This window comes from Hippoglossus hippoglossus, chromosome 14 (assembly GCF_009819705.1).
Source record: "Hippoglossus hippoglossus isolate fHipHip1 chromosome 14, fHipHip1.pri, whole genome shotgun sequence".
Lineage (NCBI taxonomy): Eukaryota > Metazoa > Chordata > Actinopteri > Pleuronectiformes > Pleuronectidae > Hippoglossus > Hippoglossus hippoglossus.
Window position 1 is genome coordinate 13727559 of NC_047164.1, and position 55829 is coordinate 13783387.

General features: G+C 40.9%; 1 protein-coding gene across 2 annotated transcripts; it reads right to left on the reverse strand.

The window, feature by feature from the left end:
• Positions 1-1459: 1459 nt before the first annotated feature.
• On the reverse strand, positions 1460-31135 carry zbtb20 (zinc finger and BTB domain containing 20). 2 transcript variants are annotated; one of them, XM_034607618.1, is made up of 4 exons: positions 30842-31135; positions 15314-15458; positions 12426-13955; positions 1460-9946 (listed from the first exon to the last, which is right to left on the reverse strand). In XM_034607618.1, exons 3-4 carry the CDS (start codon positions 13933-13935, stop codon positions 9411-9413), a joined length of 2046 nt encoding a protein of 681 aa, XP_034463509.1. In that variant the 5' UTR covers positions 13936-13955; positions 15314-15458; positions 30842-31135; the 3' UTR covers positions 1460-9410. The 2 variants fall into 2 exon arrangements, with proteins under 2 accessions (XP_034463509.1, XP_034463510.1); XM_034607619.1 differs by lacking the exon at positions 30842-31135 and adding an exon at positions 28905-30821.
• Positions 31136-55829: the final 24694 nt, after the last annotated feature.

A 55829-nucleotide genomic window follows, 5' to 3' on the forward strand; every position in this document is an offset into this window, starting at 1 on the left:
ATAAGTCTAGTGCAAATCTCTTTTCTGGTTTGAGAAGTGGTGCTTGGTGTCGTGAGTCATATCTGCTCGACCATGGTAAGAACATGCAGGTGAACTCGAGAGCCGGATCGCTCTCGTGCCGTGTCCCTTTACAAGTTGTTCACAATATTTAAGTGAGCGCTCTCTCTCTCTCTCTTCCTCAGAAAAACAAAAATCGATGCAATGCAATAATTTGGAAGTAGGACCCTAATAAATACTTTCCATTACATGTAACCCATCACACAACAAATGCAATTAACCAGCACAAAGGAAATGTCGAAAATGTCTCATGTCTAAATGACTCCTGTTTTTAAATGGGAGTATGGCGGCCGTGTTGAGTCACCCCAGCCCCTGTGGGGGGTGGGGGGGGTGTGTCAGCTCACGTGTGTGCTAACGGGTGTCGTCTGTGCAGTTATGTCTGTCAAATACATCTCTCAACTTGGAAATGTTGGAAAACTTGCTCCAGTCCAGTGTTTGACAAATCATTTGATAAAAAAAAACGTTCTTGCACACACATTGAAAAAAAAAAAAAAAAAGACTCTATCCCCTATTTCAAAACAGCAGTCAATACATTTCAAACAAGCTTGTTTCATTACAACATTAATAATAATAATAATAATATAATAATAATAATATAATAATAATAATAAAATACAAACCAACTTGGAGCATAAATTATTATTATTATCAAAAACAAACTGAAAACACGTAACTGCAGCATATATTTCAGGGTTTGCTTAGTTGTGATGTTAACTACCTTTTACTACAACAGCTCCACTTCTGCCAAGTTCAAAACTATATAGGAGAAGTATTTTCTTTAAGGGAAATCAGGGAAATATCGAGCTAATGTAGGCAAAAACAAGAACCAGCCTAACAAAATATACACATTTATAAAGTTCAACTCAAGTGCATGTTTACAAAAAGCAACTACATACAAGATATGGCTGCAAAAAGCCTGAAAGCCGGATGAGAAATATACTTCTTTATATATATTAGGGCAACGTGTAATTACGGATTTGAAATGTCTAATATTTGAGCAATTCTGTCTTCGTCCCAGGTGAAGAAAAAAAAAAAAAAAAAACATCGCATGAATTTACAGTAATCGTATTTCCTATTTTAAACACACAGGATGAAACCTATACAGCAGATTCACCAAGAATTATAGAAGGAAACATAAAGTTGAATTGTCTTTACATTCTGCTTACAAGTGATGTGTTGTTATTATTAGAAAAATAGATCATCACTTCCTGAAATATTTGGGCCACATTGTGATGTTTAAATCCACGTTCGAGTTTAATTTATTTTCCTCATGTTGTGACGACCGGCTGTGAACATGAAAGACGAATATGTGCTCGCAGCACCTCAGCTACATTGGACTTTGAATTGATGCGACTGAAAGTTATGAATTATTATCATGACGATTATTCTTCTCTTTCCTTGGTTTTTTTTTTTTTGGCTTAATAAACAACCTACAAATATGTGCAAACTTAACATCTTGGTCCATCTCAAGTATAAATGGCTAAATATACTCTAAAGTCACAATGTCAGATTAGTATTTTAGGGACAGCCTTAAAATATTAGACAGTGCCAATATTTGAAGAAAAACCGACGACAACGACAACAAAAAAAGGTCAGACAAACTATTCAGATAGAATCCAATGTGAAGGTGGACACTCGTTTGCTGAGTGTGTGTGTAGAAGACATGACCAATGATTACTGAGGGTTATTGTGTTTCGTCAGAGGAACGATGCAACACTTACAATCTTGTTTCAACATGCAATAGTTTTACATCACAGCTACTGCGTCCGATTCATTTTTTTTTTCTTTTTTTAGGTTTTGTTGCATGTCTTATAAAAAAGAAACTATTTTGGTCTACAAGAGGCAAATGAACACAACCACAACAAAACTACAAACAACCGACCAAGTGACCAAACACAGACGAGCACCCTGCCATGAGAAGAAAAACAAAAGAAAACCATAAAACAACCGCCGAACCCCCCCCCCCCCAACAAACATATAGAAAATAAAGGTTAGTTTCTCCATAAAAATTAAATTATCTTTATTAACCCTTCTTTGGTTTGTCGAAAACAAACATTGTCTAGTACAGTTTGAATTTATTTTCTCATTTGACTAATGATAAGCATGGCCCCCGTTTCTTTACAAATTACCACCACCGGCCGTGTAGGATCATTACAGTGATGATTTTTATTTTTTTATTTTTTTATTTAAGTCTGCACGTCCGTTATGACAGACTTTACGTGTTGGCTGAGTCAACATCGTGGAGCCTGGACTTCTCGACCTACACAGAGTGATAGCATAGTGCACGTTGTAGTTAGAACCAGTCCACTAAAGTAGAAACTGGACTAGAAGCTTATAAGGTTTGCGATCTCGTGGCAGAATTTGACTTGAGATGAGATTTCAAAAAAAGACACCGATCTATTAGAGGGACATGTGAACTTAAAGGTGATGGGCAATGTTTGCTACTACGTGATCAAATGTCCAACAGATGTGTGAAAGCGCTGGGAATCTTGAATTGACTTGAAATATTAGGTTGGTTACGTGTGGAAAATGAATTGCCAGACTAGGAGTTGGAATGTTCTGGACTTGAAGAGGAATGCATGTTTTTTTTTTTTTTTTATATATATACTGCTGCTGCTGCTGCTGCACACGTTTTAAACGCTAAGTGTCTCTTCAAGCTGGACTGAGCCTAAAAGACGACGGTGAGAGGGAACGCAAAAGAAAAAAACAAAAAAAACGATACCGAACCATTAAAATACAGATTGTGCTCCGTCGGAAAACAAAGTTCTCCCCTACAGAAGAAGAAGCTGTGTAGACAGGACTGCATGCTTCATTTGGACTGATAGATGCTGGTTTACCTGATGACGATGATGTTTTTACTGAAAACCTCACCAGGGTAGTGTAATAACTGCATGTTCGGAGAGAAAGCATCATAGTGAATATACTCTGGATGTTGTTATAGCTTAGTTTAGCTGTGTCGTACTTTAAAAAAAATCTGCTTCGCTGTAAAGCTGAAAACGAAAAAAAAAATCGGTTAAAATCTGAAAAGACGCTGTTTGTGTGTGTGTGACAGTTGGATGACAGGGACTAGCTATATCACATTGCCTACATTATTCATGCTTCATTTGAACATTACATGTCTATGAAACTACGCCGTCGAAATGTGTATTTGTTAATCATAGCTCTTTTCTCCTATTTACTTGAACACTAGGCTATTTATTATGGAGGATTTAAAGATTCAAAATGAGAGCAATCACTTCCTTTTAGTCTGATGATTATTTCATTATAATAAATTGTTTGATCAAGTTTTACAGATTTATTCTACTTAAAATATATATATATTTTAATTTTCCTTTTTGTGCTTGGCTCTCATACCCAATTTAACAATAGTGATATAATGAAAAAAAAGTGGTCCTTTTTTTTTTTTTTTTTTTCTTAATTTGGCACAGTAACTAGGCTGGAGAAGGTTAGAGAGAAAACTGTGGTAATTAGTCCACAGGGGATAGAATAATAAGCCGTCCCAAAATCTTTTTATCTCGCAGCCCTGAAACTTGATTTATGTTTTTTTTTTTCTTCTTCAACCATATTTCCTTTCAGTTTTGTTTTCATGTCGTTACACGGGCCACTTATAAAAATACCTTTGAATTCCGTGTGTTCATGTGTAGCCAGAACTTTCTAATTTGTAATCTCGTTTTGCCTCCCAAGTATTGGTTATAAAAAATCTAGCTTAAAGTTTTAATGACCAGTCTCTTCTTTCCCATCGCTTGTTGCTTGCCCTTTACGATTTCAAGCTGCGCGTAAACTACAAGGCTGTCAGATAAGATAAAAACTTTAATGGTCGTTGTGGGGAAGTTGGGCAGCGGCTTGCATGTGGAGGCGCCTGTCATCAAGGTCAACATGGCGTACTTTGACACCAGCCATCAGACTGCCGCCATGTTTATGGATTTAATTACAGCATTTACCACGACAAGATTCCAAAATATCCCCAGATAGGTGTGGATTTTGGTTCCTTGTGGCAGGCGGTGAGTTAACTTGACCTTTTCCAGTTGATGTGTGGCTCCCTCTGCTGTTCACAAAGTGCCACTGCCCTGCCCTCCCCCCCAAACATACAGTACAGTACGGTACAGTTCAGTATATGGCTTGTTTGCGAGTGACGAAACACTCGAAATAAAAATAAAAAGCCTAATATCAATGAGAGAGAGTAACGTGAAAGAAGAAAATGGTCAAGAGTTCATATATTAATCATCAATTACTATATAATCCCAGTAAATGTATATTTTTAAAATCCATTTTTGGTTCATTTAAACGAGACAACGTGATTGCATTTGATATCTTTGAATCCTCCAGACTGTATAAATGTACGATAAAAAATAAAGCTTGCAGATGTAGCCTTTTACTGTATATGTATAGACGATTTCAGGTATTTTAAAGGGTTCTCTTAGGATGCACTCACAACCAGCAGGTTTTAGCAGTAATAGTATAAATAGTATATTTTCCATAGACCATTGTGTATATACTGTATCTGTGCAATGTAGGAGAGAAAAACTATGAATATTTCTGTATAGTTGCTGTATGTACTGATAGGCACTTGATAGGCATATTCCCTATATCCCACAAGGTTACTGTATACTCTCGCTGCAATTATGTCTTTATCAAACTCTCTGAAAATGTATTCATTATCTGTGTGGTGATGGTGATATTTAAATATATATAGTATATTTGTAAGACGTTATCTATTTCATTCGTATGTGTACTGTGGAAGGACAAAGAATGCAGTTAAGTATTTATCTGAGCGGTTTCATGTGTTTTCTGTTTTCTACTCCTAAACTTTATTCATGCTTCAAAACGAAAAACAAAAGAAAATAAAAATCTGACTTTGAATGTGTGGAGACGGACTGAAAGACAAACAGGAAGACAGACACATGCTTATCAGAATAAAATGAACCTGTTCCTTACTCAACATGACCCTCACCATTAGTATCTCCCATTTCCTTGTTTTCATCTCAATGCAAAGTATATATGCATATGTATATTTATATATATATAGTACAATGTGAAATATGACTCGATAACTGACTAACCTTTATCCAGTCGCGTGAAGCTATGTATGTATAAACAACACCACTATGATCACCAGAAAAAAGCAGGAGGAAGTCTGAAAGAAAACAGAAGTATTACGATGAATTAAACATACTGCAAGAAGGACAACAATGTACTGTAGACCCTATGTCTCTACACTAAGATAAACAAAACATGAACAGTAATATATTTGAAACACAGTACAAACAGCTGCGGGCTCAAGGCTATTTTCTACGTTTCAATATGTTTTGTTCTGGAAAATATGCGCACACTCTGCAAACATAAAGTCTAGGCTTATTTTTTTCTCTTAAAAAAACTAACAACTAGAAGAAGCACGATTGAGATAAGGACTTATTATTCTGGATAATGTTGCAACTCCTCGACAACCCTGAGCCGACTTGATTGCAACACTGAGAAAAGAGAATTAAGCACCACCACGAGTAGCTGAAGCAGAAGAAGGAATATATAACTATGGACAGTGAAGAGCATGTGATGCAAAATGCAACAGGGGGAAGGAAAGAAGCCGGGGGTATGCTATAGAAACGTTATGACACACTGGAGAGATGAAGGTACTCCCCCTTCCGAGCCTGGTCTGCTATCAAACACCTTATGATACAATAAGTCAACTGACGATGGGACAAATCAATAGCCCTCATCCACATAATGTTGAGATTGGCTACTTTTGTTATTCTAAAAAGAAAAAAAAACGAAACAAAAAAAGAAGAGAGTGAAATGATTGATAGTGTAATCGTGAAATCAAATATTTCAAAAACCAACATCGAGCTACTTAACCTACTCTTTAGACCAATGATACCACAAAGCTGGTTGTACTCATCTAGCTACAGTCAATAGTGCATTTGATATATGTGTTTACACAAAATATGTAAAATTTTCGGTGCCATGAAGGAATGCTAGATTACTGAATACACACGTTACACTGAAACAATTGAACTAAACGTCTCTGCCTTTGCTTTTCGAAGAAGTGATGGTGTTAGATTGGCAGTGTTTAACTTGGTACTGAACAGACAACAGACACCAACATCATGAGCTGTGTGCCAAACATGTGGCAATACTGTTGGAAAGAGATGTCGGCAGTTGCTTACATATTCTATTTAGTGCATTGTCTGTTAAGGCATGAGATTACCCTCCACGTGCTGTGTAGAGACAAATATAGCACTAGCATGCAGCAATATTGCCCTCCTGGCAACGACAGCTACAAACAGAAACCATACACTTTAGGCTTATATGCACACCATAAGAGACAGGCCCAATCAAATGTTAAATAATGTGCTACTTTACTGAGGACCGTAACCTCATGCTTTTCCACTGTGTTTCTCATTCGTTGTCAATTTTTTTGTCATTCTAGGGAAAAAACCCAAAACAGAATCTCTCCACATGTTCATCACCTAACCTCACGTCACACACGACTACACAGGGATCGGAAAAAATCTAGTAGCAATTCTATGAAAATTTTGCATCAAAATGCTTGACATAGCTTCTCCAAACGATAAAGTCAACAGCACTTGACCTCGGCTTTAGTCAGATCTCAAATGTGGCAGGTGCCTGCATGAAGCCCAAAAGGTTTGGAGAGCTGCGTCTCGTAGTACCTGTGCTGCATATTGCAAAGGAAGCCCTACAGTTCAGATATTCCACTTATCAACAGTTGATTAGGCTAAATACCACACACAGACACTCACAGACACACAAACACTAAGGAAGGGACACAACTGTGTACAAGTGACAGACAGATATCAAAGAAGCTGCATTCCATCACCTCCACACACCTTTAAACCCACAGAAAGTTGTTCTAGGACACACATATCATTTATGTTACACACACACACACATTATAAATGTGTTATCCTTAATAATATAATAATAGTCACTATGATTACCTCCGCCAACGGAGTTGGACGGGAGCTGTGTTTATTATTACTTGTTGTTTTACTGTTGATGTTGTTTGGCTTGGATGTTCCCACAGGAAAATTCTGTTGTGTGTCTAAAGAAATGCAACTGAATAAACTGTTGTCGGGAACTGACTCCATAAAAAGAATGAATTCAAAGGTTAAACGTAGATGCAGCACACATAATGGTACAGATTTAAATTAAAATAAATGCTTGCATTAACACGGCACGAGTATACTTAAACTGTAGGTAAGTGCAAGCAAATAACAAAAGCCAAGAACCGCTGAATTACTTAATGAATAAATTGAAACAAAGCTATTCTACTACATGTGAACTCTACAACCAAATGTTAGATTAAAAAAAATCCTCTTTTCTAAAACTATAATATCTCTGTTAACAGTAGTGCACTTATTGGTTTAAGCAGTGCAACATATATGCAAGAAAATAATGCAGTCCACTTATCAAGATTTAAAAAAATGTTTTTTTTTCCTTTGAAATTGAATAAAAGAAAATCATAGAAGTTCATATAAGGAAAATGATTAAATATTAAGCACAGGCATTTTAAGAAAATGTGCAAACTAGCACTTTGTTTTTTTGAATCGACAGCAGGTCTTCTTAAGACCGCTGTATGCAGTTATTCTTTTGAACGACACAACTACGAAAGTGTTTGCTCACATAAATGAACAAATCCTTCAGGTTGCAGTTGCAGGCGGTTGCATGTGTGTGTGTGTGTGTGTCCTAATTTGGATACAGAGCAATACAAAACAATTCCAAATGTCAGAAATGAGCCTTAAGTGATGTGATACATGGATGACAACTTGTGCACACTAGCTTCCAAATCTCTTCTGTACATGCTGTGTCTGTGTGTTTAGAAAAATCAGGAATGTATACTATTGTCTAGAAAATCCATCTGCGACTTGCGGTATATCATGAGACGGTGTCAGATCGATCAGTGGAGCTACTCGTTTTGCTTTGATACTGTATTTCCTTTCAAAGCATTGCATGCCATTCGAGCCTTCAGGGGGAGCCAGCGCATAATGAGTAATGCATTTGGCTCCCACCTGCTGAAATGGCCTTGCAATGGTAAAGAACAGTGTACACAGGGGCTTTTATTCCCAATTCAAATTTGATTCAAATTAAATCCCCCCTTTTTAACACTGTTCCATCAACAATTTGCCTGAACCCCCCCTCCCCCCAGAAATATAATTGAATTATCAAATCAAAACCATGTAGGCTACTGAAAAACAATAGTTTAAGTGACAAATCCTTTTTGTTTTTTTGTTAAATCTACATCCCATAACAGTCAGGTGCAAGTTGAGGAGCAGCAATTATGAAGGAGAGAGTTTAGTCGCATATTCCAGCCTGCCATAACTGTGAATGTAAAAGGCTTTAAAAAACCACCAGCAAAAGAATCTTTCTTTTTTTCTCATGTTCTGAAATGGAAGAGGTCTACTAGCCTTAACAGTCTTTTAAGATATTAGTGGCAGTGTATGCAAATGAGTTAAACTCCAAACTTCAGAAAAAAAGAAACATGTTTTTGCTCAAATACTGTCTCGTCAACACACCTTAATTTAGTAAACCATCAAAATGCATGGACAACAATTACAAAACATATGAGAAATATTTGTCTCTGTCGCCGTTGACAGTGAGTTACATTTCAGTAAAATGATTGAAATTGGTACCTTGACAACAGCTGCATTATAATCCCTTAATACCATAGGAATAAATAAAACCCAGTGTCAAATTAACTACTCTCCTTTTTTTATTTTACATAAGAAGGCAATATTGTGACCATCAGTATTCTTAGAGGGAATATTTAGCCCAACCCCAGACAATTTTTTTTTGTTATTGTTGTTGTAAATTATACCACAGTAAGCTTGGACATCTTTAGTTTCCAAACTGGTCAGTATGGGTTCACGACTGCCATGATATATGTCTCATGGCAATGTACACACACACACACACACACACACACACACACACACACACACACACACACACACACACTTGGACAGACACATGCAAATACACAAACGCTCAAACATAAATGCACATGTATATTCACTCAGATCTACACTAAAGGTGTGTTTGTGTGTATGTGTTTCTTTCGTAGGCCTTTCGGTAGTGTTCAACACATAAATCAGTATTTTAGGAAAGCATACATTTAGAGGCCTGTAGTTAGGATCCATCCAGTAGATCAATATCAAACTACTAAGCCTTAAGGCCACCATCTTTTTTTTCTTTTAGAATAACAAAAAAAAAAATCTTTTTTGGGAAACTTAATGTGCCAGTGTCTATACTCATTACTCTTCATACCTCAAAATAAGAAAAGGAAAATCTAGTGCCATTTTATTTGTCATTCTTTTTGAAAGAAGTTTATCTATTTGTACTTATCCATCGGAGACATGCATTCGCATGTGGTCATTGAAGTGCTCAATTTGGTCGAACTTGGCAGGGCAGACGGAGCACACGTAGGTGGTCCCTTCTTGGCAGCTCGCTTCTGCAGCTACACCCACTCCTGTTCCAACCCCAGCCCCTACTCCAGCACCTCCACTCACTGGCATGGCGAGGGCCACCACTCCAGCTCCAGGCTCAGGGACAGCCATAGGCATGGGGATGGAGACGGGGCCCGGGGTGGATGCGCTCCCCGACAGCCCCGTGATGGCGCTGCCTGTGTTGTGCAGGGCCATGTGCCTCTCCAGCAGGGTCTTGTGTGAAAACTTCTTCTTGCAGATGTAGCACTCGTAGGACTTCTCTCCCCGGTGCAGCCGCATGTGGACATTGAGAGAACTCTTCTGGGTGAAGCGCTTGTTGCAGATGCTGCACTGGTAGGCCCGCACCCCTGTGTGTGTCACCATGTGTTTGATTAAGTAATCCTTCAGGGAGAATGAGCGCCAGCAGATGCTGCACTGATGAGGTTTCTCACCTGGATTTACATGCAAAATAAAAAAACATTAAGAAGAAAAAAGAGGAGACAAAATTTCAGGATTAGTATTAAAAATAACAAGGAAAAGATATGTGCCTCCTACAGAACCTGTTCACATTCATTTGCTATTTAAGGAAAATCAGTTCTGAACATCTAAATAAAGACGGGTATGTTGTACATGTGAAGTCGTCAGGATTCTACAAGCGCTATCACTGAATGATCGAGTAATGCCAGAAAAATGTGGCACTTTCATCGTCATTCATGGGAAAATAAAAATTCATCGTGATCATCCCACTTTATTTCCTTTCCTTCTTCTGAGGTTGATTTAGCTGCGTCTGTTTATCATGTCAACATCCACTTTGATTAAGTCCTTCACTGAAATATTAAAATCTGTGCGCTGTGGCCATTTCGGATATGAAAAACAGCAGCTGATATTTTATGAAATTTCTAAACTGCTGAAATAACTTTACACACACAGAAAGGTGGGAAGGGAGAAGAGAAAAATCTCACACACACACACACACACACAATAGCGTTAATTCCCATATGATCAGGAATCAAATAATTCATGCATCTGTTTGGTATGTTTGTGAGTGTGTTAAGATGTAATCTCATTTTACATAATTGTCTCGACTGACATTATGGGCTGTAAAATATTAACATACCAATAATTATGTAAAACTAACAAGTAGAGGAAGAGACTGATAACACTGCAAAATGAGCAAGTTGTATCGTGCAAGTTAATGAAGTCCTGTGTATCTACTGTTTGCTGCTGCACTGAGGGAATTAATGTGCGGCTACCTGCTTTGATTTAATGAAACCAATAATTCACACTCTCACTTCAGCTTTGTGTTTTGTGCCTTTTGTTATTTTTTGTCTTGACCTGGTCTTTGGGAATTTCAGAGGGTCAGTTGGAGATCAGCGGTTCCTGGACGAGCACATATACACCAGGTTTATTTACAGATAAACTCTTATTCGGGGAAACATACTTGCAATACAATGACTGGTTAAGTTAAAAATACGGTCTACCTCGTCACTGACTGATTACAGCCAGTGACACATTACCTCTGCTGCATGTGTATCCTGCAGTTGTGCTGCTGTGTCCTTTTTCTTTCAGTTTTTTTTTGGGGGGGGTATTGTAATGAATAGGGCTGCAACTCATGATTATTTTTACATTATGGATTATTTTCTTAATTAATTGATTTATTTGTGTTTTGTCTGAAACATCAGAACATTTTTGTGATAATTTTACACAGCCGGAAGGTTGATGTATTTAAATATCTTGTTGCAGCAACTCTACATCGCACAAATCCATATTTTTAGGAATATTTATTCAGTCGCAATTTCTGGTGAATTTGTAAGTTTCACCCCGTGAATATTACATGTGCCAACGTACCTGAATTAAAAACAATTTATGTTATAGATATATTAGATGTGTGGTAATCAGAATTCAGCATAATGTTAAATCCAACTGATATCCCCTTCAAATAATACTTTTGAGCTGGATCAATAAGTGACTTTTCTTCTGAATGTCATCGCCGTGCGAATCCACACGAGTGTGTGAGCAAAACAGAAAATTTGGTTTTAAATAGGCTTCATATAAGAGGTGGTTCTGGCCAAGCAATGGATTCTTATGAATAATAATGGCCATTTGAGTAGGAACTTTTTATGAGATCATCTAATTATATGATATCCAATTCTTTCTTTCTGTGATGATAATTTCTTTGGTTTGTGATTAATAAGGCTGTCAGTGGTGCATGGAAGCAGTGCTGCACCAGCAGTCGACTGGCATTGTGAGTCAAATGACGGAGATACCAGTCGGCTGTGACCTGAAGAATACAGATTTTGAAGCTGTTATTTTAAACCTTTCCAGTGTAAAATTATAGCTAACATACACTACAACAATTTCCACAATATGTTTTATTTACTAATTTCATTCAATAATACTTATTTGTACGAGACGGAAAGTGTTAATTGAAGTTGATTGTAACTTTGGAAATCTACTGCAAATTAAACTAAATCAAAATTGAATTGAATTTTTTTTTGTCAGTATTTAAAACTTAATGTTTTTGCTTTCAGAAATGCTCTTGTTATTCTGTTAATAAACTTTCTATGCAGACAGAGACAGACTTGGAACATAAGACTGCAACTTGCACATCGATGTGTGGAATTAATTCTTGTCACTTTCTCAGTGTGAACAAATTACAATCTCATACCTTGTGTATTTATAGTATGCAGTATGCTGTCCCTGCAATAATAGCATTAATGGGAATGAGTAATGTTTTTGTGTTATGATGAGGAAACATTTCCTCTTTAACTTAACACCTTTTTAGAGCTTTCATTGCACCTCCAAGCCAGAAATATTTATCAAGTGCTGCTGTTATTGGAAGAACAGCTACTATCTACATTAACTATATAGAACACAATCCTTTAACTGAGCTTGCTAACTGTAAAAAGTCATTCTGACATGTGGACTTACCAGTATGGACAAACATGTGTTTGACGTAGTTCTGTTTTGCAGTAAAGGTTTTACTGCAGAGAGTGCATTCATAGGGCTTCTTTTCCCCAATTCCTGCTGCAGCCTGTTGCTGTTGCTGTTGAGCTGCCAGTTGCTGTGCCGTCATGGTGTTTGGGAATGATGGCATTGCAGGAGGTGGCACTGCCACAAACTGTGTCTGCTGCTGGCCGGGAAGGAAAAACAAAGGCTTGTTGTCTCTAGCCGTCTGTGTAGGAAAGAGTGTGGGCAGGAAGGTGTTTCCAGCAGTGCCCATCACTTGGGAATTGCTGGTCACGGTCATCCTCAGATTGCTGGTGTGTGATTCTGGCTGGCGCATGTAGGGCGGGGCATTTTGCAGGGCCTGGGACATGACTGAGTTTGGCAGGGGCTGCATCATGCTACTGTCACTAGTGCTGTGGGATGTGTCCCCGTCCTCTGACTCGTGCACTTGCTCTGGGGACGAGTCATTGACCTCTATCTGTACTGGAATTCCTTCACCTTGGTGCCCGTCCCCGCTCCCCTCTCGGCCAAAGCCCGTCAGGTACGGCTGCTGCTCCATAGCATCTGGCTCAGTGCTGATGGAGGAGCTCACCCCTGAGTCAAAACTTTCAACCTTGGATTCACTCTCTACACCCTCAGTATGGTCAGTGTCGTCTTGGCAGTCCCCGTAGCAGCTGTACTCATCTTCGGCCTCCTGCTTTATGTGCATCCCTCCTGTTGTAACCCCGACCGGTAAGCGTGACGGTCGGGTTTGTTTGCGGCAGTGAGTGGACTCTCCTGTGATGAAGCGATCGCCCTGCTGAGACCTCTCCTGGATGCGGTTTATCCAGGGCGGATCTTGAGACTGGTGGTCCTTCTGATTGCTGAGAGTTGAATCGTAGTTTGTCGACAGAGGGTTAATATAAAGGGGGCGCTCGCGGGTGCCGTTCTGCAGAGGGAGGCCAGGGTAGGTGTACAGTGATGTGTATGCACGATCCATGCTTTGCTGTGATGTTGCTTGCATATAACCTGACTCTGCGTCGCTGCTGGGCCCAGAGGTGCCTGACTCCGGCGTGCCGCGGGGTGTATCCTGACCAGAGTCTCCTGGCATAGAAGGAAACCCCCCTGGCCCAGCCAGGCCCACATTCTGGGACACGATGCGGGTGCACTCATCGATGACGGTCTTGATCTGTAGGATGCTGGCAGCAGTAAGGATCTGCAGGGCCTCTGACTGAGACACCCGCAGGATCCCACTGTACATAAAGTCAATCAGCTTTTGGATGGATTGCACCGAGACCACAGAAGGGATCTCAATGTCGCTGTAGCCCAAGAGCAGCTTGTCCTGAAAGAAGGGGCTTCCAGCGGCCAGCACGCACCGGTGAGCTCGCAGCATACTTCCATGGATCCGAACAGTCACGTCACAGAAGTGCCCACGGTTGCGCTGCTCATTGAGGGTCTCAAGTACAGAATTGCTGAAGTTGTGGAGATTGATGTTATGAATGCGCTCGGTCATCCCCTTGCAACTGATGTCACCTACAAGCAGGGAGCAACATACCCGACTTAAAAACTCTTTCTGACACGCTGAAACACGACATCATTCAACCGGCTTAAACACAGCAGCACGCCCAAAGTCTTTTTCTTCACATATAACAACAATATTTTTCAATTACCACAGTATTATTTATATAAAATTAGAAAAAAAATGTAATGTAATAGTTGAATATAAACAATGCAATGGAACAATAATGAGACAATGAATCACATTAGAGAATCTCTGTTGCATGCAACCCAAAAACAGTTTTTACAGGCTATATAGCAGAAAACACAATTACTATAATTAATTTAAATATAGGCCTATGATAAGTAGCATTGGTGCTTATAATGAACAGAACATAGAGTGTTCACTTGGGGATTCCTAAAATGATAATACAGATATGGTAATTCTCTGTCTCATGATACTCGGATGAAAATCAAACAATTTCAACATCTGAGCTAAATAATTTTTATCTTTAATCGTGGTTTAAAAATTCCACATCGTCACGGCGAGAGACAATTAAGATGGTTCCCGTTTAATTACTACAAGTTTCTCCCACAGTGTGTATTTCTGAAATTCCTCCTGCCGCCATTAGGTGGTGCACTGGGCTCAGAGGACAGCAGGCCTCTTTTGTTAGCCATGTGTTCACAGTGATGGTGCTTCCTAACTATCCTAGGAATACACTAGATGTGACCCGGCTGATCAGTGTGTAAGATAACTTAAGATGATTTTCTCCCCTGTTAGTTGTCAAAACTAACTTAAACATAAATCTAAATTGGATAGGTATTTAATGTGGGAATTATGCAAATTGTAGGTTTTAATAATTGCTGTAAAATTAATTTCTTTTGCATTAAAACATGCTTGAGAATAATCTAGACTTTAACCTTATCTGAGTGATTATTAAAGTCATCACTTTTATTCAAACCGAGGAAGCTGTCCTCGTTTTTATCTCGGAAAACGTGCAAAAATATAAATATAAGTAGATCATGAATTTACAGTATGTCTGTGAGTGAATAGTAAGTATTTATGAAATTATATTGGTGATGAAATGCCAGAGTCAACACGTAACTTATGTAATGTATATTAGTGGCGGGAAAAACTTGATCAGGGAGAAAAATACTACATAATTTGTCACGCAGCGATACTATAAATCGAAACAAATTTAACAGGGGTACTAAAAATAAAAACCATATTTGATAGTCGCAGATTTGTCTCTCTAAATGAAAGAGTTTAGCTCAATTGTCCCACCGATGACGATTAATAGTGTTCCAACAAACTATTGTGTCTTATTTCAAGTTATTTCCAACTGAAACGGGGAAAAGATTGCAAAAAAAATGTGAAACAGTGCAGTACTCACAGTCAGATGACGTTTTGTTACGAAGATGCTTGTGTGGCTGGTGATGAAGTGCGGGTCAAGCTTCAGTTTGCTGGTGGAGATGGCTGATCAGAGGCCGGGTGCTAGGCAAGGCTGTCAGTCCTCTCTGTCCAAATCCTGTGTTGCTCTGCCACAGTGTTTGGAGGGGGAGAGAAAAGACAAAGACAAATCTTAATGCCACATACTGCCTCGTCGATATTGCCACTCCCTTAATGAACCAGGAACCACAGTAACATGAATATCTGCCAGCGACGCGCTGCAACAGATGTGTGAAGAGTTTTCAAAAGCGAGGCGAATGGACGCTCCTGTGTGCACATGACCACCAATTACAAATCAAGGTTGAAAATAACAGTGGTGTTGGGAGCCACTTCTTCTCTTAGCAGTTATCTGAGCTGCTGGGCAACGAAAACCACACCCTTCCAGGGAAAGAAAAAAAAAAAAACTCAATTCCTCATAAATTCACACAGATGAAATGTTTTGGCAAACATCTCAGCCAGCGCTCGGCGCGAAGTGTGACATTAAAACAAGACAATGTCCAGCAGTGACATGAGAAGTCGGGGGAAATGGGGGGGAAAAAAGAAATATTAAACACACAAGGCATTCATTTAAAAACACAAGAAAGGCATTCAACAACATTAAGCATGTGATGAGCTGATGACAAAAAAAGCCTTACACAATTGCTCTTATACTGTACACACTCATTAGAATGTAAAAGTTTGACCTCAAAACTGGAGCTGAAATTGTGTAAAACTGACCACATAAAAGTCACACACTCACACTGGTATCATTTAAGGTCAGGCCGGGTGGAAAAAAATGAATGGAACCAATGCAAAATGTCTCACATATTAGTTCTACACTGGTCCTAGTGGCTTCAATATAAGCCTCACAAGTAATCGCAGATTACTCTGCATGTTGGCATGTGGATATTTATCATTAACAGGATCATAAATGTGAGTCTTAAATATGTTTTTTTGAACATGGAGCAAAAAACGTTCTGGTTACAACACGACTATCAAGTGCTCTGTGGAAACGCCACTGACTGTACAATGTGAAGGAACAGAATGGTGCTAGGATTTGACCAGACCTGCACGTTAGTGTTGACACATTTTATTATTTCACAAATCCAAAGTACTTCCAAAGAACACACCTCTGGTTAGTGCAACACAATTTCACACATGGAACATATGAGATTTCTTTAAAAAGTGACCTGTGCATTTTTTCCACAGACTCTGGAGGACGGGTCATATGTGCCAAGGTTAAGGATACAAAAAAAAATCAGCCCATAAATAAGCCAATAGGAAATATTCAGAGAGGATTACGATTTTTCTTTTTTCTTTTTTATCTGTTGCGTCGTAAACAAGGGCAGAATAACTTAAAGGAATCCAGAGCTGAGGGGTTAAAGTGTAACAGTAATAAAGTGAAATGGCTGCGCTCACAGACTGCATTGTATCTGTCTGCAGGCCTCAATTTAAGAAGCGCTGTTGACAGTGAGACGTGTGCTTGTTTTCTTGAAGTGCTCTTGTCAACTAAGAAATTTTATGATTAGATATAGGCAAGTGATAGCATGTTCGGCAGCAGAGGGTGATCACTCTATACTGGGACGGATCGTTCTTTGGCACTAAAACGCACACCACACACACACACACACACACACACACACACACACACACACACTTATTTGTTCTTCCATCTTGTTCAGGACGGATAATCTATTTCATGTTGAAAACCTTAACCGCTAAATTGAAATTAAACTGAATCCCTTCAATCTAAAACTTAACAGGAACCTGTAATCACTAAGAACAAACCTTTCAAACTTTCACTAAAGATCTCATTATAAACCTGAACTCCAAAATGGAGCCTCATTATGATATCTAACTTTAAAACCAACAAATGCAACCGCAAGTGCAACCGTCAAATGTCAGAATTGACTTAGTCAAAGTGAAAACCATCAACAGATATCTCCATTTTAATGTCTTCTCTGTATTGTAGTACACACACACATTTGCCAAAATGCCTGAATGCATTACAGTGACAAATATTTGGCCTGTTTTCTTTGCTAACAGTGGTTAGTCAGATATGGAACTGTATTCTTGACGCCACAGGCCTTCTTTTGGAGGTCACAGTTAGACAATGCAAACATATATGTTCCCTCCCCGGGTCCCCCGTGCCCATCCAGACATGTAAATCCACCTGCCTACGGGGTAAAGTGAGGTGAATGCTGGCAACAAAGGAGCAGGCCAAGGGAAGCAGGCTTCAGTTGCCCAGACTGCCACTCACAACAGTGATTCCATTTTAGCCGTGACACAGTGGGTGAGCAGCAGCCAGCGCCTACCTGCAGTGAATTCTAATCAGCCCAGGGGTCTGTCTCCCTCCCTCCCTCCTGTACCCTGTCTTGGACTAAAGGGGCTGATGATCCTTCAAAATTAATTAGATCCTTGTAGGAGGCGGCCATTTTCTTTCACTTAACGCTCCACCAAAAAAAATAAAAACATTTTTTGAATTGCACAAAATTCAGGTGTGTATTTTCCCCCTATCCCCTCATTGATCGGCTTCTGTGTGCGTCTCTACCTGTTTCCTGTTTCATCACGTTGTAACTCTCTCGCCATCTTTCCCTCCATCTGTCTGTCTCTCCGTCTGTGCCCCCCCCCCCCCCAGTCTCCCTCCCTCCCTCCCTCTGAACCCTCCCCAACACCCTCCGCCCCTCTCCGGCTGCCTCCATGCTCCCAGCTCTGTGTCTGCCTCTGTGGAGTTTGCTGTCAATAAATCCCCAGAGGTCAGTTTGTCTGCTGGAAATCAGACACAATGCTTCAGACTGCCAATGCAATGCATGCTCTGCCGCTGCCGCCACAACAAAGACTGGGGAGGGGTGGAGGGGTGTGGAAGTGGAGAGGGGGCACGAAGCAAAAAAAAAAAAAAAAAGGAAAAAATTAAGACAGAGAGATGAAGGTTGCAACTTGGCCAGCCCAGACTCCAGGTTAATCAGCCGTCTGCATAAGGTGACTGGCTCATGAAATACGCAGCATCGCATTGGACATTAGTTAATCAAGGGTGGGGTAGGGGGGGTAAAATGGTGAGGATGGGGGATGGGGTTGAGAACAGACATAAGAGGCGTGTGCCCATGAAAGGAGCAGTATAAGCCATGTGAATAATATACATCTTGAATATGCAAATACCGCTTACACACACTATACGGACATATATTCAAGGCCCTGGGTACATTTAAATCTGGAGATAAAAGGGCCACGGGGCATTGTGAAACGCTCACGTCCATGCATGTGCATTCAGCGTCTTGATGGGTCCGCTGCACATTTGCACTTATCAGGAGTGTTTTTGTGTTGCACCTAATTAATAGTAATTTATGTTTGAATTTGTTTGAGACCACTACTGCTTAACAACCACTGTCCAACATTGTAATTATTAATTTCAATCATCCATTTAGCGCGAGTGCATTAGCATATAAACTGCCAGAAATCATGCTTTAATGCTATGGTTTGGATAGGTGATCTAATGCAATTTAGAGGACAATGTAAATGTGTGTCTGGGAAATATTAAGGAGTAATCAGGAGATGAAGTGTAGATCTGAGGAGTGACAACTCAAGGTGTGTTCCATAACGACACCACACGTTCATTTCACTCCTCTGGAACAAAAAACAAAAAAAACAATTAACAGCTACAACTCGGTGTAATCAATCAAACTTTCAGTGAAATATGAGTAAATGAATTAAACGTCAGCTGATGCTGTGAAGTCTGTGTTCCCTCTGCACAATTAAAAAGGATTCTTTTAGGTGACTGAATATTCATCTCCAGCCAACAATGTAATTCAGAGTGATGTGGCTCATGTTACATTCAAATATCCGTCTATAGTGTTGAGAATCAATCAACCTGTGAGGTAAATAAATGCACCTAAATCTCACCCACACACACTCTCACACACACACCTCAGGAGAAGCAGCAGCAAATGCCTCACACTCTCGAGACTGAATTGATTTGCCTTTATAACAGTCACTGAAAATCATCAACAGGCACGCGTAGGCTGATGACAAGTTGAGCCAAGTTTTTCACACTTTTGTTTTTCTTTTTCCTTTGACTTGGTTTTCTCCCTTGACTGAAACTGTATATGGTGCAACATCACATCACCAGAAAAATATTTCTGAGATGAGCCGAAAATGTCCAGTGTTGCTAGAGACACACCACATTACTTTTGAGCCGAGCGTTACATGAAACAACTACCACGTGAAATGTCTTCCTGAACTTTGAAGCAGCTCTTCATGTAAAAACCACAGACGTGGGACGATTCTTACTTCACAACCACAGTTTTGTTTTCGAGCTCAGCGCAGGGGACATCTTAAAAAAAACTTAGCAAACACTATAAAATAGCATTTTATGAATTCACAACAACACTATTAAGCAGCAGATTAATGTGTTCCACAGAAAGCCTTTAAAACGTGACTGGATGTGCAGCTTTCTGATTAAAATCCTTAGGCAAACAAGTAACAATAAACACAAGCATGCCATTTCACAAGCACAGGACAGTAAAAGTATTTTTGACAAGGAAGCCTGTCAGACTTATTTAATTGTCAGATGTGTGGATAATCTAATTCTAATATAGAGTTTTAGGGGCAAGTTCAAACAAATCTGCACCAGCAGTAAACACTGCATATTGTGTTTTATAACGATTTCTAAAAGAGCATAGAGAGAAAAAAATAAACGGACTCTTAAATCTATAAAGACAGTATCTCACTATGGTGCTGGAAAGAACGCTTTCAAGAACATCTTAGCCCTGGCAAATGGCTGTGCTTTTGTTAATGAGCATTTGACCAAAAAGAACCATCTGACTACTCATATGACAGTCTCCAAAACACCTCTAACCCCCGAAGCAGATAATGCTAAATTCAAGAGTTATCATTTAGGCACAAGTGTCCACAGCAAATGCCTCTCCACAGCTACTACACATGTCGAGGACATTTTAACTCTCCAAAAAAAGGACCTCGCAGGCCATTAAGAGATCTTCATGGACCTACACAGATGCTCATAGGATTTCTCTGTCTGTCATGAGTGCAATATGCTAGAAGAGCGCTTAATTAATTCTGTTTGGCGAGGAATCCCCAACTCCCTGTGAGTTCATCTCCATGCCTGGATGATATATAAGTAAACAAGATCTCAACAAGTGAACTGTGTAGTATAGAGAGGCTGTAGCACCTTTATGTCTCAGAAAGAAAACCAACTGTCTCCTGACTTTCTGTTCTTGAGAGATAAAGCAGAACAAAGATGCTTTGTTCTGAATTTTGAGTCGATAGTGTGGGACCTCCGCTAACGAGCAGGCAGTTCTAACAGAACAGCAAAGCGCCACGATATGTTAGGTTACAGTAAGTGTATATAATGTTCGTCACTAGAGAGACCACAGAGAAGGAAGACGCACACACAAACACACACGTGCAGTACGTCGATGGAGTCCAGGAGAACAGAACAAAAGGTGCTCACACAAGCATTGTGCAAGGCTGACTTTCATATACAACACTAATAGGATTATAGTAAAGGTGTTCTCACACACACACACAGTCAGCAGCAGTGTTCACAATAAGTGAACTACACACACAGGGATATGATATTCCCTCTAATATACACTAATGGGTTATGTAAAATGTTATTATAATAGGAATCAAACTCAAATTGAATCCTGAGATTTTGTGATTATTTTTCTAAATATTTTATATCATTGTCCGGTCATATAACATTTAATCTAATCTCACAATGTCAGTTTAGGACAGTGTCATCTCAGGACACGGTGATGTAACCAACAACAGTGCATTAACTTCATTTCACCATTTGTGAATGTGATTGTGAGCAGCCTCTGAAGTCCTGCACCATGTGTTTCACCAGCAGCTGCACGAGGGTGCACGAGCCAGTGCCGAGCTGGTCCGGCAACAGAGCTGAACTTTCACAGATGCACGATGGCGCTCAAAGCAGCTCAGCACAACCATGAAACCCTGAACCTTGATTTTTATATTTTTTTGTTAGCTGATTTGAGCTTCAAGGGTCAACAGTCCTGCCTCTCTCCCAGAACCTGGCAGGCTCAATACTTTCCCTTTTTTTTTTTTACAAAAAATGACTGCTAACACGCTGCATGTTGACAACATGGAAGCAAAGGAAATGGGGAAAATGGACTTTCTGAAAAAGGTTTTCATGATGCAATATGTTTCTTCATCCAGTAGCTGTGACTGCAACAATGTACAAACCATGACTGAGATATATCATGTGTCTTCAGCTTCATATGTGAACAAAATTTCAAGCAGAGGCTATTCTGTGTTTATTTCGAACCTTATGGATGTTAGCACTTTTTTAGTGTATTTATAGTCTGGCAGGTTGTTGCGTAGTAATTACAGATTATATATGTCTCATCAGCTCATTTGACATATGACCGATCTAAAAGTGTAACGCTGACACGCTGAAACACAGTCAACCAAATGAGTGACCTATACGCACCTTCAGCGAGGGCTCTGGTCACAGTGGTCTGCATGTTAGCCGAGCAACACAAGTTTAAGACTCAAACTCAAACAGTCTAAACTGAAATTAGCACAAATGTAAGACTTTCTCTGAATCCGATGGGGAGGAGGCCCGACCTAACCACAGTGGGGAAACCTTATCCATACAGCACTGTGTCGCAAGGCAAAGTTGCTAAAGAAGCCAGCTAGATTTCCCCATTTTAGTATTGTGTCGATGATATTCTAGTAAAGACAAACTACAAAAAGAGGACGAGATATCATCTGGAAATGTGAGCTGATTAAAAATGTTTCCAATATACACTGCAGAACATGCAGATACGTCCAATGGAAACAGGGTTTCAATAAACACAATAAGGTCAGTAATCTATAGCAAGTATCAGCTAACATAGGGTATTAATAACAAGTAAGAGTCGTTTTACAAAAATACTGACGGTATCCAAACAATATACCAACACACACACACACACACACACACACACACACACACACACTGTTACTGAGTAAATCTGGATAAATTATACATTTTCTACTTCACTGACTGCAGCCTTAGAAACTGATGAAAAAATACTGTAATTCATGGAAACTCAAAATTATAACTGAGCCTCGCACAACATTTATCAACACTGAATTTGTGTTTTTTGACTGTGTGCATTTGTAATAGTGAACTGTAAAATGTGTCAAAATCTTAACCAGTATTTACAAATGTACATTCTTTGTAATGCTGAGTATTTTCTGTATATTATTTTGTAAATCATTTTTTAAAAATATTTTTTGGTCTGAGCTTTGTGTGGCGTTGTGTAGCGATCTGTTGTAAATTAGATTTGCAGGCAGGTTTTTTTTCTTCTGCTCAACCTTACCTACCAAGCTCAGGAATGCCTGCAGGGAAAAGCTACGCTGAGAGAGTGTGTGAGTTGGTGTGGTTATACTAGTTCTACAGCACAAGTTGTGTAAACATTACCACATATTATCACTGATCACATATACAATTCTCTGTTGCAAATACATATATTGGGCTTTTTAATGGTGATGCCTCTTGGGCTGTGTATTTGTCGTCAAAGCTACTCTTAACTCATTTTGGTAGCGATGTTTTACTCATTGGTGGGGAAGCTATTAAAATGAAGAATACGTTTTTTCGGTCCTTTCATCAACCAGAAGGTCAGTTGTCGCCAACTGCACCAAAAAAACATTGATATCTCTACTACATAAAAGATCAATGATACATCAAGTAGGTGAAAACACATTTAAATGAAGGTGAGATGGATGTTTTTTCTGCTAAATAATCAATCAGTCAATTCAATCAGTACAATTCATGGTGAGTACTTTCACATTTGCAATTATAATATTCCTATTGAGCTCAAACTGGTTTCGCTGTACAAAGCTCTGTGTAATAAAGGCAAAGCCCAGTTGGTTTGTAATGAGTTTCCATTACCCAACCTACCAAACGTTTGTTGCTATGCAATGTGTCCCTACCTGCCATACAAGCTATTTGACTTTTCACCACCACCGCGAGTCTTACTATCATCGGTAAGTGCTGGTGTAGTTTTGGCTGTCGGGTGTGTTTCATGTGCAAAACAGTGGTGTCACTACAGAGTCACCTCGCGCGGCACGGAGCGGAGAGATAACATGACCACCCATGGGCTCCATCCATGATAATCATGTGGCCTTTTGGCCTAGATAATGCACATGTTGGCTGGTACATGCGGTCTGTTTGAATGTGGCAGAATGATTCTCTCTGATGGTAACAATCTATGGCCCATAAGCCCAAGAGTGTAACCTAAGCTCATCAGCTGCTTCTGGTAACATTACTATAAAAACCATGCCACATGGCCCGAGAGTATTTTCAGCAGTTACAATCATAAATGTGTTAATTCTAAGTCATTTGTTCTGTCGTGTTTAGCCCGAGAGGAGAAGGAAGCTTTGCACTTTATTTTAGTTTTTAGATTTTTTTCTTTGTGCAACACAGGGTTACAGGCTGAGTAAATGTAATGTCATGGCTTTAATGACTAACTCCTGTAAGTGTGTTTCTCTGTTTGTGCGTGTGTTAGCCTATAGTGACCTGCACAGGGTGTTGCCCTGCCTTCCTCTGTAAATGCATGTTGGGATATGCTGGGCTGACCCTGGAGGAGTCAGGAGGAAGTATGAAAACATATTCATGAATGCATGAATTTTGAGACACTTGGCACACTACTACAGTAAAAGGCCAAGAAAGTCATTGCGTCTAAATACATCCATATCGGTTGACTTGTTTACTGGATTTCTAAGTGAAAGAGGACATTATTGTTGGTTTACGTTGCAGCTGCCACAAGGTCTTTTATTGGAAGATTTCACTAAAGTGAAAAACACTGTGCCACAACTGACAGCTATTACATTGCCATACTAACCGCTGAAACATCTTGTGGAGGCACATGGTGTGCATGTGTGTTTAAAATGTAACACAGTGGTTATTAACTGGATCTGGTGCTAACAGGACGATCAGACTGAGTTTGTCTTTACCACTTTTAAAAGTCAAACGTACTGTGAAAACAAGCTTGGCTACTTAAATAAAACAGAAAATGTGTTTGTTGTTGAACAGGTTGCGCTTTGGTTTCCCTTTGCCATGTGGTCCAAAAGTCGTTAATCAACCACAACAGTCCAAGCCGATGTAAAAAAACAAAAAAGTTGCTGGGTTGGTAAAGCCGTATGCTTTTTGCCAAATTACCGATGGTTCCCAGCTTATTGAAGAATTATATTTAAAAAATCTGTCTTTGTCAGGGTCAGTTTTAGGGCAAATAACAATGTAGACACTACCACAGCAAATAATCTTTTCATTTTCATGATAATGGGAAAAAAAAGTAAATTCAAAAAAATGATTTCTTTCAAAAGACAAAATGCTTTTTTTGTTCCTGCAGCTGCATTTCAAAAAACGAATGGCTTGCTCGAGAGAGAGAGAGGGAAAAAAAGGAAGAAAAAAAGTTTTTCGATTCTGTGGAAATACTTTAAGGTTACCACAATCTTTATTTTGCGATAAACCCGCAACAAAAATACCATTGTGTGCCCATTTCACAGTAACATACCGATGTACCTTGAGTGAGTCTGTGCGTGATCTTAACATTTTGGCTGCTGTGAGTGCTGTTTACTGGCAGGAGGCTTAATAAGTCTTCCTGAAGCCAAGATAAGAGCAACGGGTTCACAGCACTTATTCTCTGTAAAAAATTGTTTTAAAAGTTACTCTTTCTACTTGGTTACTACTCACTTTAACATTTTCTTCAACTCTCTTTAGATACTTTTCCCCCCCTCTTCACCAAGGCAGTGATCTCACCATGACTTGTAGAAAACCATATGGGTAGCAGGGTGAACTGAGGACACACATGCACCTTGGCAAACATACAACCTCGCTATTAGAATCCAGGATACATTTTTCACATCAGTTGAATGCCTGGGCCTGCGTGTGTGTTTAAAGACAGAGACTACAAATGAGCCTTAAATGCTTGTAGCTTGTAGATTCAATGCAAAGAGGGAATGTTTACTGAGGATTAAAAGATACATTAAAGTAACAAATTTCAGTTTTAATCCAGTTTTTTTTTTTGCCTTGCAAGAAATCGAATATCTTCTGTACTTCTTGTGAAGCAACTTCCAGCACAAACAGATGAGTTTGCGTGAAAAGCTTTTAAAAACCAGGTCTGTGAATATAAAGAAGCATGAATCAAGAGTCTGTTTGTAATTTTAGCAAAGGTAATGGAAACACATGGTCACACCCACAACTGGACTGTGTTTGCACTGTATGTAGTATATGTATGTATCAAATAACAACAGTAAATAGCTTTTAAAAAAGAAGTGACCATTGAAAATAATATATAATATTTTAATCTTTAACCATAATGACACTGTACATGAGTCTAATTCCGGTGCCAAACTGTATGTGTGAAGACTAACTCTGGAGGAAGTGTGTATAGAACAGTTTGATGAGGGCTTGTACTTTTGACACATATTTTGAATATATCTCTATCAGTTGATCCAAAAACAAGGTTGTATTTACCATTGAGATATTCGGGCACTTTAAGGATATTAACTCTCCTTTCATAAGACTTTATTAAATTTTATAACCAAACCAGAGCTTCCTAACAACAGCGTGGTGCGTTCGCAAATTTCATTATGCATTCCTGTGATACTTGCAGGGAGGGGGAGATTCCAAAACAAAAGCTGAAAACTGAAAAAACACAGCTTTATAGTTTTATGTCGGTTTTCCACACGACGTGCGCTCTGGAAGTCGTTGGGTTCAGAGTGAAAGTCGGTTTCCCGACCAGTCCTTTTCAATTTTTATCTGCTAATTTACTATAAGGGGAAGGAAGTCTTTTTTTTTTTACCCGTGCTCTATGAATTGTCAAATTCAGCTAGTTGTTTTCAGCCATCATGAGAGTCTTCTTCTAGCATTATGAAAACATAATAAATCAGTGACTGGTTAAATAAAAAACCTTCAATGTTTTTATCCTGGCAAAACAGTTCCCTCGTCAATAAACAAGATATATTTCTCCTTATATAAACACATTATTTCCCATCTTTGCCTTTTTGCTGAAAGAAAATCACCATAGCTCATTGTAACAGCATTTATGTTGCATAATACAGCTAAGGGGTAAATTTTCTCCTTAATTACAAAGGCAGCTTTTACAGATTCTGAATAGGTTTTGCAATTGTGTGTGTGGGTTTTTCTTGTGTATTTTGTAGAATAAAAAAATAATATGATGTGAAGAGAAGCATGTTATGTGTGAAAAAGGTGCTTTGTGAGTAGAAGGATCCCAGCCAGTTTAGCCAGGAGGCAGCTAGCCTGCCAACAATTTCTAGTTTTGAAAAAAAAATTCTGTATATGCTAGCAAACCACCAAGGTAGAGTTAGCGAGCGCTAACATCATGATATTTTACTATGATCAAGAAAATAAATATGTGCTACATGTTTAGCATAAACATTATCTGAGACCTCTCTAAAGACGTCCAGGTCTTTTTAAGTTTGCCATGGTAACTGGGGACTCACATGCAGTATTAAAACAGCAGTGGCTGTAAAACAGCAGCCTTTGCAATAAACATCAGGTGAGAAACTTTATGTGCTCCTCTTAAATAAAAAACAAAAGCATAGAGGCTATACAAGACTTAGCATTAACTTTAAGTTGTGCACCTGAAAACATCAGGTTGGAACAACATCAAAGATTACTCCTTGCTCCATGATGGAATATTCTTCTAATGTGTATTATACAAGAACAAGAAGAAGAAAAAGGGCAGAAAAGAAAAAAAAGTGTGGGACAAAAAGGCCAAGCAGTTAACAAGCACTGTGACATTCTGGATGCAATCCACAAAGTAGCTCGTTATATCGATGGATCTCTACTGCATTCCCAAAATGGCTGCCAAATATGTTCAACTGGGTTAGACAAAGTACCAGGATGAACTCCAGTGCATAGTCTTTTGTCATATGGCAAAATCACCTTCTAAGGATTAACAATATTATCTTACTTCCTATGTAATGGTTAAACAAGAATTTCTAACATGTTGTTATTATAATGACAGTGGGTGCTAATTAATTCCCTGCCACATATACTTTTTTAACTTTAAAGTCTGTGTTTCAGTAAAATTAAATTGTATTTTTGCTGTATATGTGGCAAACTAAACAGCACTGCATGATTCTGTAGACTGGGGTGGATTCTACCCATGATCATTAGTACATGTCCTCTCCACTACATTGTGAAATAAACCACTACCGCCTAAAAAAATCTTGAGGAAATCCTGGTAGCAGCCTGGTGAAGATGGCAACCAGAAATGTGGCAGTGCGGAGGCTTCAGAGAGAGGCATCTCTATCTTGTGTATTTGGACATTTGCTTTTACTGCGCTTAAAAAAAAATTATTTGGAATCCTGACCTGCCATCTGTGTGCATGTACAGTACAAGATTATTGCTTTTTTTTTCTTTTCTCAAATACTCCCTTCCAAGAGAAGCAGATATACATACATCAGTGCAGCATGGTACCCTTACACATAAACCCAATTAAATCAGGTGTAGCAACAGTGACAATATGGGCACACTATGTCAATTTGCTCATCAATAATAAATTGCTGAATGTGAAGACAGTGTGGCAGGCTACAGAGGACGAGTGAAAGATGGTGAAGCCAAAAGAGAATTGGGATTGATTGTTGGGTGTGGATTAACTACACACCTCTCGCCGCCTGCCTTCATCTGAGTGGGACTCCAGTTTATCTGCTAGGTCTCCTTCATATAATAATGAGTTTCCTTGGTCTGCAGACATGCTCTTAAATATTCATTAGTCATGGGTGGGTTTTAGCCGTGACACAGAAAGCGGGAAATGGCGATGGCTCAAACACTGTGAATATTAATGTACATGTGGAATATATACATATAAATACTCATTAGTGTCTTAACTGAGACGAAACTGGGCACCTGATACTCTGGACTGATACCCCCCCCCCCCCCCCCCCCCCCCCAAGGCACATAATGGCTCGTGCTCTTCCAGCAGCTACTGTACACCTCTGTGCTGATAAAAAACAAGAGTTTTTGACATCAAGCTGTGGTGAGAGCTCACTCACACACAAGACAAGTACCCTTCAATTCATCAAACAATAAAACAAAATGTCCAAAAATGCAGGTTGTGTCGAGTTTCTCTGAGCATGAAGGGGATCCATGCCAGTGCACACTTTGTGACAATATAATTTTTACCTGACTATCACCACGTGCACGCCTGTCAATCAATGCCTCACAATTCACAGGACAGATTTAGAATAATGTGCAGTCTGACATCTTACAGGAGAAATGTGGCATGCCTGCTGCACGGGGCTGCACACTCATCCCCGTGTTCTCCAAGTGCGTCCATTCAGAAAACAAATGATCCAGTGCAGCCATCAATTACATAACCAAGCCTATAGCATCGCAGCCCGTTTACATTGTGGATATGTATTGTGAATGGAGGCGAGGTGGGGGTAGGGGGGGAGGAAGTGATCGCAACAAAAAAAGTGAGAGTGGATGAACGCACAATTATGTGGTGAAATGAAAACCAAAACACACAACACAGACAACACACAGGTGGATGTCCACAGACCGTGTGTGCGCGCTGGATGGAGCCGGACGCAGCGTTGCGCTCTCACGCCGCCTCCCCTGTGTCAAACCCGGGACCCGGCTCTCCTGTGTGTGGCTGCACTTGGCGTCTTCTCACGGATACAGCCTCAGTGGTCACACCAGAACTAACCTCTGGCTCGACTAATGTGTTGACGCAAAGCTTTTGTACCTGCGCACAACTTGTGGGGTTACATATGCGAGCCCTGTGCCGATTAATCAAACCCAGAGTGTGTTGTAGCTGTGGCACAAACTATCAGTGGCGCCTGTAATAGACACAAGAACATGCTGCACTCTCTTTATCTGACAGAGCCAAGCGCTTTGGGACAACATCTGTTTGCCACACACACACACACACACACACACACACACACACACACACACACACACACACACACACATGCACGCTCTGTCTCTGCCCCCTTTCCCACTTACACACACAGACACACGCACGGATAGATGGAGCCCCAAAAGAATACGACTGACATGTTGCTCCGGATAAACTCCCCGTGGCCCTTTAAGTGAATTTTGAGGAGTCACTGCTCCATTTCTTTGTATTACATCGACAATGTGCAGCATTTGGTCACATTTGAACTTTAGTATATACCTCCACGTTGCCAGCCTCACGAGCAACGGAGAAAAAAGAAGGCATCACGGGTGGCCCATGAATATTTTGCAACAGAAATGTCTCAAAAGACGCGCAGGAAGCGTCTAATGCAACTTTAATCACAACACAACATGGCCCCATATATCTAGGCCAGCATTCGCCAAAACATCCTTACGTCGAAAACATTTTCTCACAATTGAAGCTATAAATAAAAAAAAAAAAAAGCGGATTTGCGACATTTAAAGTGACCATTTTCTTTTTTTTTTTGTTCTTTTTTTGGGAGGGGGGGGTGGGGGGGGGAGAGAGAAAGAAACATGGCACCAAAAATCCAGAGCCAGGGTCCCGCTGGATCTGGATGTGATTTATCTCAGAAAACTGAACCTGCAGTATTGTTTTACCCTCAGACACAATAGCCAGCCTGCCTCCCGCCTGCTGAACACATCTTGATGTAACCCCATCTCATAAATACCACACAGTATTGATATTAATTCATAAGGAGAGAGAGGGGGAGAATAATAGGCTAGACATCTGTCTGAGGAGCCTGTACGCGCGGTGCTGAGCCGCTGCTATAATGATTCAGACGTTTCGACATCAGTCTATCAAGTTCAACAAACCGACACGTATCGGAATAGGTTGCGAGTGTGGGTTATAGTGGTTAATAGCGAGAAGGAAACGCGTTTCCTCTGACTCAAATAACTGACCTAAAAGCCAAAATGCGCACGTCGGCTGGCCACAGTTGTTCCGGGCTCACAGTGTGTAAAATGTGAGCGAGTGGTGCTAAAGCCTGTACGAGCATCGCTGGTTGCGAGAATCGGACCTGTGAACACACTTGGAACCGGTAGCATTGTTCTCAAGTGTCCCCTGGTCCGGCTCACTCACGCACGAAGCCGAAAGTCGCCCATAAAGGGGCTAAAGGTAAAAGGGGCATGATGAGAATAATGGCAAATGGAGGGGGAAACTTGCGTCATGCCAGGGCAGCGCGTTTTTTTAATTTTTTTTTTAAAGACGAATATTAACGGACAACTAAGAAAGAGGGTTAGCGTAAAACTCATAAACACTGATATTAAATACCCGAGGTCCTCCAAAGAAAATGAAGTTTCCGATTATGTAGCTGCCCAGAGCTTAATCATTGCCTGGGTGAAGCTACAGCCAACAACTATACATGGAAGTCAAAGAGGCATTTCATGCAATTTCACACCGAAGTCAACGCGCACGTTTCCACGTCTTAAACAAGAAAATCCCCCTCCACAACAACAGCACAGCAGACCCTGTGAAGACCCATCCCCTCTCCCCGCGTACTTTTCTCAATTTCTTACCTGCACTTCGAAGCACGTTGAAAAAGTGGCGACAGCGTTTCCACGGCTCCCCTTGCGTCTTTTTCTTTTTTTATTGTCCTCCCCCGACGAAGAGCTGTTGCACTTTATTATTTTTTTATATTATTATGATGATTTTAAATGTGTTCCTTTACTTTGTTTCATTTCTCACTTCCATCTTCTTTTCATCTCATCAATAAACACACGCTGCAGCCTACCTTCATAGAGCAGCTCGGTTCAAGTGTGCCCTCCCATTTTTTAACTATACATCGAGTACTTTGAGGGGTGGCGATGGTGGTGGACTGGAGGGGTGGGGGGGGAGAGAGGGGTAGGGGATGAGACGGTGGTGGTGGTGGTGGGTGAGGGAGGGGGGCACGCAGGCACGCCTTTCCACTTAAAGCTGCTATTGGAAGAAGCGGTGCACTGTCTTGGGTTGGATCAGAGAGCCGTCAACATTTGTCGCGCCCCCCAATCGCAGGGAGCGCAGCAGCAGCAGGACTGGTTGGGGGGGGGGGGGGGAGAGAGAGAGAGAGAGAGAGAGAGAGAGAGAGGGAGAGAGCTGCTCCATTATGGCTCTCATGGAAGTGGTGGGAGTTGTAGTAATAGTAGTTGTAGTAGTAGTGTTCTCCTCCTACTCGTGCTGTTTAAGATTTTTGCTCTGGGAGGTCTAAAGAAATGATGGAGGTCCAGGGGAGGTGGGAGATCAAAGGCGGATAAAGGGAAACGATGCACCCCAGCCACAAGCATTCACTCCACATGCACGTCACCCATTTGATTTAGTTCGTGTGTTTTAGTTCCTCACTGTGCGCGCACTCCTCAGTATATCGCAAAATGTGAATGAACTCGCAGATCTCTCCCCCAGTCTGGGATCAGGAGGGACGGCGGTGGAGGGACGAGAGGGAGGGAGCGACGGTGGCGTGTGTGTGGTGGGGGGGTTGTCAGTTATGTGTCCATCACGCTTCCGAACTTTGCATTGGACGCCGCCCCTGCCAGTACGGCGAGCCAGCTGCGCCGCGGCCTCCCATTGGCCGCCGCCGCCGCCACTCATCCCCCGGCGCACAACAAGCTAGATTGTCCCGCCGTGTCTTCTACTTTCTACGCATTTCTATTTTCTCATTTATTTATTTTTTAACGTCCCGAGCTGACCTCGAGTTTGCGAGCGGGGGAAAAAAATCGGTGTCGGTTCAGCCGGCCAATCAGATTAGGTGGAGCGATTGCTTTTTTTTTCTCTTGTTGTTGTTGATTTTTTTCAGTGATTATCCAACGCCTTGAGATACACTGTGGCTGGCATAGAATAAAGCAGTAATGGGTCATGTGAGATGATCCCCCCCCCCCCGCCCCCCCACATCCCCCCAAACCACCCCCCACCCCCCCACTCCACACACACACACACACACCACCACCCCGCACCCACCGCCTTAATGCCCCCCCCCTCTCTGTCTAGACAGTGACAGGTGTGTGTGTGCGCGCGTGCTCGTCCGGGGTTCGGGATCTGGATAATGAAGCACGCGCACGGTGGGTGTCTAACAGATAGCTCCAATAAAATATTCATGTGTGTGCGTCCTGTGCCGTGCGCGGGGCGGAGGACGTTCTGTGAGAGCGGCTCCCTGCATCTCGACAAAGGGGTCAACTGAGGTTATGCTCGATCGGCCCAGTCTGATAAACGCGCCCGGCCTCGCGACACCCGCTGCACGTTGGCGGCGCGGAAACCTGCGCGAGGAGCTGCAGCCCCCTGAACTTTGCTTTCCACGGGCCCGCAGCTGTACGGGGGGGATACAGAGGTGTAGCTTCACCGCCATCTCTCTCCCTCCGTACGGATGTTGTTGTGCCGTGCAGCGCCGTGCTGAGCAGCCGGGGCACTCGCTTGGCTGTGCGCGCCATCTGCAGGACTGTGCTGTGGATTAATACGGCGGGTTCAGCGGAGGACACCCTTCCGTCACTGATTTGACCTACATTAACCAGGAACACCGTAGGAACACCACCGCCGGCCTTAATGCAGCGCTTTGCGTCCCCACAATGAAGCGCGTATTAAAAGCGTTTTTAATATCCACTGAGAGTGCTCATCGTGTCACTTTAGGATCACAATGTGAGCGTCCTGCAGATCCGCGTGGCGCACGCCTTCCCGGAACACTTTGTTTCAGACACTTCCCCTGATTCCCTCGGCTCAGCTCAGCTCAGCCAACACATGCAGGGAGAGTGGCTGCACAGAGGACAACATGTAGTTCTACTGGAGCCACCGAGGCCTGAGCATGTTCAACTGGACTGACCTGCCTTTATTACTCGCTACTGCAGCAACTGTGAGAAAACATCTGATTCCAAAAAATATGTGCTTATTTATTTTTGCTGAACAGATACAACAGCACAGGATAGTAACTGAGCAGAATAATTACATTTACTTACTCCTGTTGCTAAATGTACAAAATGTAAAAACTAAAAAGTGCAGTTCCATGACAAATGATAAATGTTATTATGAGCTATAATTCACTGTAACATAAAATGCAATACAAAGGTTTTTTTTAAATATACAATGAAATATAAAACATCAAGAATAAGCTTATATGTATATATATATATAAATATATATATATATATATATATAAATATATATATATAGCTCCTCAGTGACTTTTTCGTGTGCAAATAAAAATAATATAATATTATTTGCAGTGATTCTAAATTTGTCCTTAGTTAACGAGAAAATAAGGTCTCAGCAGCACATCAGTTACTGCAAGTGTGGATCACACCTGAATACTGGCTCCGAACCCAGGCTGTGCAGATATAATAGAAAAAACACTGTCAGTTTTCACAGCTTTTGAATTTGAAATCCCTGCATGTTCTTCCACATCAAAACTTTTAGCAAGTACAAAGTGTCAGCTGAAAAAAACAAACCTAATAAAAACAAAATGATAAAAAGGCTCCTTACATGTTGCTGGATGTATTCAACATAACAAAAAAATCAACTGGCAGTTGTTAATTTTCAGTTCTTGAAAGATTACATTTAAAAACATGCCACTTGAATATACTAAACAAGGATGTTGATTGTAAAATGTGACCACTGAGGGAGACTGAGGTAAATACATGTGTTGAACTCCTATCTGGTCTTTATTCATTACTGAGGAATTCCTCATTAATTTTTTTCCCATTAACAAATACAAAAGTAAGAATTCATAAAATGAATAGAGGCATGATTTAGGGAAAAAAAATCCAATTTGGGATTGAATTTGAACTAACTTGACCTTCAATCCGTGACATTACAGTCAATTAAGAAAGACATTTTCCTTTTTTACATTTTTTGTGATTAGAATTTAACATGAAAACTGAATCGTTGTCTCAAATAAAATGATCTGCGCTGTAGGAACATGCTGTAATTTCACATTGGCAGGTCAAGCCTCCACTCTTCCGGCTTTATATGGAACCAACAGAGGGCAGTATTATGACTTCTCTTTATGGACTCATATTTATTTATTTGTATTTTCATTCATTCCATTTCTCCCTCCCTGAGTCAAAAAGAACGTATGCTTTGGATTTACCCTCATTTGCAAATGTGATCGTAGTGTTTCACAGCAAGACGCAGCAATATGATAGTGAAAGTGTCCAAACTGGTTCCTTTTCCACATCTATCAATACACATGAAAGTGTGTTACTCAGGCAAACTGTGCTGTAAGTTTACAAACTACTGTTCAGGGCTGAAATGAGACAAAGCCAGTTATTACCTCAAAGTGCCCTCAACTTGAAAATAAATCATCACAGCTTCTGTATTAGCTGCAGAGTTATTGTACGAGTCTACTCAGGTCTCGTCCTTGTGTCTCTTGTTCTGTTTTAATATATTCCACTAAGTGAATGGCCCACGGGCTATTCATTCATACAGACGGTCCAGACAACTCATTATAGGTTGGATGGCAAGTGACAATGTGCGAAGTGTTTTAGGGCAATTGGAATTAGTTTTCATTCAATTTGCGGTGCAATTAAAATGTTATTTCTGTTAAAAAATGCACCTGCCTCAGAATACTTTGTTTTAAGACCACATTGCCGGAACCTGTTAATGTGTGCAAAGGAGCTCCACGCAATTCTCAGGATTGCTCTATTTATTTATTCCCCCCCCCAAGTTACTTATGTCCTCAAGGTTATTTACTCTGTTTGCGAGCTTTTGAGAGTTGCACTCCAGTCGGTCTGGGTGCGGGTTTAATTCCTGGTAGGTACAAATATTAGCAAAGCGTGGAATAATAAGACAATGTTTAAATGAATTCATTATAAATCTAATTATATAGATCTATATAACATACTGTTGGTGTTAAACAATAAAACACAATTTTGACAGATATTGATAATATGATGAGTGAAATGGAATGAAAAAATATAAAATCTATGATATGCTGTATTTTCCCTGGGGTCTGCTCCAAACAAGCATTTTCCTTTACATGTGGACAACATAAATTATAGTTTCCTTTTAGTATCATATACTTTATATAAGTTGGACATTTTGCCTTTATCCTAAAAAATGAATCCAGCCCATGCAATGTGGACATTGCACTCAATCATAGTGCAGTTTTGATAATGTAATCATGACTTGTTCAGGCTTAATAACCCATCAGATCACTGGTGCTTGCATTAGAATACCTGAATGTCTTCCTTTTTCAAATCCCTGTTTTGTTTGCTGCATGTTTGTTGTCCTGTCAGTTCTGCAAATAAAAAGTAACACACCAGACCACACGGTTAAAAGTGCCACCACCATCCATGTATAATATCTATATGTACACATCTATAAGTGCAGAAACATCTTTACCATGACTTCATATGTACTGTACATAACGTTGTCTTTCAGGATAAAGACCAGTAAAGACATCAGTATCCCATGGCTCTTAAGCGCACTTTACCTAAGTACTTTACCATGCTTGTTAAGCCGGTAAGCAAGGCCACACCAATCCCCACCACTCTCAACAGCCCCACACAATGTCATTGTCCTGTGCTATCTCGAGGACAAATCAGCAGAGTTGTGCTTTATTCTCTTTACTGTAGGAAGCTTCTTGCGAAACCCATATAGAGCCACGGGCCGCCTGTGCATTCCAGGGTACAATCCATGCGTGAATAAAGTGAGACACGCCTTGATACTCAGCTGGAGTTTGTCACTTAATTGGTATGACTAGTCAAATCGGTTCACATGGGCTTGTATGCAATTATATAGTTTATCCGCGATTGTCACTGCCGCTCATAAATGCTTTCTCGTCTTTTTCACACCCTCTGTAATTTTATGAACATCGTGTACCAGAGCCTATCTCAAGGAAAAACACATGTTGTGGTGGTCTGGGTGCCGGCCAGCAGCCACAACAGTGCCATCTTTCTACTCCCTCATACTTCACATATTTCCACGCCGTAAAAGCAGCGACAGCAAAGGCAACGCGTTTGTCTCCTTCCTTGTATCGTTTCATGTAGTTGAGAGATAAAATGAATGGGCGTTAGAGTTAAAAAAAAAAAATTAAAGTGCTAACAAGCTACCCCAGAGCTTGCATCATTTTGTAATGCACAGTAAGTTTTTGCAATGCTACCGAGCTACTCGCCTCTCATCTTCAAAACTGGCTGCGAGAGAGTTGACAAGTACAGACAACAACAGTGCTTTGTTAGCGGCTCTTCTCTCTCTCTTTCTGGTTATGTGGTCTTTGGTCTTAATTTGTCAATTATTGGGCCTAAAATAACTTGTTTTTTTGGTGTGTGGCCGTGTGTCTGTGACAACATTAGTATTACATGTTTCACCGAAAAACTCACAAGAAATGATCACAGACGAGCCAGACGTGACAGAGAAGTAGGACTCTTCACGCACTGACAAATGTTTTCTTTTCCTTTTGTGCCAGGACTCCTCGCTCTGCTTCTACCTGGGTGTTGTTGCGCTGTTGCCGAAACTGTACAAACTGCACGTATTTTATTCAGGTGGCGTTGTGTATGAATTTGAGGTGAGACAAATAGCAGCAGCTCCCGTTCCTCACAGAATGGCATCAACTGCTGCAAAGTTAGACGTTAAAAAAAAAAAAAAAAAAAGCACAAAAATATGAATGTATAAAATTAGTAACTTGTTCAGCAGGTTTGACTCTGTACAGGTTTGATTGACCCCAATGGCTAAGTACAACATGTACATCAATGGTGAATCTCCTGACAGAACAGGTAGAGCAAGGCATCAGGTGCGCTGTATGACTAGATTAAATATTTTATAGAACAGGAGTGATAGAGCGCAGGGCCTCCATTTTCTAAAATAAACAATCCTTGGAGAGAGTTTCAAGTCAAAGAACAGTAACTCATAAATAAAACAAATTGCAGATGCATGTATGTATGGTTGAATAAATGTTGTTTTTAAATATACATCTTAATGACATAAACGTATTTTATATGGTGTAAATGTTGTACATTAAGTGCAGAGGCATGTGAACCTGCAATAATCTCAAACAGGTCAAATGACACCAATCATAAGAGTTCAGTCAAAAACACCCTTGTGCTTGTCCCTTTTAGAAAGACAGTGGAGGAGCCATAAATGAGTTATCACAATGCTGTCTTTTTGGGAACACGGTCCAAACGGTATAAATGATTAATAGGCTTCTTCACTTGTCTTTCAGCTCACAGGGGCCCGTGTCTGTGTCAGCCTTGTAGCTGAGACAAAAAAAAAATATATAAAACATGCCACCGGTCTCCACAGATTCCTCCCCAACTCTCTGCCTTGTGATTCATACTTCTCGCTTCCGCGTGCCACAAAACACTGTGTTAGAATAGTGAATAGATGGTGGTGATTTTTAACCCTAATATCTTTTATATATATATTATTTCTCTCCCCTGATTATAATTAAGATTTTATCGAAGTGTATTTTGAATTTTTTTTTTTTCGTGCTCGTTACCTCCACCAAGGGTTAGGGTTAGACAAACTTCCATGAAACTTGGTGGAAGGATGTGTTATGGGTCAGGAAAGAAGCCGTTAAAATGTGGTGCAGATTCAGATCAAGAGGCAGATCCAGGAATTTCTTTTAACATTGGGAGAAATGGCGTTTTTCGACATTTTCACCGATTTCCAAGAGAATACTTCGTGGATCCTGATGGGGAAAAAAACACACAGGCACATTTAGGAAACTGATATCTGAGTGTGTGGAATTTGGTGCAGCCTGATTGAATTTAAGGGGACTGTTGGGCCTTGGCGTTAAAATGCCTTTTACTGAGTGCCATTCTGTTTGTTTTCTTGGTTTGTTTGTCAGCAGGAGTAAACAAAAACTACTGAATGGTTTTCAACAAAACTTGGTAAAAAGGATGGGATGTGGGCCAAGAAATAATTCATAAAAAGTTTGGAGTGGGTCCAGAATTATAATTTTTTTTAACATTGCGGGATAACGCTTTTTTGACATTTTCCCTACTTTCCCAGGGAATATTTTTTGGATCTTGATTAAAAAAATTTGGCATTCTGAGAAGACCAGTTTCTCTGAGTGAGTGATTTGGTGCTGATCCAGATCTAGTGAATTGATATGTGGTTTCATAAGGGGACTGTTTGGCCTTGGCGGAAGTATGCACTCCATTGAGTGTCATGGTTATGGTAGTAAAATGTACATCAAATCAATATTAATGTTAGCAAGTTGTTATGGGTTTAGAAACATCAAAACTAGATGCTGTTACAGTATCGGCAGCAGATTTATTTATATTTGTTGTAAGAGACACTGTTTGAGACACCACCTTTAGCTCTCACATTAATATGTAAGCCTGCACAGATGACCGGATGAAGCGCCCCGGGTGAGGTTCTGCAGTAGAAGCTCCTCCACAGGCCATGGGAAGCTCATCAGCTCAACATGGCTGTCCTTCAAGAAAGAGCAAATTCCCCAAAACTTTTTTTTTTCTCAAAAAAAAACTAAATTTTGCTTCTCCCTAGGAGACACCGACTTTCATACTTCAGTGACGGCTCTGTCAGAAGCTTGGCCAAGTCCTTGAATGACTGTTCAGGTGGCAGTCAGAGCAATGGCAGGTGGAAGTGGTCATGAGAAGAAATGTCAAAGCAATTTAAAGCTCTGACTTTGACATCCTGTTTTTCCTGCTTGTAACTGCCGAGGTCTATGAGCACGTACTCCACACTACCACAAAACCTGATTGTTTAATAAGGGCAGCAGGAAACGTTTTAATGCCTCATGTTGGAATTACTCAATGGCCTCATTCATAGAGTACAATGGTGACCCCTAGTGGATGATATTCCTAACACATGTTAACAAGCGACAGTGTCAGTAACGCTCAGGTCCTGGAGGTATAATATTATTTATTTTTTATTTACGAGACAGAGTTTATTATTAGACTCACCCCCCCTCAATAATTCATGCCCTAATCCACATCAGTCATTTTAAGAGTTGCATTTCTTAAAGTGGCACCTCTTGCCTGCAGCTGAGTTACAGAGGCATGTCTGATATAACAGCAGGTGGTGAACAAGCAAACAGACAGTTAAAACAGACAATATTGAAAGGTGTTCTCTGTAGTGTTTGTCTAGTTAAAAGTGCTTTTTTTTTGTTTTTTGATTTTCTTTCAGTCGTTCAGTCAATTTCTAATGACTTCCAGACAGTCGCCCAGGCAGCACCCATCTGTCATCAGCAGGAAATTGTATACACCCCTGAAAACAACCTGAGCATTGAAAAGATAATGACTAATAAAGCAGATTTATATATTTTTAGGGGTTTATACACAGACTGTGGTGCAAATATGCTGTTTTTACAGCATCTGGAAAAGCACAGGCATTCCTAGTGATTACTATTCAAGTGTCCTGCTACGTCATGATCGTGTGACAGTGAGGAACATGTGCAGCACCTGGAGAGTGAAACTGAATTCAGCCATCATTGATTTTATTATATACGTGTTCTGTTTCTTCTGTAACATGTCAAAGTGCTGAATATTCGTCTTTGATATTCAAATTTACCACAATGTGATGTCACCATCCCACTCTATGAAATGTTTGTCCATACGTGTAGCATTGTTTTGTCAAAATGAGCAACAGTAAAACTTTTAGGTTTAAAATATAAAGTGATAATTAGTTGATAGATTTGCAACGTATAAAATTCAGGACAATTTCTTGGGTTGCAGGATTTTGCCAGGAGATGGCGTTCAACTCCAGGTAATGAAACACAATAAACACGTAATGAATGCACAATGTTAAACAACAACTTAAAGTCTTTTGACTCTCATTATGAGTATCAATGAATAATATATTTAATAACTTAAAACAATATAGATGTGTTGTTTTTATTATTTAGTGGAAAAGTCACTTGACACAAAACAAGTCCAGATAAATGAAGGATGCAAACATGAATTAATTATTTCCAAGCTTGATTAGTTTTCAAGCAAGCACTACAAGACTGACATGTACATAAATCAATTTTAACCATTACAAGACTTAGATTATGTAATTTCCCAAATTCATTGCTATTATATATTTCTTTATATATGTACATATACATAGACACACATATATATGCATACGTATATATATACATACATATTTGTGTGTGTTTATAGAAAATATATACATGTATATTTATTTATATATATACACACATACATCTCTTATACTATTGAGCCCCGATTTAAACATTTTAAGTAATTGAAAAAATCTATGATACAATGCAACGCAGTAAAACAATGTGACTAAAGTCCACACTAACCATAATCAAATGTTAGGAAATGCAACTCATAAACCAAGTGGGGGCAGTGAGATTTTATCTTTGGCTGAGAAGATGAGCAAGGCACGCTGCCACACGGCGTGTAGTTGGCCGGGTTAACACTGTTAGGCCGCTGCTGGCAGCCCTGGAGGAGGTGGCTGCCTTCCAGTCAACACTCTGGGAGTAAAAGGCCCCTGTACCTGGTGTGTCCTCAAGAACTAATCTGTATTTATTTATACAACAGGCTACTCGCTGTATATAAAATAGTAATTTTGGAATGTTTTTAAAGCCAGTCTGCCTAAAATATCTTCTAGAGCCCAAATTATATGGATTTTTGGGGTTGATGCTGATACAAATAGTATTGTATAAAAATCTTAGGATACGAACACAGAAAATATGTAAAATTTAAACATAAATCCTCAACTATTCTGCATTATGTATTCTGGAAAAAAATGGTTTTCATAACAGCAAACTCAAACGCCAAATCCAACTTGTCTGAGCACGGCTCGCATTTTCAGCCAACCAAAAAATCAGGCTCAGGCTCTAATAATTTCACATCACAAATGCGGGGTGCATTTTACCACTCACAGCTATTTAACCTTTGTGGATATAATTAATGTTTTCCGGCTGCCCACACCAACTTAAATGCATTCATTTTACCCACAGGGTTACATAATCCCAGCCCGACCTCTACTGCCACATGAAGTGTATTTTTCCAATTAACAAGCATTAACGGTAAAAGCTGTAGAGCTGGAAAAAAGATCTAAACTCCTACCACCAGCTCGGTTTCTCAGGCTGATGCAGAATAACAGGAGGGTGAATGTGAGCCGAGTCATTACATGCTGCAGTGGACAACCGAATGCATTAGCAGCCCTGGAATTCCCTCGCTGCTTATTAATTAGCAAGCTGTGGGTTGGTGGGAACAATCAGCAAGGAAAGGTTACTGCAAGCAAGTGAGGGAGGGAGGCTGCTGTTAGTCCGGAGAACTACCTTGTTCACAAAGTCTTTTGCTCTATCAGTGCACCAAGTGCCGTCTCACTCGGCTGTCTGCTCGGGAGGCAGCGTGCACTGACAAGTGGAAGTGAGCTGGATAATTATACAGTGTAGTGCACTGGTTAAAATGAGCAGTCTGTTTACACAGCTGGCTGCAAACAGCGAATACATGTATAATTGTTTTGTCTGCTTTTCTGTTTGCATTTGACATTTTGCATGTGAGCAGCAAACAACTTGAAAGTTAAATGATCCTTTCAACTGATTTTCAGCCTTGTTTTCATGCCGTTCCCAGTCATGGCGGTACACTCTTCCAGTGTTCTCTAGACAGCAGCCTGGTTTGCTTTCAACATCCACTCATGTATCAAGGACTACAGGGAGGGTTTGAGTTACGTCTTCTCTCCGCCTGGTGGTATCGCACTGCGGGCTGACTTCAGAATGGCATTTTGGTCACACAACTTTATCTGCAAAGGAAAATATCCCTCCATTATCTATCCTGTGTCCTGTATTTATCCTGTAAGGGTTTTATTCTTTTTAGGTTTGACTATCAATGCAATGTAGCTAAAGTACACCCCTCCCTCCATCCATCTATTATCTATACCACTTATCCTTCTGATGGTTACAGGGGTAGCTGGACAGGGCCATTGCAGGGGTGACACACAGAGACCATCACCCATTCACTCTCACATTGTTTAAAGAATTTGCATTTTAATCCCAACTACACTCAACAGCCGTTTTATCTTTTATTGTGTTATTGCTTGGTGGATGTTTGTCAGTGCATGTCTGTCTCTTGTTTTTAAACCACATTGCCTTCTGGACACATGAAGTTGTATAGTATTGTATTAACATCAAGGACAACTTAGAGTAAGCAATCGACCTGCATGTCATTGGACCGTGGGAGGAAGCCGGACTGGGATTAAAAAAAATGACTTTCTTGCTGTGAGGCAACAGTGCTAACCTCTGTTCCATTGGATGGAGTATTTCCCATGGTATATAACATGGCTCCATCTGCCACTCATGCCCACCTGGCTGCAGAAACAGTATGAGCCACGATGATGAGGGGTTTATTCTTCAGAATGAGTTTGTCAGCCTCGAAATCAGAAGGTTGTCGGTGAAGTGGCTTTTCATGAACCTAACAGAGGAATAATTGGGAGCACACACATGTCAGTGTCCCTTTGTGACTAATATGTAAAGCGATGTAATAGCTCTCCCTTTCTTTCATGACAACCAAAGGAACCCATTAAAAAGAATTGGATTATTCACAACTGACTAATCACTAATGTGCGAGGCATGCTGGGACACGTAGGCAGTGTGAGGCAGGCCCTCGAAGTTCGAGAACAATCATTCCTCTGTCATAGTGGACGGCAAAAAGGCAGTTACTGAACCCTCAATAGAGCACAAAGACCAACGGCACAGTCTGTCCCCTGTTCTACATAATTAGCAGAAATATTTTCCATTAACCATCAACTTTAAAAGGCACTAACAATTCATTCTGTCAATTTTCTACGAGGACCCATACTTAGACAACACTTTCTGCCAGAGTTAGAAAAGTTTAGGTTGTTTCAAATTCAACATTATTGTTTTTTTGTCATGTCAAACTTCTTTGTTGCATCGAACATGATTTAATATAGATTGAATTTGATTTTTTACATTTGAATCAAAATCTGCTGATGTTGCAGTTACATCTGATCGCCACACCTACACAGCGAGCAAGATGAAGCGAGTTTTCCAGCGTTAAACTCTTAATTAAAATTCCCTAACGCCTGCTCCGTTGCAGGTACAGACCATGCAGAAGCAATCTGGTGACATATCTTTCCTTCACAATCCCTCAGAAAATGTATTTACACAATAGGCTACTCGCTGTATATAAATAGCAATTTTGGAATGTTTTTAAAGCCAGTCTGCTTAACTTCTAGAGCCCAAATTATATGGATTTTTGGGGTTGATGCTGATACCAATAGTATTGAATACAAATCTTACAATACGAACACAGATAACCAAATATTTAGAGCTTGAATTAGAAAAGAAACTATGTAAAATTTAAACATAAATGCTCAACTATTCTGCATTATGTATTCTGGAAAAAAATTGTTTTCAAAACAGCAAACTCAAACGCCAAATCCAACTTGTCTGAGCACGGCTCGCATTTTCAGCCAACCCAAAAAATCAGGCTCAGGCTCTAATAATTTAGTGCGGGGTGCATTTTACCACTCACAGCTATTTAACCTTTGTGGATATAATCAATGTTTTCCAGCTGCCCACACCAACTTAAATGCATTCATTTTACCCACAGGGTTACATAATCCCAGCCCGACCTCTACTGCCAAAGTTAGAAAAGTTTAGGTTGTTTCAAATTCAACATTATTGTTTTTTTTGTCATGTCAAACCTCTTTGTTGCATCAAACATGATTTAATATTGATTTAATTGGATTTTTAATATTTGAATAAAAATGTGATGGTGTTTGCTGATGTTGCAGTTACATCTGATCACCACACCCAGTCAGTCCCGACGATCAAGATTAAGCGAGTTTTCCAGCATTAAACTCTTAATTAAAATTCCCTAATGCCTGCTCCGTCGCAGGTACAGACCATGCAGAAGCAATCTGGTGACATATTTTTCCTTCACAATCCCTCAGAAAACAAACGCAACATCAGCTAAATAAGTGAACATCTGCCTTGGGACACAGAAAAATTCCCACGAACAAAAAAAACCAACCCACAGCAGCCTGTTTCCTGCGGGGGATCACACATGGTACGTCGCACTCATCACCTGCACTAACGATAGCTTACTTCAGGGACGCTGCGGTGACATGCATGCAGCAAAAAGTGAGAGGTATAGCCCAGCAGCACAAAATCCTCCTCACAATGATGCCGTCCCTTATCAACACCAAGAAAAAGTGACACTTCCTGGAGTGAATGTGCAGACACCTGTGGGCGTCCTCGACATCTTAGAAAGAGTCTCTCGGGTTTCATGGCAGCTGAATATTTTGGAACCACTGAAATAGTTTCTGCAAGAAAAGGCGAAAAGAACCAGCTGGATTTTTATTATCTAAGATATAAAACTGAAAGCAACTCTTCTTCCCTGAAAAAATCACATTGGGAAGAACATCTTGAGGAATTCTTGATTCAAATGTTCCCCCAGTATGGAAAAATGATCACAGCAATTAAATAAAGTGACTAATACAGAGTAATTTGAATGTGGCAGCTCAAGTGAGAACTGTGCCACTAGCCCCCTGCTCAAGCTAAATCTGGCCACTTCTCAGTCAGCAGCCCCATGATCTGGATGTTCTGCTCGGGTTTAGCCTGTTTAGATGACCAGCTCTTGTCCTTGGCCTACTTTTTAGTCAGAGGCACGCCACAGAGCCCAAAAGACCAGAGTCTTTAAAGCAGAGCAGCACATGAGGATGGAGAGCACATATTTATGGGTGAGTGCTTTTCAAGACTTAAGACAGTATTAATCTGAGGGAGGTTTGTGAATGTAGATCAGTGGGAACGCCTTGGTGTTCAAGCCTGTCCGCAGGAGAGAGGTTTTTCTCTTGGCTTCTTCTGGAGTGATATATATGTATTTTTAACAGCATGTGTGAGTGTGTGACTGTGTGTGTGTGTGGGTGTTGTGTGAAAGGTTTTTGTGCTTAATGATATAGACTTTTTTTTTCTCTCAGTTACATCATCAACATCATGCTGGTTTCTTTTCTTAAACTCGTTTCTGTGATCATTTAAAGTTCTGTTGGTGATGTAAAACAAGACATCAGAACTTTGAGAATGTGAGAATAGTCAAGTTTTAGCAAAGGAAATGTGAGTGCAAGAGCTGCCTGCTCCCTCCAGAGCGAAATGATATAATCTTATATACAGGTCAGCCATATTAGGATCATCCTCTGAGAGAAAATGTGTGTATATAATATATATATACATGGTCCGACTCACGCATCCCTTATAAATGTATGAAAACTCTCATACTTACCATTTTCCCTATATAAACAGCTGTTATAGTCCTTATATTACCTCCCACACTATACTGGGACACACGTTTACATTAATTACTGATGCATTCCCATAAACATGATCTGCATAAAATGATCTTGAATTGAAATTTGAAATACATGTTTTCACCTTCATATATAGACATAAAGACGTATAAAATGGTTTTTTTTACATGTTTGCTATGTTTCCGAGTCAGCTGCGAAGGCTGAGGCCACATCGAGTGGTACCGTACAAATGAACAAGCAAGTGGAAAACAGAAAAGTCAAGTCATCACAAATGTGATAAATGGATGTACTTAATTATCTGTGACATTTACAGGGGATTTCGTAAACACCCATTTCTGTTGGCATCCGGGCCAGGCTGGTGTAGCATGGAGGCAACACAAACCAGTATATGACTGAAGCACTAGTTACTGTACAGTTCATTCATTTTAATACGCTTTATGTTGGCTGGGGCAACTTGTCCATGTATTGACTGATTAGTTATTATATAGACACATTTATCAGCAAACTGTCTAAAAGGTAGATTCATAAGATATTTCCAAATGTGCAGTTTTCCTCTTGATGGTCAGAGTTACTTCTTGAGACGGTTGCTGAGATGCATCGTAATAAGGAAGGTTGAATTCAGACACATGAGGCGGATGGTTCGCAGTTCAGGCACTTTGGATGACAGCTCTGGTCCGAGACCGTCTCTACGCTGCGAGAACGGTCGTCAGAGAGAGCAACACATGAAGTATTTATTCCGAGGATGTGGTACAAATTAAAATTTTTTATATATAAGGTTCTAGCAAAGAGGCATTTAATTCTTCTAGCACAGCTACATGCAGGGGCAGATCAAGGAGCAGGGCCAAGGGTTCGGTACGTTTTCGGTATGTTTTCGGTACATTTTCGGTACAGTAGAAACAAGGGACAGAATACAGTACCCTCATTGTTTATTTCTCTTTATTCAACCCTGGTTAACTATGGCTGTGTCTTTCTTACCTAAGTCATTTTTACAAAGTAAAATAACAAAATAAATAAACATCCATTAAGGTGCAGCATGTAGAAAATGAACTGTACTTAAACTGCACCGTTATTGTATAGTATGATTATCATTATTAAATAGATCTATTTTACACTCACATTAGGGACAGAGGTTTATAAGGGGCTGGCATGATGTCACTTGCTGGCTGAAATGCGGACGAGAAGGAACTTCGTAATGGGGTTTGAAACCTGCGTTGTCAACAACAGACAACGGTCGCCTGTCCGCTGCTATAAAAACACCTATGTCGCTCATTATTGCTTTGACACAGTCTGAATTATTTGCAAGAGACAGCTTTAATGCCGCGGGGAGCTGGGTTTGCACGGAACTCGTTTTTTCCTTGTCCCACTAATGTTAGTGGACATCACTCTGGTGATGCCGTTTCAAACGAGTCTGCATGTTTGATGTGCAACCAGCTACATATCCGATAGCAGTTGTGCAATGTCGGCTTTTGTACAATCCACCTGTCTTTGTCCGTCGTCGTTATAGTGACTGAGAAACTGAGGTGATCCCACACAGGAGACTTAAATGATGAGGGAGGGTCTTCACACTCTTGTTTGTCTGCGATCGCTATGACCACGAGCCTACAGCACATCCAGTCCTTCGCTAAAGTTGTCGCTCGGAATTTGAGACGCACACAAATAAGTTCCGCACATGGACTCGCTTTATTCGTTCAGTGCACATGCGTACCGAATCGAAAGGGCCGTACCGGAAATTTCTTAGTTCGGATACATGCTTAAAGCTATAGAGCTAACAGTAAACAAGGAATGACTTAAAAGTACACCTTACTGAATCAAGAACTGTACATGGATGTTGGACATATAAAAGGCCCCTCTGTGTAAATTGTGGCCCCTTTATTGTCTAGATCTGCCAATGTGTTACCAACGACCTTGACCTCTTCACTTAAACCACTTTAATGAAGCAAGGCTATTCAGCAATGACTTAAGGGAAGCTAAATTTGCCTGAAGATCTCGTAATGATTCATGGGAAATCTCTCCAACACCTCCCCGTACCTGCCATGAGAAAATCCCATAATGGACTTTCAGGTAATTGATGAGGGCAAAAGTTTATGCTCTGTCCAATAGTACATTACCTCATTATCTCACACTTACTTGAGGTTTATGTCTGAGTTAGACCTAGCAAGTATCTTCCTCTTCTTTTTAGTCGCAATGCCTCTCCCTGTCTTACTATCCTTCCACTCAAGGTCATGGGAAAGGCATCTCACATGACCAATCAGGTTTCACTGGGCTTGCACGTGCCAGTGTTAACAGGAAGGCATGCTCATGTTGGTGCACGCAGATTGCTCGAACAATAGCTGGTCTCCTAAACATTTAGCGGTTGTATCTTTGTAACATGCAGAATTTAACTGCACAACAGCTGTTAGCAAAGAAAACAGGCTCAGCAATGATTGTTATTGATCATCTATGTTGCGTTCTACACTGGTAGCTGAGGCTAAGTTGTGAACGTAAAGACTAAATCAGCGAGTGGCTGTGAGTGTCTACGTCATCGTTTCCAAACGTCTGTTTCTGCCCGTCCAGACTAAAAGGCAGCCTCGGAGTTTTCAAACTCTAAAACTGACGTCAGGCTTATCCTTGGCAGAGCTGATCCTTTCTTAAAAGAAAACCTGAAAGTGTGGAGGTAGCCTAAATCTAATTTTGTTGTGTTAAAGGAGAAACTCACAGGGCACTCTAGACAAAAGTATAATTTCTACAGAGACTGACTGAGCCTTTTTGCCTTTTATTAAGAGGACAGTGCAAGTGGGAAATGGGGAGAGAGAATGGAGAAATGCAGCAAAAGCTGTAGATGACTCAAGCCTCAAACATGACATGTACAGGAAGTTACAGAGAGATAAATATCATGTGATCCTGTTAATGGATTCTCTGCTATCACATTTTTTTCTCTCTCCATTCATATTTGAACAAGTAATGTCTTAACATATTAATATTCTCAGAAAATGAAAAAAAAAACACTTGCAGTCCTTTAGTCTTTAAATGTATAATAAATAGAGTTGTCGGAAGGCATCAAAGGGTAATGGGAGTTATTAAATGTTATATGATGACGGTGAAATATTGCTTTAGCTGCCTCTTCTCGAGTCTCTGCTGGATATCCCAATAAACCACTGTCACATTCAGCTGCTGTGTAGCTTCTAACAAGTTTGGAGTTAATCTTCAGATGCCACAGAAGTAGAGACTAACAGGAGTAATAGGTGCAGTGATTCAAAGTGGCCCATTCTTTAATCACAGGGCTTGAGAATTGTGAATGCATGACTGCGGGTGTATACAACAGTGTCCATCTGTGGGATGTGGCCATCTGTAGACCTGAGTGTCTGTGTTTGTTGTATCGCACGGTACGTTTTGATCAAAGCCCAGACTCCTGCACCCCTGAGGAATAAATGTGTGTTCATCATTTAGAATTGCTTTATTGCTGCACCATTGCTTCGACATTGTGGGGAACCGGGAAGTGGAGACGAGCTGGGGTGAGGGGTGGATTTTGTGCAATTATAGAACTGATGATGCAAAGACACTGTGAAGCGCACGTTCCCCCTTTAACACAACCCCGAGTGGTACAGCCCACTGTCTTAAAGGCAGAGTGTACAGCTGAGTGCATGTATGCATTTTTTTACATCAATTTATTGCGGTTAACAAAACAGTGAACACATTGGTTTAAAGAAATACAAGAAAGATTATTTTAAATGGAAAATGTTTTTGAGGAAATTTAAAAAAATGTTGTATCTGTGCTAATAATAAAATAATCCACTTGATAATTTCTGGTAATTACTTATTTGAACCTGGACTGTCCTTCATGGTTCTCTGCCCGATGTTACTCCATTTTAAAATGAATGGACCCACATGAACACACACACACGAACACACACACACGCACACACACACACACACACACACACAGATGTTGATGCAGAAGTGCGTAAATCCTCAGCACTCGTTCCTCAGCATTACAACAGTGGCCGTATGACAACAACAAGCCTCTCTATTGCCATGGCAACAACTGCACCATTGCTAAGGCAACAGCTGCAGAGTGCTATAACAAGCAGAAAAACCTTCACGCCATTTCAATCTCATTACTTCATCCGGTTAATGTAACTCCGATCTCCTTCTCTCTTTCTTTCGTTTTTATGTGGTCTTCTTTAAGTCGCTGTTGCTGTGCGTCTTCTTTTTCTGTGATGCATATGTAATTCACACACTCCTCCTCAACACATTTTCTTTCGGTCTAATTCCTTCTGTCTTAACACACACACACACACACACACACACACACACACACACACACACACACACACACACACACACACACACGCACACACACACACACACTCACCCACTCTCCCTCTCCTCCTATCTCTCCTTCACTGTCCCCTCCCTCAGTTCTTCTTCTCCATCCTCTGCTGTTTTGCTGTCTTATTCTCGGTTTCTCTTTTTACCCTCTCTTTCCACAGTGTGACCCCCCCACCACCACCATCATCCCTTTTTTTAAATCCCCGCTACCCCTGTTTTCCATCCTCCATCCATCCTCCATCTCTTTTCATATTCACCCCATCATTTCTCTTTCCTTTCCGCTGTTTCACTCACAAAAAAACCACACGGATGTACTCTCACCTTCCCTCCTCTCCGCTCATTCTCTCTCCCTCATACAAAATTCCAAGACCACCCTCTCTCCTCTCCTCTCCTCTCTCTTTTTCTTTGCTCACTCTCTCCGTTTCCCTGTGGCCCTCCCCCTCCCTTTTCATGTTTCCCCCTCCCTCCATCCTCTCTTTCCCTCGCTGGTTCAGTTAGTCAAAGAAGAGATTCACGGAAGGAGAGAAAAGGGGGGAAAGGCAGGACGAGAGTGAGAGTGCAGGAGTGGGGCAGGCTGGGGAGAGGGGTGTGGGGTCTCAGCCCTCGGTCGTGGGGGGTTGGGGGGGTTGAGATACACCCCAGTGTTTTGTTTTAAGTACCATGGACTGCCTCTGCATTGTGACTACAAAGGTAAGCCTATCTGATGTTACTCCAGCTCTGTGTGTGTGTGTGTGTGTGTGTGTGTGTGTGTGTGTGTGTGTGTGTGTGTGTGTGTGTGTGTGTGTGTGTGTGTGTGTGTGTGAGTGAGTGACAAAGAGTGAAAGGTGCCACAGCTGTATCTGCACACAGTGAAAGGAAGCACTCATCTTTTAGCTTCCTCTCATTTATAAAAGTATGACATCTGCATGTCAGGTTTTCCTCTGCAGGACACAAAAAAATTATGTTTTGGGGATTTTTATATATATTTCAGAAAAAATGATAGGGTGAGCAGAGCTACCTGAGCGGTGCACGGACAGAACACTTAGATATCTCCTTCTGTGGATGACCCCCATCTCTCCAGCTCCCCCTGCATCTCCTACTCTGTGTCATGCCTTGTGAGTGTTTAAACAGGGGCTGCTTGGATGTAGTGTGAAGCAGGCGAGAGCTGGCGCTATAGGGTTGTCTGTGATGGGCTTTGTGTCATGCCGAAGCTGCAGAATATGTCAGGGAGAGACCATGGGAGGGCACTCTGCATGCTAATCTTCCCACATTTTCAGCAGTTTTACCTTAACCTCGGCCGCAGGCACACATTAGCGCTACCCGCTGTGAATGTGCACACGTCTGCCTCTCACACACAGGATGTAAGCGATGTCATATATCACGTACATGTGCTCGGCGTCAGCAGTCAGCTCGCCGCTCCACGGAGGCTGTCCTTTTCAGAATAATTGGCTAATAATAGGAAAAAATGTATAAAGAGCTTTAATATGATGTGATTCTGGGGTCGGACCCTGTTTGGACAGGAGGCTACCATCTGTCCAGGACCTTCAAAAGTCCTGGTGGACACACTTGTTCACACACAGAGTCAGAAACAGGGGAACAATGCACTGTGGCAGCTGCACCTGAATACAGTGTCTTGCAGGAAGTGATGAGAAAACTGGCAGACAGAAACACACACACACACACACACACACACACACACACACACACACACACACACGCACACACACACACACACACACACACACACACACACACACAGGGAGGTGTGCTAAACTTGTGATCGTTTTTTACTAGGTGTGTGTAGAGCAGAAGTGATTGCAGCTGGCCCTTTCAAATGTATTACGTAAATTTGCGCTTAACTGTGGCACATTACATTCATTTGCTTATCAACCTCTCAGTTTCCTTGGCAACACAGATTATTGGTCAGTTAAACATAGATAAGTAGGTGTAGTCAGATGAGCAGGGAGACCCCATTTCACACTGTGGAGGTTTTACATTAAAGCAGTGTTACGCAACTCTTTTTACCTTAGAATAACAGCTTTAAAATAATTTTGACTTAACATGGACTAGTATTCAGTGCTCCGAACCCCTGTTCTTTCACTATACTCAGATGAGTGGGTATGACGTCCTGCGATAAGTGTGTGAGGCTTCATTATACGTCACACATCAGCTGTCAGCTAGCTTTAAGAAGAAGCTACCTTAGTATTCTCGGTGCGGTCATCACGGCAGAGGTGAAGAGACTATGTCCTTGCATTGACATTTCAGCACCCATCATATGTGGGTCCAATTCTTGATCAATCGCATTAGCCAAGTGCTGAGTTGGCATTATTTGACACGATGGTCGCTGACTCGTACTGAGATGATACTTTTGAGTTTGTTGTCTGAGTAACTGATAGGGAGTTGGTCTGAGGTCAGGTTTTCTGTCCATGACCTGTTAGCTTCTACGGTTAAGTTGCTTCCAGTCCCTTTAACAGCTCCGACTCGGAGTCCAACAGAATTTATAATATACCATCGTCCTGTAATTACCATTTGTGGCCACAGAGGCAGCTGCTCAGTCTTGTTTTAAATACACTTAAAGAAAAAAAAGATCTACTGAAGATAGAAATAAAAAAACATCCAATTAATTTCACATTTTCCTCTAATGAGCCAATGATGCATGTGGGCTTGACAAACGCATTTGTGTTAGTTTACCCGGTGCAGTGTGACAAATACATTGTGAGAGCAGAAACATGAAAATGTCAAGGTATCTCTTTAAGCGTGGAGCATCAGTCCCTAATGCATCTTATTTGTCTTGAGTGTGAGTCACTGAGTTAGCTTGAAAAAAGAAAGAGAGAAAGAAAGACCACAGTTGGTGACAGTGGATATTTCACAAAAAACTTGTTCCAGAATCCTGCATCGCTATCAAAGTGAGAAAAGACTTACTGTAAAGCTGGCAAAGAAAACCTGAGCAGCGCCAAGGGATTGTGAGGCAGATGGTCAGTTTATAAAAAGGGAAAGTTAGTGCACAAAAGAGTGTAAAGGAACACAGTGACTGAGTGGAAATGCATGTCTTCTACCTACCAATGAGATGATTGGATGCTTTAAATAGCTTCAACAACCGTTTCAACACAACCCTCTCTGGTATCCGGAAGTTTCAGGATAACAAACAAAGCAAGAGATTCCCATAAAGGGTGGAGATTCACTTGTCCCTCCGGTTTACCTGGATGATTTACAATGGGTCGGATTTGTAAAAATCGTAGGCGTATTCCTTCAAATGTGAGTTATTAAACTTTAATGGAGGCTGGCTGCATTGCAGGTGAGGAGTGTGGCTTGGCATTATGTAGCAGAGGATGGGTGAGCGGCACCCTGGGTGAGCTGTTTCCTGACACCCACATAGTGGAGAACCGGTTACGTAAATAATAAAAGAAAGAAAGGTTGCTTCCCTGTGCACAAAGGTTCGGCGAGTGGGTGAAGCCAAAGTGAGCTGATGAGTGACAATTTGTGGACTGCAAGTTAAGTTGAATGAAGTCCTCGATGCTGCTTTTTAGTATGAAGGATAGCAGCTTGAGCTCAAGTATAATACAACACAAGATTCTCCTCAAGACTTAAATGGCTTCTCCAGTGAGCCACTGTGTTGAAAAGGCCTATTCTGCTGGGGAAACTCCAATGATTTAATGATGATTTAATTGCACCGATTGATCTGCTAGTGACCTGGAATTGGCAATTTCCCGCCCGATCTATATTCGCTTCTGTGACGAAACAAATTAACACCCATACACCACAGAATGGTTCACATCCCATACATTAGTGGCACAGATACAGCCACTTGTGGTCGGCAGAGAAGTTCTTCACCTTGAGAAAGGAAGACGCAAAGCTCGCAAGTTTGTTAAAGCTCCAAGGCCAATGCGCCATAGAGGAGCAACCATGAAAAAGTGTGGAACTAGAATGGCACCCAGTAGAGCGCATACTTCATACATGCACGCAGAGCCAGGCACAAAGTCATTATTATGAAGCCCTGTTGCAACTGTTAGTGTCAGATTGTGGGATTTTATTAGTCAAGTAACATACAGAACTTGAATTTTGAAATCTGTTTGTATGAGAGTGAGGGTGAGACCTGTAGCCTGCTCGGGTTTATGGGGAAACTTTAAAATAGTCAATGTGATTTTCCATTTTTAAGGAAACCAGTTAAAGTCATAACTTGCAGGTCCATCTCTCCAGTGGATAAGAACGGAGGCAGAATTAGTACATGTGAAAAATATTAAATGCACTTGAATAAAGTCCCTTTAGGAGTTCAGTCGTTGAGGTAATTGAGGTAAATAATAATTGATTTATTTTTCTTTTATAATGCATCTATTATCTTTCTACATCTCTATACCCTGACAAGTTCAAACCTTTGTCTTTGGCGAGTAATATTGCCTTATTCCCTTTCTGCTTCCCAACGTTACGTGAGACATAAAGTTTGCTCTGTATGTTAGTATGACGTCCTTTTAGGAAAAACTAACTCCCACACATACTGATGAGGTCATGTTAAGACATTTTCTCTGGTGTAGCCGCTGCTCCGATGCCACCTGGGACTGCTCGTAGTTTCATCTCATTTAGAAAACAGATGACCCAGGAACCCTCACAGTTTCACTTCCTGCCAAGTGATGGATTCATCGTTTCTTCTCTCACTTTTCTTCTCATTTTAACACCTTATGTAATTTTCTGCTCCTTCCTACACTAAAGTCTCAGGGACGAGACACATGATAGCAATGCATCTCACAGAAGTGTCATTACGTAACATGTTGGAACTGGAATATTAGGGCATATCAGCTCGAGGAGACGTCACAGGATTTATATTTGGTTGCGAGCTTGACAATACCTTTGCCTCTCTCTCTCCCTGTATGGCACTGAGTCAGAGAAGGACGGTTTGATGTTTAAGAGGTGAGAACAAAGATGACGTGCACAGACAAGAGAATTACAGTTGCTCTAAAAGCAATTTATATTGATGCAATCAAGAAAACGATTGCAATAAAGAATCAAGTATGTCTCCTGTGCATATTTCTACTAAATCCTCCTTCCTCCTGCTTTACCTGTACTTGGGTGCACTCTTTGTTCCACTTCTCTGCTCTCACATTTCCTATTTTTTCGTCCCTTCTGCCCCCTTCAATTCAGTAATCCCTCTCTTTTTCTCATTTTACCTCCTTTCCCCTCTTCTGCTTACTCCTCTCTTTCCTGCTCTCCACTCTCTACTCTTACCTTCTGCCCTCCTCTTCAGCACTTTCAAGGCTTCCCTGGTTAGTGCTTCTTCAAATAAATTATACATTTGACAAGATGTAGTCCAAGCAGCGGCTGCATGTGCACAGCACTGGCTGCTTGTATGGCTTCATGCTCCGACATGAACATCTCCTTCCCTGGAATGAGTTTTCACACTCACATTTGTAATTATTTTTGTGATGCCAGCTGTTCCTATGATTCAATGTATATGAATATTTATATCTGGTAAGTGTGTGTATGTGTGTGTATGTATGTCTGTGCATACAAGGATGAGAAGCTCATGGCGGCCGCATGCTTGCTCTGGTCCTAAGAGTCTCCAAAATGGAGCTGAGCTAAATCCTCCGCTCACAAAGCGAACGGAGCCTCCTGAGTGCTCATTCGGCTCGTCCACCTTAACAAGTGTCCACTGTGATATGTGTGTGTGTGTGTGTGTGTGTCATACAGTACACTGTGCTGTGGGTTAGGATTAGTGATCCAGTTGAGAGCTCATATGATCTCCACTCAAGGGCACGGGCATCCATGAGGCCTTTGTATGCAGCCACAGAGACACAGATCCTGCCAAGTCGCTCCCAGGGCACAGTGAGTGAAGCCGGGCTTACCCCGGCACAAGTCTGATGCCATGACTGAACAGCGCTGAGGCGCTCCTTTGTCCGACAAAAAAAAAAACGGCACAATCAAGGGAATAGCAGAAATGTAATTACGTACAGATGTTTTCCCCTCCATCATCATTTCTGGTCAAATGACAACTTGCTTTTGTGCTCATGAAAAATATATAGTGCTGAATGCTGTGGTCTGCCGTGGCTTTGTTGCTTCCTTAAGCACATATTGCACCAGTCACCC

Excerpts from the sequence above, each read along its gene's own strand:
- zbtb20 (XM_034607618.1), bottom strand. The coding sequence starts at position 13,935 with ATGACCGAGCGCATTCATAACATCAATCTCCACAACTTCAGCAATTCT. Across the intron at positions 9,947-12,425 it reads ACACATGTTTGTCCATACTG|GTGAGAAACCTCATCAGTGC; the intron begins GTAAGTCCACAT and ends ATGTAAATCCAG.